This window comes from Phascolarctos cinereus, unplaced genomic scaffold (genome assembly GCF_003287225.1).
Source record: "Phascolarctos cinereus isolate Bilbo 61053 unplaced genomic scaffold, phaCin_HiC Scaffold_9;HRSCAF=440, whole genome shotgun sequence".
Classification (NCBI taxonomy): domain Eukaryota; kingdom Metazoa; phylum Chordata; class Mammalia; order Diprotodontia; family Phascolarctidae; genus Phascolarctos; species Phascolarctos cinereus.
Window position 1 is genome coordinate 10676891 of NW_027556402.1, and position 72089 is coordinate 10748979.

Sequence of the window (72089 nt, forward strand, 5' to 3'; positions counted from 1 at the left end):
ACTCACAAGTGAACTGGATTTGAGTGAGGCAGGGCTGTGCAAAGTCATCCCTCTCCTCCAGAGTCATCAGAATCCAGTGGGAAGACATAGATCAGGACCGGTGGTGATGACACCATGCAGCGGGAGACACTGGTCTTTTTAAGCTAAGTTCTTTCCCTTAAGATTCCCATGGTAGTCCTATCACCCCATCCTCATACTTGAGGACCTTGATTCATGTTTCACTGAAAAAAAAATTGAGGCCATTTGAGAACTCTTCCTTCTCGGAAGGTAGAAAATTGGGAAAGACCTTTTACAACAAGTCTGTCTGATAAAGGCCTCATTTCTAAAATATATAGAGAATTAAGACAAATTTGTAAGAACACAAGCCATTCCCCAATTGATAAATGGTCAAAGGATATGAACAGACAGTTCTCAGATGAAGAAATTAAAGCCACCTATAGTCATATGAAAAAATGCTCTAAATCTTAATTGATTAGAGAAATGCAAATCAAAACAACTCTGAGGTACCACATCACACCTATCAGATTGGCCAACATGACAAAACAGGAAAATGAGAAATGTTGGAGAGGATGTGGGAAAATTGGAACACTAATACATTGTTGGTGGAGTTGTGAAATGATCCAACCATTTTGGAGAACAATTTGGAACTATGCCCAAAGGGCTACAAAAATGTGCATGCCCTTTGATCCAGCAATAGCACTTCTAGGGCTATATCCCAAAGAGATCAAACAAATGAAGAAAAGGACCCACATGTACAAAAATATTCATAGCAGCTCTTTTTGTGGTGGCAAAGAATTGGAAATTGACAGGATGCCCATCAATTGGGGAATGGCTGAATGTGATGGAATACTATTGTGCTATAAGAAATGATGAACAGGCTGACTTCAGAAAAAACCTGAAAAGACTTATATGGTCTGATGCTGAGTGAAGTGAGTAGAACCAAGAGGACTTTGTACACAATAACAGTCACATTATGTGATGACTAATATTGTTATACTGAACCCTTCACAGCATTACAAGGATCTAAGACATCTCCAGAGGGCTTGGGATGGAAAATGCTGTCCATATCCAAAGAAAGAACTATGGAAGTCGAATCGCTATCACTTATTTTTACCTTCTGTTGAGTTTTGTTTCATCTTTCTGATGGTTCCTCCCATTGGTTTTAATTTTTACTTACAACTTCACTAATGTGAAAATATGTTTAACAGGGATGTAAATGGAAAGCCTATATCAGATCGTGCACCATCTTGGGGAGTGTGGGGGGGAGGGAGGGGGAGAAAAATTTTCAACTCAAAAGCATATGGAAGTGATTGCTGATAAATCAAAATAAATTAATAAAATTTTTAAAAATAGCAAAAAAAGAGAGAACTCTTCCTTCTCCTTTACTCCTCATCTCATATCTTCTCTATCTCTTATTTCATTCCTCTGTCATATGAAGAGGTAGTCCTTCTCCTTGCCAATACCAACCTCTTGACATGAATTTCCAATCTCATCCCCTCCTGCCTTCTCTAGTATATTGATATTACTATGATTTCCACTCTATTTCTTTTTTTTTTTTTTAGGCAATTGGTGTTAAGTGTCTTACCCAGGGTCACACAGCTAGTAAGTGTGAAGTGTTTGGTCTGAGGCTACATTTGAATTCAGCTCCTCCTGACTTCAGGGCAGGGATTCTATCCACTGTGCCACTAGCCGCCCCTCCACTCTGTTTGTGATCCTCAGTCTCTCTCTATCTATTGGCTTCACCCCTGACAAATAGAGTCATAACTCTCTGATTGTAAAACAAACAAAAAAACAAAAACCTTCATATTATTTGTCAAGTAGTATCTCTACTTCGTCTCTTCTTATTCTCTTATTAACCCCCTACAGTCTGCTTTTTTTTTTATTTCAGCATTCAACCGAAAATGTCCTCTCTATATTTACTAAGGAACTCAAATGCCAAATCCAATGGCCTGTTCTCAATCCCCATGCTTCTTGAGCACTCTACAGCTTTGACACCATCCATGACTCTCATCTCCTGGATGCTCTTTCCTTCTTTACTGGTTCTATTCTGGCCTATGTAGCAGCTCCTTAGTCTTCAGATCTTCATCCATGGCATTCTTCATGAACTCCCTCAAGACTTTGTCCTGGGCCCTCTTCTCTCTTTTTTACTCTATATCTACGGTTCTTCAAGTGTGTGTGAGTGTGTGTGTGTGTGTGTGTGTGTGTGTGTGTGTGTGTATGATGGATTCCTTTGGTACTCGAAATTTGTGGACCTATTTTCAGAATAATATTTCAAATGATAAAATCAATCATAGAGAATTACAAAAGAAACCAACTTACTGAAATATTTTTTTTTAATTTCACACATTTCAGTTTAAGAACCTCTGATCTAGTCTATTTCATTTGGTGATTCCATCACTTTCCCCTAAGTTTAATTATCATCTCTATGCAGATGATTCTCAGATATGTATGAGTGTATATATATCTATCTATATATATAAATATATCTATCTATATATACATATATATATACCTATAGATAGATATATATAGATATAGATATTTATTTATTTATGTGTGTGTGTGTGTGTGTGTGTGTGTGTGTGTGTGTGTACAGGCATAGTCTTTCTTCTGAACTCCAGTTCCTCATTAACCAATGAGTCAATAAACATTTATTAAGTGTCTACTAGGTGCCAAGCATTGAGCATAACAAAGAAAAGCAAAAAAAAAAAAGTCCTGCTCTCGATGCTCACAGTCTAATGGAGACACTATGCAAACAACTATATTCAAGCAAGATACATACAATTTAAATTAGTGGTCATCTCAGAGAGAAGGCACTCAGATTAAGGACTCGGAAAAGTCTGAGACTGAATATGAGAAGGAAGAACGCATCCCAGGAATGAAGAACAACCAGACAAGATTCTCAGAGTCTAGAGATGGAGTGTCTTGTGTAAGAGACAGTGAGGAGCTCAGTGTCACTGGATCAGAGAGTATGTGGAGGGGACCCGAGTGTAAGAAAACTGAGAAGGCAGAAAGGGGCCAGATTATGAAGGGATTTGAAAGCCAGACAGAAGAGTTTATATTTGATACTGAAGATAGTAGAGAGCCACTGAAATTCATTGAATAGCAGAGTAATATGGTTAGAACTGCATTTTAGGAAGATCAGTTTGACAGCTAAGTGCTGGAGGGTAGATTGGAGTGCAGAGATACTCGGGTCAGACAGGACAACCAGCAGGCCATTGCAATAGTCTAGGTATGACATTGTGAGAGATGATCTCTCAGAAGTGAAGCCTCCTCAGGAGGTCAATGGTTCTTGTTAATAGCTTTCGATTGTTGCTTTCAAAACCCTCCCCCTCTCACACCCTGTTTTTAAGTACTTAGCAGAAAGAATAGCCCTGCCCCCAACCTGAACTGCTTGCCCTTGAAAAGCTTCCCACCTTTTCTTGTCTCTGGGCAAACTTGTGTCTCCGTGAATAGATTGTACTCCCTGAAAATCTAGCCAATGGGATAAGGGGAAGGGAGTTAGGGAGGAGGAGCTTTTGTTAGGGTATAAATAAACCTTGATTTTTATACCGAATTCACACTCTCCCAGCCAGCAATGGTGAACAGGAGCTGTACCCTTTCTCATGAGAAAACAATAAACTCCTTTCTACTTTCACGGTATCTAAATCTTTGTTTTTATTTTTGAGTAAGTGGTCTCTGTCTCACACAACATGATGAGGACGGGCAGTGTCACAGGAGAGAAGGGCGTTTTTGAGAGATTCTAAAGGTTGAAATGATAAGACTTATTCAGTGGCTGGGTTCAGAGGGGGTAAGAGACTGAGGAGCCAAGGATGACACCTAGGTTTTGAGCCTGGATGATTGATAGAATAGTAGTAACCTTGACAGGAAAAGAGAAGCTAAGAAAATGAGAAGGTTTTACAAAAAAATCGAATTCAGTTTTGTGCATGGTTGAGTTCAAGATGTATATGGGATATCCAGTTTGAAATGTCTGAAAGGAAATTGAACTGGAGGTCAGGAGAAATGTTAGGATAAAACAAGTAGACCTGAGAGTGTTCTGTGTAGAGATGATAATTGAAACAACAGGAGTTGATAAAATTTTCTGGCTAAGTAGTACAGAGGAAGAAAGAAAGAAAGCCCAGGACAGATCCTTGGAGGGAATCCCACTATGAAAAAGCATTATGTGGATGAAGATCCATGAAAGGAGGAGGTGCCCTACCATGGCGTAGTATCCTCTCTGAAACCTGTAATAATTGGCATTGTTCTTGAAATGAGCCATAAAGGAAAAGTGGAAACCAAGGGGTAAGTCATACTAGGCATAGTAGGAAGTGCCTAGAGGAAAAACCCTAGAATGTGTACCTTGGAAGCTTTGATTTCATAAAGAATATAGAGAAAAGAGAGAGGCCAGATAATTAGAGGAATCACGAATCAGAGAAAGAGGTTCTAGAGTAAGCAGAAAAAGAAGATGGATAATGAAGAGAGAGAAAAATCCTGTTTGGAAAGGGGATCAAAAATGAAATGTAAAAACTAAGGAATGGGACTAGCTAAAGGGGAGGAGAGGAAGGTGGAATATCAGATGAGAAGAGGGGATCAGGAGGGAAGAGAAGAGAGTCAGTAAGAACAGAGCTGACAAGAAAAAGGGTAAGAAAAGTAACTGAAGGAACATAATACAGTGATTATAGCAAAAGATGGAACATAAGAATGAAAAGCCTCTGCAGAGACAGCATTAAAGCATAAGAAGAGAAGTAGTCAAATGAGGGAAAATCATTGTATCACATTTCTCTGAAAAAAGATCTAGTATCCAAAGTATATGAACAATTAATAAACATACACAACACTAATAGCCACATCCCAACAGACAAACGATCAAACGATATGAACAGGCAGTTTTCAAAAGAAGAATTGCAAATTATTCACAACCACAGGGAAGAAATGCTTCAAATCACTAATTACAAGAGAAATAAAAATGAAAAAAAGGAGGTTTTTACCTCACACCCTGAAAATTGGCAAAAAATGACAAACAATAGCAACAGTCAATGTTGGAGGGGTCATGCAAAAGATAGACATGCTAAGACATTGTTGGTGGACCTGGGAAGTGCCACAACTTCTTTGGAAAATAATTTGGAATTATTCAAATACGGTGACTAAAATGTATATGTATGCATACACACACACACACACACACACACATATGTATGTGCACCCCCCCCCATATATAGGGGTGTGTGTGTGTATATATATCCTTTGACCCAGAAACTTTCTTACTAGGCTTATACCCCAAGGAAGACATTAAAAAGAAAAAAAAAGTCCTTATATATACCAAAACATTTGTAGCAACACTTTTTGTCAGAGGTAAAAAATGGAAACAAAGTAGATGCCCACTAATTGGGGAAAACCTGTACCAATTATGGGACCTGAATGTAATGGAATAGGACTGTGTACACCTCCTTGTGGTCAACCACACTATGAAGCCAGGAACTTTTGACCTCTTGAACTAACAAGTTATCTGCCAAGGCTTGAAGCCTTCTTGGGATTACTGTTTTGCCAACTGTGCTCAGGAAAAGAAATACAAAGTGGATGAATTATCTAGGGATTTAAGATCCATTCTTGGTCTCATGTAGGAAAACATGTTCTCACTGCCATGCTTTTTGTAGTCACCATTACTGTGGGGGATAAAGATGGGAGCAGAGAAGAAATTCTTACTTTATTGGTTGGGTTGTGTGAGAAAGAGGCTGCCTGAGTACTAAGTGGTATGATATAAAAATAAGACATCATACAATGGGAGAGCATGGAGTCAATTCCATTAAAGAATACTGAATGGGTGGTTCATATAGGCTCAGTGTCCTGTTCTCTTAGGCATGGCTCCCCTTACCATCCCAGGGACCAAGGGGGAAAAAAAAGGGATTGCTGCAATATCCCAAAACAAAAGTGCTTTGTTATTGAGCCAGAAGAAGTATGTCCCTGGAAATAGTCCAGGCAAAACACCAAGTCTAGCAAATTAGGGGCTCTATTAATTACTCTAATTCCACATGCATAATAATGGATGAGATTTATTGGTTATATAAGAGTTCTCTACTATGTAGGTATGGTATTAGTACTCATGTTAGAATGCCTTGTTATTTACCCCTCAAGCACCATGCTTACATGGAAGATCATAGGTTTGTAGATTTAGAACTAGAAAAGATATTTTAAAAAATTAGTCCAGTTTCTTCACTTTACAGATGTGGAAAATGAGGCCCAGAAAAGTTAAGTGATTTGTCCAAGGTCACACAAATTGTGAAGAAAAAAGAAACACTTGACTTAAATTGGGCTTACTTGAATTTATTTGAATTGTCAAGGAGTTGAGGTCTGTGCAGATGACAAATAAGATACCAGAGTAGATGTTCAATGAAAACATCTCCTTCTTCCATTTTTTTAAAGGAATGATGGACCAATTATTGAATAACCAAAGGAGAATCCATAAGATAAGAATGCCAAAACACTACATGAGGTTAAAAACATCATGAAATAACACTGAAGAACCTACCTGCTTAGAACACAAGTAACTTCATGTTTGTGATTCTAGGTTCAGCTGTTGGGATTCATGCTCTTGTCTTCCTTGGCAGTAACTCTGATGACCTGATAAGAGGGGTCAGACACTGATTCTGCCTACACATATGAGAAGAAGCTTGAGGGGGTGGGAGGTGAAATGGGTGAAAGCAGAGAATATGCACAAAGTGCGGCACTAAGTGAAAGGCTGGCTGGAAGGGAAAGAGCTTCTGGCCGAGGGAAAGGGGAGTGAAAAGCCAAATGAGGCCAACACTCTTTAACCCTGCTCCGAGTTTATCTTGTCAGAGACCCAGAGTTAGTTCCCCAAAACCTCCAAATACGTGAGGGGTCAAGGACTCAGTCTTGGGTTACACCTGTGGAACGGAAGATGGAGGAGAGGTGAAAGGCTTTGTGGGGAAATGGGATAAGGGACTAAGAATACCAGAGAAAGTCTGAAAGACTAAAAGATGCCAAGGGAGAGGGCATCAAAAATCAAACAAATGAGTTCATAAAGAAAAGAAGGACACATCTTAAAGGATGAAAAAAAAACTGGAGATAACCAGAACGTAACAAGCTTGGGATTGTACTATCAAGGAAAAGGAATCAAAATTTCCTAATTAAAAAGACAAGTCTTCAGACACCTCAGAGAGCATGCAATAATAACATAAATCCCCAGAAGACATTGAAGAAGCAATAAAACTATTAGGAAAAATATTGGAAATGAAACTTGATTTGAAATCAGACTTCTCAACCCAGGCTGAAGTTTTCTTTCGTGTTGATGCCCCTAAGGAGGTTTAGTGCTGCTGCTGCTAGCCTTGTTAGGTGTTGTGCTCCCTTCAGGGAGCAGGTGTGTATCTGTGTGCACGTGCACACACACACACACACACACACTACATTTTTCCAAGTTTTTGTGGGCTCCATTTCATTCAACACAAGCTCTTGCACCGTGGGGGAAGGTAGAGATTAGGCAAATATCCTTTGGACATGCCAAGAAACCAACTCAACCAACTCCTTTCTTTTTCTCTCCAAGAAAACTTCGTGATCCATCCTTTCATGTAACTATAACTTCATTCTTCTAGTTTCTTTTACAGTGAAAATGTCAAGATTGGTAAGATTAAACTCCTCCAGTATAAGTCTACTCATTTGTCAATCACTTAAAAATATCACAGGGTACAAAATATTCTGTAGATAATATGAAAACCTTATGTCTCCCTTCCCCTGTTTCTGTCATTCTTGCAGCTTTTCTGTAGAAATGGAAGGACCCAAGACAGAGGGCCATTTTGTGTTTTTTTATTTGTTTCATGGATTGCCATGGCCAAGGAATCCTTCACCAAAAAGCCCAGTCTACTGAGGTGAACCTCTCAATGTTTAGCTAGGCTGGCCTTCAGAAATCAGATTTGGTGTGTTGCGAGGGACATAATTAAAGCCTTTGCACCATGGTAGAGCCATGCAGAGCTCATATTGTACAGGCAAACCTACTGAGATCCCAGAGTCACTTTTATATCACAATCAGGCATCAGAGTAGGATTTTGTGAAGGAAACAAGAACATCAAAAATTAGATATTTATACAGAACGATGAGAAGCAAGAAGAAAATTCTCTGCTCATCAAGTGATTCCCCCAAAGTGGGAGGTGTGATGTCTATAAGTTAAAGCAAAAAAAAAACCCCCAAATAAATAACAAAAAAAACCCTACATTGCTAATGAAAATCAATTTGAATATTTTAAATAAATCCCAGGGAAAAACTATCAAAACAAGTCTATGAAGTTGTTCATTATGACCAAATTGGATTTAAACCAATGTCATGACAAGAACAGCTTTCCATACCTCAAGTCAGATCAGTGGAAGCTTTATTTAGGAACACAGAAAACACAGATACTCATAGTTATAGGAAGACTTTCTTATAGAAAGAAGCCCCTCTTTACAGAGCTTGAAGGAATTCTTTAATATCGTAAGAAAGGCAGATAGTTGCTATTTGTGTTGTCCTTAGAGATAGGCACAGCTTCATTTCGTTTTTGCTATAGAACATTGTGATTGACTGGTTTACAACAGAACAACCAGTTTTATCACAGTAGTATTAAGAACAAGGATGGGGAGGGTTTAAGAGAACTAGGGCAAAATCTCTCTCTCTCTTCTCTCTCTCTCTCTCTCTCTCTCTCTCTCTCTCTCTCTGTCTCTGTCTCTCTCTGTCTCTCTCTGTCTCTGTGTCTGTCTGTCTCTCTCTCTCTCTCTCTCTCTCTATCTCACACACACACACACACACATGCACACACACACACATGCGCACACACACACATGTATACCCTTGACTTGAGTGAAATGGAAGTCATTTTCTAAGATAGATTTACTCATGCTAAAAGAAGGAAAACATTGATTTCCTTTCTAATTGTAATATTAAATGATCCTCCATACCAGGGCAATTTAATGTTAGGAAAACAATTACAAGACATAATATTAAAAAAGAGAAATTCTCCCCAGAGATTGACTTCAGTTTGGGGGAATAATATAAAATGTGTTCTTGATTTTTATGAGTTGACAGTTGAGGTTCTTTCCAACTTGATTCTATGACTATGGGGAAGTGGAATTGGATGCTTCATTTAGGTCTTGATCATTGGAGCTACTCCATACATGCATACATACATACATATACACATATATGTGCTTTTAAGAGAATCATCTTGAGGACTTTTCATCATAAAATTTACACAGAAATTATATCTGGTGGAGTGTTTTCTGAATCAAAAGAAAAATGGTAAGAGCATGAAAGATTATGTCTAAAATTTATCACTTAGGGCTGAGGTTATTGATTCTTTCTCTTTGAGTGCAGGGATAAGAATGACACAAAACATATTTAGAAATCAAAGAGGCTGTTGTCCAACTCTTTGCAATGAGGCTCAGAGCTAGAACTGCAATAGAGAAGCAGAGGTGTCATCTGTAAGTGTCAATATCTAGGGCACACTTTTTTTTCCAAAGGAGCACACTTCCTCCCCATTGTTACACAGAGACCATTATCTCTGCACCTTATTGTTCTCTAATGCCTCAAGTTCCTACAGGAAAGAGAGAGTTGCATCACTTGTGGTAGAGTCAAGGGGTAGAGGAGACAGGGATACATTCTTTCACCACTACTGCCCCTGCTGCATTACTGTGAGGGCTGGGGAACACAAGTCCCTTGGAGAGGCAAGAGGAAAGGGTCTCACATGGAAAATTGGCTGCTTGGAGAATGCAGGTCTTACTCCTGTTCTACTTCTACCACTGTATTGGACTAAGCCTGTCATAGAGGAACATCTATGCTCATTGTCCTAGACCCTGAAATCCCTACTTTTGGCTCTAATGGGATATGCCCAGGCATGCATCTACAATACTTGTACAAATGAATCTGTTGGCTGTGGAAGAGGGTTAATTGTGTTGCTATATCTCTTCAAATCTGAGGTGGAGAAGTTCATTGAGGCCTGAAAAATCTTTATGGAGAAAATGAGATTTCAGTTGCATCCATTAAACTTATGCCTTCAGTTATTTTAGTGATATCTGCCGTAGTTGCTTTCTAATTTATATGATTTTTATCTATATTGTTCTCTTCTATACCCCTTGATACTTCATTCAGAAATTTGTAAACATCTATAGCCAGAGCATAGCTACTAAAATATTCTCTGTTTGAATTTTTTCCTATTCTTTTTCATTTTTTATTCCAAACTTTACAAATATCAAATAAATTGAGCATTTCTATATATACATAAAATAACAGGAAAAGAAGATTTTATATGTAATTATAAATTTGTGCTCTATGCATTGCTTTTCCCTCTAAGTGTGGAGCAAATTCCATGTGTTATTTCAAAGATGAACTGATTCTCTGTTTTCTTCTGTGGATTTTTAAAAAACTCCAATGATTCTCTCTCTCTCTTTTTTTTTTTTTTACTTTTCATTTTGGTAACCTTATCATAAATTCCCTTCTCCCCTTGTCACTACTTCTTCTGAATCAAAGAAATAAAACCAAAACCCTTTTGTTATATATGTACAGCCAAGCAAAACAACATCTCACTGTGGTTATGTCCAAAAATATGTCTCATGTTGCACCTTAATTTCATGAGTCCTCCTTCAAGAGGAGTGTTTCACCATGTCATGTTTCATCATGCTAACCTTCTGAAATCATAGTTAGTCACTGCATCAATCATAGTTCTTAAGTCTTTTTAGCTGCTTTTCTTTACAACACTATTGTTATTGTTTAAATTGTTCTCCAGGTTCTGCCCACTTTACTCTGCATCAATCTATATAACTTTTCCCAAGTTTCTCTAACCTGCCCTTTTATTACAACACAATAAAATCCCACCACTTGTATATGCCATTTCCCCAACTGATTCAGTAATTTTTCCATTTATAGATATCCCCTTAATTTCCAATTTTTTTCCACTGCAGATAGACCTTTTGCACATGTATTTATCCTCTTTCTTTTATCTGTTTCGGGTACGGGTCTACTAATAAGATCACTGTCTGAATGCGTGATGACTTGGAGGAGAGTATATTGTTCCAAACTATTTTCCAAAATGCCTAGACCACTTCATTGCTCCATCAACAATATCATGGTGTGCCTATTTTACCACAGCCCCTCCAACAATTGTCATTTTTGACAATCTCTTTGATACTCTCATCTATTTGAAGGAAGGATGATAGACGGTAAGGTTAAGAATTTGACATGACATCTGAATAGCAGATATCATTGGAATCTGATGTATGGTATCAGTGATAATGAGATACAACTTTTCTAGGACCAAAGGAATTAAATTCAAAAGTCATAAGTGAAGACAAAGCTAGTCGTGTTGCAACACATATAGAATGTGGTTCAAACTCAAAATATTTCAAGATGATTAAATGTAATCCAATTATGGCTAAAATTATTCAAATCCAAGGTGAAAAAAAAGTATTTGGGGTTTGATGGTTTACTTTATAGGTGTCAAACTCATGGCTAGCAAGCCATAAACAGCTGTAAAACTCCGCAGTGCACTCCAAACCAGATTAAAATATAATTAGGAAATGTTTAATAAAATAAATAAAGATATAATGTCATATAAGTAATGGTAATTTGTGGTTTTCTAAGTCAATATTTGAATCTGCTGGGATCCATTTCTATTTGAATTCGGCAGCTGTGTCTGACTCTTTGAGACCTCATTTAGGGTTTTCTTGGCAAAGATACTGGAGTGATTTGCCATTTCCTCTCTAGCTCATTTTACAGATGAGGAAACTGAGGCAAACAGTGACTAAATGACTAGCCCAGGGTCACCCAGTTAGTAAGTGTATGAGGCAGGTTTTGAACTCACAAAGATGAGTATTCCTGACTCCAGACGTGGCACTTTAGTCACTGTGCCACCTAACTGCCCCAGTACTACTGCTAATAGTGAGTTGTTGTTCTTGTGGTTGTGTTGTTTTGTTTGTATAGCACTTGAAAGATGGAAAGTGCTTTATATAGTGTCTCATTTGATCCTCTCAACGACCCTGTGCTGTAATTATGCCCATGTTAGAGCTGAGGAAACTGAGACCTAGACAGCTCAAATGGTTTTGCCTACAGAAATGCAGCTATCTGGTGTTTGAGGCAGGATTTGGGCCCACATCTTCCTGACTTCAAGGCCAGATCTCTAACCACTATGAAACCTAGCTGTCTCTATAACAATTCAGCCTGCAAAGGCAACCGCAGCAAGTCTTCTCATAACTCAAATGAACTGAAAGTAAATGATGGATTTCATTTTCTTACATATGCTGTCAACTCAATGGATTGGGTATTTATGAATACCTGCTCTGTGTTCACTTACATTCTCATTTTTCCCCCTTATGTCTCTAATTTTAATGAGATTCAATATATTTCCCAGCAAAACCTCTGGGTCAGAGATCATACTTCCCAATCACAACAGAATGGTTCCCTCCCTTATTAACATCGTTCCCTTTCCCTGTGATGTTACCAAGTCTGTAAATGGCTACTTTGCTTTCCAGATATGGTCATTAAAAAAAAAAACACCTCCTCTTCCTTCCTTCTCTCCTTCCTTCCATCCTTTTTTCCTTTCTCCCTCCCTCCCTTCCTTCTTTCCTCCTCCTCCTCCTCCTCCTCCTTCTTCTTCTTCTACTTCTTCTTTTTCTTTCTCTTCTTCTTTGTCTTCTTCTTCTTGTACTTCTTTTTCTTTCTCTTCTTCTTCTGTCTTCTTTCTCTCTTCTTTTTCTTCTCTCTCTCTCTCTCTCTCTCTCTCTCTCTCTCTCTCTCTCCCTCTCTCATCTCTGCTCTCTCCTCTCCTTTCTCATTTTTAATACACAAAGACAATTTATTTTTATTTTCATTATTCTGAGGAAATGGCTTATAAAATTAGCAAAAGCCAGAGAATATCACATCTTTATATTCTCTCTCTCTCTCTCTCTCTCTCTCTCTCTCTCTCTCTCTCTCTCTCTCTCTCTGTCTCTCTTTATCTCTCTCTCACTTTCTCTCCCCCCCCACACACATCTATTGGTGTAATCCTACAAGATCAGAGGATGCCTTCTCTTTATTCTACTCATTCAGCGGGCTCCACATATGCAAATAGAGATACTGCAGCAATAGAATGCTAGACTCTTCTCTCCTATATTTGGCCATCCAAACACCAAAAGCTCCCTTTCTTCCACATCAATCCTCACTTCAATCACACCATCAATTATGAGGTCATTATAATCCACTATAATCCTGCCAACTATGCTAAACACTTTGGGCCAGGCTTAGCTCAGCCCACTCCAATAATTCAGGCAAAGGATTTGGAATGCAATGAAAAACTTATGAGCCATAAGATTCAATAAAAATAAATTTATTCATAATAAAAGATTAAAAGGATATGCTTTCTAATTATTCATTTGAGTAGATCATCTTCCCTTTGTCTCTGCATTCATCTTGGCAACCCTGGCTCAGATATGCCTGATGGCAGTAGAAATTCCATTAAATTTCACCTCCATCATAAGCTGGACTTTTCATGTCTCCCCCTAAAATAATGAAGCAGCATTGGTGCTTGTCCCTCCTATGGACCAAAATCCAAGGACGGCTTCATTGCCTGTTCAAAGAGAAACCAGGAAAACAGATGGTACTCTTATCATGTGCCCTATAAAAATGTCACTGACCATTATTACCTTCAATATCAGGGGTGGGGGGCAGAACCAGGGGTCACTACTTCTGTGCTTGTTTTAGCAGGTTGAGAAAAAGAATTCAATGACACATTCCCCCTCCCCATTGATTTTGGTCTTGTGGATTTGAACTCATTAAGCTCATCTTTGAAAAATAAGCAAAATGTTGATGCCAACTGAAACCCAACAAGGCGGCTTTTTTTTCCTTCCTTTTCTTCCCTTGGCTCTTTTGAGTTTTCTGCTCATTTGGGAAGTTCTGTGATTTTATCACAGAACCACAAAAAAAGCAGAATTAAGAAATATGGGGCCTCAACAAAGAGGACTGCAAGGCTTTCACATTAATTAGGAAAGAAAAGTTCTAAGAAGCCAAGAAGAGGTTCAGTTCAAGTTTGGCAGAGTTTTTGGTACTTTCCATGAAACAAGTTTCCAGTGGAACCCCCCCTTCCTCATCGCCTATTAATTGCCTTTCAGCACTGATTGCAATATAAAGATTCTGGTAATTTACTACTGACTTATTGGAATAGAAAAAAAAGTCTAATAGACAATATCCTGTTGGTTTCCTTTGTGAAGCCATCTCTTCATCTTCATGCTGTGGTTTAAAAAATCTAGCATTTGTACCCTTGGCATCCTGGACTTGATTTCACCCCTGCCAGCCTCTCAGCACCTTCCTGTGATATAGATTGCTCTTCTGGAAATGCTGCTGTTGCTACACCACCACTAAGACTCCAAATGTAGATTTGACTTTTTAATGAGTTTATTTCTGCTTGTTTAAAATTTTGAGGGTAGGAGTAATTATCATCAACAAACATTTTTAAGTACCAGCTATGTGCTAGGCTCTATACTAAGTGCTGGTGATACAAAGAAACAAAAAAGAGTCCCTGCCCTCAAAGAACTCACAGTCTAATGGAAAAGATAACATGCAGACAACTATGAACATATAAGATATATACATTGTGAATGAAAGGTATTCTCAGAAGGAGCTAATAGTGGGAGGTGATGAGAAGTGAGGAAAGTCTTTTTTCTGAAGGTGGTGTTTGACCTGAGTCTTAAGGGAAGTCAGGGAAGCCATAAGGTAGGAGACGAGTGAGACATTCAGGCATGAGGGGCACCCAGCACAAAAGAATGGAGATGGGATATGGAGGATTATGTGTGAGAAACAGCAAGTAAGCCATTATGACTGGCCCATAGAATCTGTGGAGGGAGTAAAGTACAAAATACTAGGAAAATAGGAGGGATCAGGTTGTGAAGGGAGCATTCAGCCCTCTAACACCCGAGAAAACATTCAGATGAATTGCTTTTTCGCCACATCTTCCCATTCTGCTATCTTGTACATATAAGGACCCAAGTGTAAACCTTTAAATCCATCCCTATAGAATTCATATAAGATGAATCCTAATATTTTAGTTTTAGGGATTCAGACTCTGCCATGCAGTGTGTTATTTAACCCTCTAACCTTCTCATAATCTGCAAGTTATTAAAAAAAGTATTAAACATCATAGGGTAAAACACAGATGTCTAGAATACTCCATAGAAAATACTCCCACCCTGTTGACAAGGAGCCATTAATGACTACTCATTGGTATTATTCCATTATCATTATCCCAATTTCCTATTTTTTTGTCAACCATCTACAGTCAGTTTACCCCTGACCTAATGTCTAACAATCTTCTCGGTCATCTGAGATGGTACAGTGAATAGAATGCCAGACCTAAATCAGGAAGATCTGAGTTCAAATCCAGCCTCAGCCATTTACTAGCTGTGTGACCATGGACAAGTCACTTAGCCTCTATTTGCCTCACTTTCCTCATCTGTAAAATGTGAGCAATAACACCAGCCCCTCCCCCGAGAGTTGTTCTGAGGATAAAATGTAAATTACAAAGCTCACTGCAAACCTTAAAGTACAATATAAATGACAGCTATTAGCATAATGAGTAGTCAGCAAGGCTGTCCCCATCTATTAGCTTCAAGGTTTCAAGTGAAGCCTGGAGTTGCCCTATGGGACCTCTTTAAGGCCTTTAACAACAGCAATAATACCAAACATTGGAGGCAGATGGACAGAGGCAACCTTGGGTCAGGAAAAGAAACCTGGACTTGGAATTGGCAGATCTGAGTTCAAATCCTATATCAGTAACTGACAATATATGTGGTTAATAAGTTACTGAGATTTCTCCTCTATGAAAGGTAAGGGTTCTGGAATCACATTTTATGATCCCCAATTGGAATCCCTTACAGCACATGCTTGCCCAAACTTGTCTGTATATGTTGTACCCCCCAGTAGAATATGAAGTTCTTGAGGTCAGAGATGGTATTGTTTTTGCCTTGATATCCCCAGCTATGAGCATAGTACTTGGAATATAGTAGGCATCTAATAAATGTCTTTTTGGATTACTAATTATCATCCCACCTACCATAATCACCCCTCTATCAAACTGTCCTACTTCTCTTGCAGAAGACACTACTGTCCTTCTAATCATACAGCTTTGCATCCTGACTCATCCCTGTCTTAGACCATAAGTTGCCAGATCTTGTCATTTCTCCACATCTCTTGCATCCTTCTCATCCTCTTTACTCACTATAGTCTGCTTTGATATTTGAAAGAGCCTTCAACTGGTCTCCCTGTCTTGAGTCTCTTTCCTCTTTCAATTTATTTGGAGCACAGCTATTGAAATTATTTTCCTACAGAACAAGTCTGACCACCTCATGCCCCTGATCAATTAATTCTAGTGCCTTCCTATTGCTTTTAGAATGAAATGCATCTTCCACTCTTGGGCATTTAAATACCTTAACAACTTAGACTCAACCTGACTTTTCAACCTTGTTATAGTTTGCTCCCCAGGGAATGTATGGGGTGTTCAAGGAGTGCTAGCATCTTGGGTGTGAGGGCTTGCCAAACCTTTTTCAGGGCTGCTCACTCACCTTTCATGTTTACCTTCACCCAGTTCTCCCCCATGACTCCAAGAAACTGTAGCATGCGCAGTGGCTACACCCCAGTAAAACCCTCTTGGCAGATGGGCTAAACCCCAAGTTGAGGGCAACTGACAGGCCTCAAACCCATGGCTGCCTCAAGCATGTGAAGACTTCGCCTGGCAGAATTGGTGGATGAGAACAATTTGTTCCAACAGCCACAAAGGCGGATAAAGCAGGTGCCATGGGCAGACATTGAAGATACAATGTCATCCATTGTATCCCAGGCCACTGCTAGTCTTTTGTCCTGCCACTGCACTTGAAGGCCTCTGGAAGAGAGTGACTCTTTTAAATACAGTAGCCCTAGAGTTAAAAGTGTCAATTCTTTGTTTTAAAAACGGAACTGTTCATTTTTCCATTCAGTTTTTATTTTATGATAATTTTCCAATTCTCTTGCACTCTTCACCCTTTCTTTTACCCTTTGGGAAAGCAAGAAATACAAAATCAATCACACATATGAAGTCAAGCAAAAAAAAAATTGCATTAGCCATGTTCTGGAAAAAAAAAAGAAAAAGAAAGAAAGAGAAAAAATATTCTTCATTCTGCAATCTGAGTCCATCAATTCTTTCCCTGGAGGTAAATAACATTTTCCATCATGAGCCTTTTGGAATTGTGGCGGGTCATTGTGTTGATCAGAGTTCCTAAGTTTCACAGTTGATTATCTTATATTATCATTACTTTTAAAATTGTTTTCCTGGTTCCACTCACTTTGTTGGATCAGTTCATGCAAGTCTTCCCACTCTCCAGAATGAATTCTCACGGGGAAGAAAAGGGGAAATGATTGAAAGATACAGTTGTAGATACACAGGGAACTCAGGTGCCACATTAGCTATACAAATGACAAACTTAAGATGTGAGCAGGGAACTGGTGAAATCCTTTTCACTCTCTTTTCATTCCAGCTTGCCAAAGATGTTTTTTCTTGTGGATTTGGGAGGAAAAACACTGATCCTTCTGTGTTTTGACAACATAACCTCATATGATTTCTTTCCTCAGAGAGGAAATAACACATGGTCAGGCTAAGTCCATACTGGAAAAGACAAATACAGATTCAAACTGTGACTAAATGAAAATATTTCTTCAATAATCCCTTCTGTTCAGTTTAGGACAGATAAGTCAGCCCAGGAACCATTTGGATTGAGAAGTTTACATGTAGCCAAGGTAAGGAGAAAGAGGGAAAGAAAAACAGACATTGGAGCATTCTGAGGTCCCTCCTGGGAGACATGCACAACTGTTATGTCAAGAACCATAGAAGAACCTGGCATTTTAGTAAAATTACATTTCATCCTTAACATTTAATTGCTCCATGCTGGAGATAAGTGATGCTGTCCTGAACTGATGTGTTGGTTATATTCACATTTCATTCAAAATTATTCTTTGAAATAATCAAAGGGAATAGGAAATTGCAATATTCTACCCTAAGTTCTCAAATAAGTTGGATGCATTTGTTTTATTTTATTTTTATTTTAAATTTCTATTAGCTATAGGACAACCAGTTTCAATTCTGGCTCATTCCTTTTACTCCCTGGATGTCTTTGGGCAAGTGACTTAATTCTTCCGAAATTTTCTCAATTTAAAAGGGAAAGATTTGGTTTAGAATGCCTTTGGGATCTCTTCTAGAGATAAATAGGTGGCTCAGTTGATGGAGCAAGGACCCTGGAGTCAAGAAGACTTGTGCACAGATCAGTATTAATTCACTTACTGCTAAATTCCTTCCGTCTGCCTCAGTTTTTCCAAATGTAAAATGGAGATCATAATAATGGAGAATCATAACAATAGTAACCACAGGATTACTGAAGATTAAAGGACGTCTGTAGCACTTAGCATGGTACTTGGCACATAGTAGGTGTTTAATAAATGCTTGTTCACTTCCAACTCCGACTTTATGCTCCTATTCCCAACCTTATCCCTTGTGTAGTCAACACCTCACTGAATATTAGGGAAGAAGAAAAACACGTCTCCTTTTCACAGTTCATGCTGTGCAAGACCAGACCTGCTGCCTTTGGAAAGATTTCAATCTTGCTTCAATTCATTAAAAAATGTGAAACAGAATCACTGTTTCCCTCTGTGACAGCTGGCAGGTTTTATGCCTCCTTACAGCCACTGCCAAGTGGAAAAGTTTTCATTCAACTCTGTCACGGCTCCTTGGAGAACTTTAAGTGTCAGCCCTGTCAGAAGGCACTTATAACAAAGACATGGAGGGCCAGCAGGCAGAAGGGTGTTATGCTGAGGTACCAATGGAAAGGAAATTAAGGCTTTTTTAACTTCAAGAAGAAAGCATGATTAAAAAGAAAAAAAAAAAGAAAAAAAACTTCTGTGACCAGAGAAGGGAATCCTGGCTTAAAAACGTGGAGGAGAAGAATGCAGAGATGTTTTGTTTTGCCTTTTCTTCTACGATTTTTCTGGAACTGCAAGTCATATAAAATAAGCCTTATAATGGAGACCTTAACAATTTAATCCCTGTTTTTTAAAAATGTGGAACAAATTTTTTTGGGTAACATATGTATTTCCTGTACTGTTCAATTATTCTAAGACTGTGAACAGAGTTATGGAACCACAGAATTGAAAGGGACCTAAGAGGTCATTTAATTCAATATATGCCACCTCTAATATCCCTCTACAATATGAATGACAAATTGCCACTCACTCTTTTCTTGAAGGTGTCCAGTGAGGGGAAATCTACTCCTTTACGGGGTGATTCACTGCACACTCAGATTATTCATTGTTAGAATTTTTCCCCCTAGCATAAGGTTTAAATCTTCCACCCACTGATCTGTCCATTTCTACTAGCTATAGCCCTATATCTCTCCTCCTGTTTATGACTAAATTCCTTGAGAAAGCCACCTAGAATTGCTGCCTCCACTTCCTTTCCTGTCACTCTCTTCTGAATTCTCAATAGTCTGGTTTCTGACTTCAGCTGCTTTATCCAAAGTTACCACAGATCCTTTAATTGCCAAATAATAGGACATTTTTCTTAATCTTCAATCTTCTGGACCTCTCTGTAGTCTTTGACACTACTGATATCTTTCTTTGCCTGGATACTCCTTCTTTCTAGGTGTTCATGACACTTCTCTCCTAGTTTTTCTTCTGCTTTTCTGATTGCTCTATCTCAGTTTCCTTTGCTGTATCTTCATCCAGGCTATGCCTAATAACTATGGATGTATTTCACGGCTCTGTCCTGAACCCTCTTTTCTTAACCTTCAGTATTATTTCTGCTGGTGATCTCATTAGCTCTCATGAATCCAATTATCTTCTCTATGCAGATGATTCTCAGACCAATTTGTCCAGCTGTAACCTTACTGCTGACCTCTAGTCTGTCATCTCCCATTGCTTTTTGAACGTCTCAAACTGATGTCCCATGAACATCATAAACTCAACTTGTGCAAAACCAAACTCGATATCTCCTCCTACCTTATGGACTCTCTCCCCTTCCCAATTTCTCTGTTAGTGTCTAGGATACCATCATCCTTCCAGTTACTCAGAGTTACTACTAAGGGGTCATCCATAACTCCTCATTCTCTCATACCACCCTCCCCACACACACATAGTCAATCAGTTACCATGTCCTATTGTTTGCAGTTTCACAACATCTGTTGTATATACCCACTTCTTGCCTCTGACTGGTGCAGTCACCCTGGTGCAAGCCCTCATTGCTTCTTGGCTGCCCTATTCCCCTAGCCTTCTTGCTGGTCTTTCTACTTCAAGTCTTTCCACACTGAAGTCCATTCTCTACTACATTCATTTCAAATTACAGGTATTACCATGTCACCCTCTTATTCAATAAACTAATGAATCCCTATCACCTACAGGATCAAATATAAAATCATCTGGTCAGCTCTCATAACCTAGTGCCCTCTACCTCCACTTTCCCACCTTTCTGTACCTTATGCACTACCACATATTCTCCTACCCAGTGACACTGGCTTCCTTGCTGTTTTCTGTTCCTGGCACGAGGCATTCTTCCCAGCTCTAGGCATTTGTACTAACTGTCCCCATGTCTAAAATGTTCTCCCCCCCTCATTTTGCCTCCTGGCTTTAATTTTGTCATTGTTGTTTAGTTATTTTCAGTCATGTCCAACGCTTCACGACCCCTTTTGGGGTTTTCTGAGCAAAGATACTGGAGTGGTTTTCCATTTCCTTCTCTAGCTCACTCTACAGATGAGGACACTGAAACAGAGTTAAGTGGCTTGCCCAGAATCACATAGCTGGTAAGTGTTTGAGGCCAGCTTAGAACTCAGGAACACTCATCTTCTTGACTCCAGGCCTGGATACAGCCTCGGCTACCCTAAAATGTGGTACATCGATCTGAACATAATATATCAGATATAGGATAACAAGAGTGAAACACAACCTGACTGTCCCTGCCCTGTCTCTGGACATTAGGCCTTTCCTAAGGCAGCTTAAGGGTCCTTCGGGGTTTTTTTAAGCTGCCAAATGACACTGTTGACTGAGATCTCAAATTCCTTTTTAGATTAACAAAAATCTTGGCCTCTCTCTATTATCCTGCATTTGTAAAATTGATTTTTAAGCCCAAACATAAGACTTTATGCTTATTCCTTCAATGTTTTATAGTATTAGATTCTGCCAAATTCACCAATTGGATGAAAACTTCTTGAATCCTGACTGTCATTTAATGTGTTAGATATTATTCCTACCTTCTGAAAAATCACCATGGGTGCCATAAATGCCTTTATTCAAGTCATTGATAAAATGGCAAGGAAGACTTGTACCACGACTTATGGAAATAGGCATACGTTCTGGCCTCTTTTTATGGGACATATTCTCTATCCTCTTGCGTCTTCCCCTACCACCCAAGCCTATACAACTTTGGTCTGTTACTTTATATCTTCAGTAAATCCTCCACCCAACACACTGGAGGTCTTCCCCTAGTCAATGTTCCTAGGGATAAGTGCAATATTTTTCTAGTCATCTGTTTGTCCTTGCTCTTACTACATGAAATAATCACCTTCTTTTCACACAATTCATACATTCAAACTGATGTCCCATGAACATCATAAATTCAGCTTGTGCAAAATCAAACTCAGTATCTCCTCCTACCATCTGAACTCTCTCCCCTTCCAAACTTCCCTATTAGTGTCTAGGATACCATCATCCTCCCAGTCACTCAGAGTTACTATTGTAGAAAATTACCTTCTGCCAGGTCTCACATGAAAACATCATTGACTGGTACCTGCTGGTACTTACGATGAGCCCTTTTGGTGCTCTTTGCACCTCCTACAATGACAATTATGTGGGGAATATAATGCTCCCTGATTTGAAGCTATAAACCATCACAGAGAGAACACTCATATCTAAAAGTTTAAGTAGTTGTGGTAACAAACACTTGAAAGTACTTGTGTGCTTTAGCCCAGTAAGGGTTCTTACTCTTACTAAATTCTGGACCCAATTTATGAATTGATCTGTAGCCTCTATCTAAAAGATGTATACTGATGGCATGACAAAGAGTTGCCTTTCCAATGATATAATATAATAAAGGCAATACTCCATTAATATCCACTCTGTTTTTCATTCGTGGATGGCTAGGAAAATCTTTTTGAATTTACTATGGAAGCCATTGAGAAAGTTCTATAATCTTCTGGGGCCAATTCAGTCAGTTAAATATCAAATGCAAGTAGGAGCATGCATAGTCCCTCTCCATCGATAGAGAATCTTTCTACTTGGACTTTGGGTAAGAAGTCCTCCACAACATAGAAAACTTTTGATAGCATGAATCCCTTTTGTGTGTATTGTTTAATGATGAAACCCAAAGATAATTGAATAAAGCAATTTCTGTGTTTGTGTTGGAATCTAACATGAAATTAAAATATACATGAAGCAGACCTCTATAAGGTAGTGCCTCAGACTTCATTCTGTTCCATTGAGTCAAAATTCTTCTTTATCTTTCTAAAATTTAATTTCAATTAACAAATATATTTCTCTCCCTCCAACTCTCTCCAAATGAAAACAAAAAAAAAGAAAAAAGAAAACCTTTGTAATAAATATGAAGTCAATTAAACAACAATAACAACAAAAATTTCATGTTATATGTGTTTGAAAATGCACATCTTACTGTGCATCTTGAGTCCACCACATGTCTGTCAATAATGGGCAATGTCCTTCATTGTAAATATTATTCAATTACGATTGGTCAGTGAATTTATCACCATTTTCAATTCTTTCAAAGTTGCTTGTCTTTAATAATGTTGATGTTAATACAGATTTTTCTCTTGGTTCTGCTGACTTATTATGTATCAGTTCACAAAATCATCCTGGGATTCTCTGAAACTATCCATTTTATTATTTCTTACAGTATAGTAGTTTCCCATTATTTTCATGTAACATGATATGTTTATCTATTCCTCAATTTGTGGGTAAATCTTTAGTTTCCAGTTGTTTGCCATTACAAAAAGAGTGGCTATAAATATTTTTGTACATTTCAGTTCTTTCTCTCTTTCTTAATATCTTCAGCATATAAATTCATTAGTGGCATGACTGGATCAAAGCATATACAAAGGTTAGGTACTATAAAATGCCAATTGTAAATGATCAAACAATTGATATAGCAGGATCTTGATAAAAAAAATAAAAGCAATTATGAGGAGTCATTTCAACCAATTACATATTAATAAAATGGACAATCTAAATGAAATAAAAGACTATTGACTAAAATATAAATTGTTCAGATGAACAGGACAGGAAAAAGAATACGTAAGTAAACTCTGTTTTAGAAAGAGAAATTAAGCATGTCACAAATGAACTCCCAAAGGACACACGCACACACACACACACACACACACACACACACACACACACACACACACAGGACCAGATATATTTACAAGTGAATTGTACCAAACATTTAAAGATCATTTACTTCTAACACCACATAAAGTAAATGAGAAAAGAATAGGTGAAAAAGGAACCTAACAAATTCTACCTATGACAAAAATATGGTCTTGACACCTAAACAAGGGAGAGTCAAAACAAAGGAAGGAAACTATAGATCAATTTCACTAATGGATATTGTTACAAAAATCTAAAATAAGATAATGCCAAGGAAATTATAGCAATATATCACATAGAACATACACAATATTCAGGACAGAAATTCAGGGTTGGTTCAATAATAGGAAAACTTTAACCACAACTGATCGTATTAACAACAAAAATAGAACAAATCACACCTTAATTTTAAAAAGCTGGGGAAACCCACTGCATCCTGGGCCATCACCAGTCATCTTAATTCTTGTCTCACCACTGGACTCGGCTGATTCTGAAGGACAGAGTGAGGCTGATGACCTTGCATGGCTTTACCTCACTTAAACCCATTTTTCTACCAGTCAAGATATCACCCTCATGATATCATTGGTCTTCTTTGAGAATGAAGAACAAATAATGACACAAAAAGAATACCAGTGTCCCTTAGGGCTCTGAGTGGAAATTAGCCAAAATAAGTGCAAAAGGCGTCAACAGAGGAACCAGCCAGGATGGAGGAGTAAGTGAAAGCAGTATATGCTAGCCCTCTTCACTTCTATTCCAACAACAAATGAAGAAGAAAGCCAGGTGAAGTAGTGAGAGAGAAATTGAAGGACAAACTATAGTAAGTCATTTTTCCAAACTAATTTTGTAAATAAAGCTTACTGGGAAATGACCAGGACAGAGACTGTGGAACAGGAATGAGCCAGGGACTAAGTGTTCAAAGCTCCAAGGTAAGCCAGTGGTGTGAGCAGAGCTGATTACAGACTCAGCCCCTGACTCAGTCTGGCAGCATGGAATCTCCTAGGTGGCCTGGCAATGGGGACTCAGAACCCAGCGCTCCCAGGCAGGTCAGCAATACTTGCACAGAGTAAATCACAGATTCAGTCTTGGCCCCAGAACAAGTCTGGGCAAGTTGTACCATCACTTCACATAATCAACTGAATTCAGAGTTTGAGAGCCTAGAACAGCATTAAACAATACCCCCAAAGGGAAGCAGGATCTTAGCTCTGGACCCTGAACTGGGAAAGGTTAGTAGGACATATGCTGTAAACCTGATGAGCCTTCCAGCTAGCTGACAGGGGCTAGGGACAAGTATAGTTATCCCTTCCACATCAAGGGAGTTAAGGATACAGAGTGCCTGTAATCTGGAAAATCCACATAAATTTTTTTGGTCCTCTCTTCATACGTGAAAAGAAGTCTAAATTTAAAATTTTTCTTTTATGGGATGTTTACAGTAGCTTATTGTAAAATTTGGGTGTATTTGTGGTATTAAAAGATAAAATATGTTGATATTACACAATACTATACATATATTTCATGCATTTCTGAGTTTCTAAGCTTTTCCTGTGTATTCTCTTGGCCTTTGCATGTCACCTGCAGCTTCTGCAAAACTCTCCCCAAATTCCCATTTAATTTCTTATGCTGGCTCACAATATATTGAAACCATGAGAGGGAAAGTCATAATGTGGAAAGGATAACTATATTACCTACTAGAATGAAATCTATGGGCAAGGCTTCAGTGATAGGGCTTAAAACCAAATGGCAATAGTGAGTTGGGACCTCCATTTTGAGGATGGGCCCAGGCTGGCCATGCCTTATTCCCACCTTTTCCCCAACCATGCATTTAACTCTCAACTTCTCCAACATTACTCAGCTGCCTTCTTACCCTGGAACATCCCTCTGCCCCCTTCTAGGGAGTCTACTGTCTCAGCTGTTGTAGGCACAGTAGACAGCTGTTGTACCTCTATGTTTGCCCCTCCATGTTTTGAGTGTGTACAGGTGGCCAAAGATTTCTCTTTCTTTAAGCTAGAAGAGATGCTAGACTTTCTATCATTGCAATGGGAGCAAGTTTCCCCATTTGTAATCCTGCCACGTTCATCCCCTAATGATCTCCAGATAATGTGGCTCATCTAGGTCTTGTAGCTTACCTTCCCCTCAACTGCTATTGGCTGTTTTGTGAGGTGATGTTACCCACAATCTTGCAGTATCCTTCTCTGTAGTCCTTTGCAAATGGTCTTGTTTTAAACAATGCCCTTAGCTTCAATTGTTCATTAACTTGGGAAAGAGATCAAGATTTTGTTGAATGAGGCAGTTGCCGAGATCTTTTTGCCTCCTTGTATTCTCTAAGAAACAATGAAGGAGTTAAAGCCTTTGTTTATGTCCATTTCTTATGTTTCAGGGTAGATAGGTAGGAACAACTGTAATTGCACATCCTGTCTCTTCATCTTCATCCTTCCTTCTAGTCTCATGGTCATTTTGACCTTTGGTCTAACTTAACAATCATGTGATGACACAAAGATCATTGATTCTTGAATCACTCCCATACCAACATCCAATCCTATAGTGTCTGTTTGGATCGAGCTAATTTCCTGTTTTGTGTTGTCCTTTGGTGCTTCCAGTCCAAGAGCTCTTCTCTTCAAGACAAATTGGAACTTCTCTTCTGCTACATTATAGCTGTGTGATCTTAGGCAAGACTTTAAAGTTCTCTAGGACCTCTGTTTCCTCAACTGTAAAATCAGGGAGTTTGTATAATATCTAAGGTCTCTCCTGTTTCCATTCTTGTGGTACAGGTGTAAGGCTTCTGAATTGACTGATGGTTCTTCAGAATAGATCTATAAGTCAGCACCTAAATGATGGATTTTCAGATAGTTACAAAGTTATTTTGTGAACATTTGCCCAATTCCCTTTTAGTTCAACTTTCATGGGAACATGTTTAAACAAGAGGAGAAATTGCTATGTTTAGGCAGCAGTCACTTAACTACTCTTGGCAGCATATGACAAGGTACCTTCTAATAAATAGCAAACAGAGTGTGGAACTGAACGAAGTTTCAGGAGACCTGTGTTCAAGCCCTGACCAACACTTACTATCTATGTGATCATAAGCAAGGCATTTCAACTCTGAGCCTCAGTTTCATCATCTGAAAAATGGGGACAATAATATCTTCAGACCCTATGTCAATACATGGGTGTGAGTAAAGTGCTTTATAAACCTTAAAGGGCAACAGAAATGTGATATTATTGCTAAGATAAGTATCCTAACTTCATACTTTGAGGAGCAGCAAAGCAATTGAAATCTAGATATGGTTTTAAGACTTCCAGAGAATTTCACATACGTTATCTCAGCTGATCCTCACAGCTAGAATGTTAAAGAGGATTTGTAAGTTCATGGAGTTAAAGCTGGAAAAACCATTAGAAATCTTATAGCTCCAAACCTCCTCTTATGGAGAAGATAGCTGAGACCCCGAGCAGAGAAGCATCTCAAAGATGTCAAGGGGACAGACAGGGTTTTGTCTCCAAGCCCAATACTTCCTACTACACTAGAATTTGAACTCAAACCTAAGTGAGGGGGACTAAATTTAAGCACTTATATAAAATGAAAGGGCCAGAGTAGGCCCTGAAGAAAAGACATAGAAAACATACTTTCCCTTAGTTTCTAGTTTTCACATGTGCATTTTTTAATAAGAGGAACAAATTGTTTTGTGTTGATTAAATCAATAGGATGGTATTACCTCCTCATTCCCCTAAAAAAAAGTGTGTATATTCACCTTGTGAGGCTAATGTCATTCCCATGAATTGAAGTATCAAGGAGTCAGCCATGTTGGCTTTTAGAGTCAAGGGCTCAGTCCAACCAGGGAATGATGCCAGTTCTAAGCTTTCTGAAGTTAAGAAATAGCCCTCAGGCATGAGATGTCATTACTAACATTCTGTCAAGTAGAAGGACTATCTAGCTTGTCCATCATTGGCTGTTTGTGTTATTTGACTGGGTCAATTTCACATTGTTGGGGGTTAGTTATTTTTAATTTGCTGTTCTTCTCTAATCTGTTCCTCCTTATCTCCGGTAGCAGGAATTGCTCAGGGCTGCAATCACAGCCCACAGCTATAATGAGCATTGGCTCTGAAACTCCCAAAGCCCTTGGCAGTAACTCCCCTTGGAAAATGTAATCATCATGGCATGTGGATGGCCTTGGGCTATTTCGCTAATGGAGCCAGCAGCTGCTGAACAGGATGGCAGGCCCCCAGAAAACCAATGCTCCCTTTTCTGCCTTTATAAGACCCTGTTTGTTGTGTCAACATACAGTAGACATTCTCAGCCTAGGGCAATTGTCTCCCCATGAAATAGATTTGCAAGAGAACAATCAGTAGATCTCTAGTTACTGCTATTTTTATGATCCTCCTTAACCTAGGACAGAGAGGGAATAGATAGATTTTATTCACCTATAATCAATCAGACTCTGATGGGTAAACTTTGGGTTTGAGTGATGTTTTGAGCTACCTGGAAAGATCAGGAAAGCACTTGAGCTGGAAAAGTGTAGGGATGTTACTGACGATGTACTCAAGCCCCTGGGCAGCTACAGAATTCATGTTAGTCAATGAAAAATAATATCTTAAGCATCTACCACTGTGCCAAGGGATGAGGTAGATGTGGACAAAAAAGTCAGTTCCCAAATTAAGAATTTACATTCTATCATGAGGAGAAAACATGCATAGATAAAATATGTAGAAAGTTACAGCATACAGAAGAAATAAAAGGTGATTCAGTTCAAGATGGGAGGGGAGGTAGTATACTGGCAGTTTATCAGAATCTGGAAAGACATCAATTTGAAAGGGGGTGGTGCTTCAGATGCATCTTGAAGGAAGGAAGGGATTCTATGAGGCAAAGGTGAGGCAGGGCATTCTAGGCATGGAGTATGGACAGTACAAAGATGGGGAGATAGGAGGTGGAATGTCACATGTGACGAATGGAACAGTTTGTCTAGACCACACAGTTTGGGAAGGGAAATAATATATATAACTAGGAATATAGGCTGAAGTCAGGTTCAGAAGGCTTTAATCACCAAACAGAGGGGCTTGTATTTGATTGTAGAATGACCGGAATTTATTAAGGAGAAGGGTGGCAAGGTCAGATCTGAGCTTAAGAAAAACACTTTGGAAGTTGTGTAGAGAGGAGATTTGAAAGAAGAGACACTCGAGGCAGGGAGACATGATAGGAAGCCATTAAATCAGTCCACCTGAGCGGTGATGAAAGTCTTAACCAAGGTCCTGGCTATGTAAGTAAAGATAGAGTGTGATGCAAGACATAGGTAGAAAGAAAAAGAAAATTTATCAAATGGTTGGATAGATGGGTTGAAGGAGAGTGAGGAGGCCGGAAAAAAAAAGCTAAGGGTACAAATCTGGGAGACTGGAAAAATTGTGGTGTCCTCAACAGAAATAGGTAGAGGGTTAAGATATCTGAAGGACATTTAGTTTGAAATGTCCAATAATAATTGGTGATATGGGATTAGAGTTCAGTAAAGATGAGGGCTTGATATACAGATATGTGTGGCATTTGCATACAGATTATAATTAAATCCTTGGGACCTATGTAATGAGTCCAAACCAAAAAAGGCATTGTAGACAGAGAAGAGAAGAGGGCCCTTCACTGGAGCACATGGCAGGTAAAGCACATGTTCTACCTAGGCATGCCTGGAACTAGATCTCAAAGATCTATCTGTCTCTTCCCACCCGAAGACAGATAAGTGCATTCTTAAAGGTTAGCCTATGGGTTCCAGAGTTCCAGGGGTCTTGAGTCCATCAAGTGAAACTGACTGATAGCGGGGAAAGTTTCTACATCAGAGAAGATGACCATGCATAAGGAGGAGTCCAAGTCTTTGCCTGGATAGGCAGGGACATGAATTTTGAGGGACCAGGGTAGAATTGAGGTAAAATACAACAAAGTCTATTCATTAGTTCCAAAAACCACTTCATGTTTTGATGAGGTTGAAGGCTTAGCCTCCCAGGAGAATACAACAGGAGTTTTAAGTTTTTTTTTTATTCTATTTGTCATTGTGTGCTTATGAGCATTTTGTGATTATGTGTGACTTCTTTAGTGTGTAAGAAGAAAATAGCTGTCTTATACCTGATTCATATTGTATATTGGATAACTTTCTACACTCCCCTTTGGTGAAGATCTAAACATGAATCAAAGCCTAAGGTTTAAGTAATTTTCCCTAAGGTCCCAGGATGTGGGGTATAGAGCACCAAAAGAGTGTAAGAAAACTCTCTTAGCCTTCTCATCAGAGAAATAACCTCAGTGTAGAAAAGATGGGTTTCTTAGTAGAGAGGTTTACTGCCCCATCTTCTTTGGTCCTAGTGGGAGGGGATGGGATTCATGCTGAACCCCTAAGGAAAAGACATATCTTTTGGACCTGGAACCCAAAGCCCCTGGACCAAGTTTCTAGTGTTTGCCTGAAGCATCTGGCCCCTCCTAGTATAATGTTTTGAACTGCCCTTTCATTTTGACCCTCATTATCTGTACCTGCACATATCTGTATCTATAGCTATATCTCCATATCTCTACATCCATATCCATACCCACACCCATACCTTTCCCTGCTCCACCCCCATCTCTTTTCTCTCTCTCTCTCATTGAAGTATAAGGATTCATTTGTGGTATTCCCTAACCATATCCTTGGATTTCAATAAGGAAACCTGGATCATCTCAGTACATGGGCTGGGAAAAAATAAGATTCTTTGTGCTAAGGCTCATCAATTGTCAGACCTTTAGGCCTCCATAGCAGAAGACTAACTGTGACATTGTGATTGTAAGTGATTTTTATTGGAATTCCTTCTTATTTAAAAGACCAAAAAGGAAAAATTACAGTGCAATTTTCACTTTATTTTCATGGCATCAGTGCCTGTTAAGTATTAAAAAAGGAATAAACAAGATGTGTAAAAACTGTTCTCTCTTCTTTGGCCAAGAACTCAGAGCTGAACACCATTGGTAGAATGTCATTTCTAAAATCAGGGGCCCTTTGTTTGAGAAATAGTTTGCCTTTCTGCCTTTTTATGAAAGCAAAGATTTTTTTTTCTTGAAAATTATTCTTTTCCCTTTCTCTCCCAGATTTGCTTGAAGTGGGCATTTACTTTAACTCTCTTTAAAAGTAGCTCCATCCTTGAACAAAGAGACCAGACCAAATTGTGTGAGAAGTAAAAGAATTTAGTTCACCTGACTTGAAGAAGTAGTAGAGCCACCTGTTGAGACGCCTTCCAGCCCCAGGAAACATCACTTAAGGGTTAGGCTTGGTCATTTTCTAGGGTCTCTCCAAAAGAAGAGGAGTGATAGACCAACTATTTATTTCCTCTACACTTAAGAAACACTAAATATACAAAACTCATGGGTATGCATTGGGTAAGTTGCTTTGCCTTTCTGGGCCTCAATTTCCTTATTTGTAAAGTCAGGGGTTTATACTAGATGACCTGAAAGGTCATCAACTGCTTTAAATACATGGCTATTATCTAATACCTAATTTTTAATTAATATGATTAATATCCAAGTTAGTTGGCATTTTCCTGGCAAAAACAATGGAGTGGTTTGCAATTTCCTTCTTCAGCTTATTTTATAGATGAGGAACTAAGGCCAACAGGGTTAAGAAAGTTGCCGAAAGTTACATAGCTAGTAAGTGTCTGAAGCTAACTGCCCTAGAGATATAAACGACTTGTTCTTAAATTTAAAAAGAGAGCTTGAATTAATGATTAATATCTAAATCTTTGCATTCATAAAATGTCAATTCAAGGCAAGAGGGGAGAAGTCCTCACTGCTCTCTTTTATTTACTTTTTATCCATTGAAAGATTTTATTTCTCCAATGTCTTACATGCATTCCTACATCTGTGAAATAATTCATGTCTTCTTAGATTTTAAAATTTGGTGCTATTTCACTGGAATATGTAACAGTAGGGCTTTTAAAACTCCAGCTTTTGGGAAAGCTTGCAATACTAGAACTGGCTGGAAAAATGATCTTTTCCATGTCCCATCATGTTCAAATCATATGCAAGTACCATATTTCTCCTTCCTGCTTCCTTCCCTTGTAAACAATTCTTGGTTCTGTGGACTTCAAAAGCATCCCATCCTCAGCCACAGAGGATGTAAAGAGATGATCCACCCTCAGGCAGTCCCTGTCTGCCTCAGGTAGTCACTATCTGCTTTGGAGTTCATATGTATTCATTGGAAGAATATTTGTTCCTTTCCATTTTTATGTAGAGAAATGCAGTCATTGCCAAGTCCACCAATACACAAAGTTTGGCCTCTTTTCCCAAAAGTGTTCAATTCTTTTATATATGTAAATTTATTTATAGTTTTCAACATTTACTTCCACAAGATTTTGAATTCCAAATTTTCGCCCCATCTTGCCCCTCTCCCCACCCCAAGATGGCATGCATTCTGAATACCCCTTCCCCTAGTCTGCCCTCCCTTCTATCTTTCTCCCCCCTTCTCTTATCCCCTTCCCCTTCTATTTTCCTGTAGGACAGGACAGGTCTCTGTACCTCATTTCCTGTATTTCTTATTTTCCAGCTACATGTGGAAACATTTTTTTAAACACGTGTTTTTAAAACTTTGGGTTCCAAATTTTCTCCCTTCCTCCCACCTCATCCACCTCATTGAAAAGGAAAATGACTCAATACAGTCCATACACATGCAGTTATGCAAAACACTTCCATAGGAGACATGTTGTGAAAAACTAACTCTATTTCCCTTAATCCTATTCTGCCCCCCCATTTATTCTATTCTTTCTTTTGACCCTATCCCTCCTCAGAAGTATTTGCATCTGATTACCCCTTTCCCAATCTGCCCTGCTCTCTATCATCCCCCTGCTCTCTTGTCCCTTTCCTCCCCTATTTTCCTGTAGGATAAGACAGATTTCCATACCCCATTGAGTGTGTATGTTATTCCCTTCGTAAGCCAAATCCTATGAGAATAAGATTCCCTTATTTCCTCTCACCTTCCCCCATTTCCCATCTACTGTAAGAAACTTTCCTTGTCTGTTTTGTGTGAGATAATGTACCCCATTCTACCTCTCCCTTTCTCCTTCTCCTAGTATAATCCTCTCTCACCCCTTAATTTTATTCTCCAGATAACACCCCTTCATCTTCAACTCATTCTGTGCCATCTATATGTCTGTCTAATTATCTATCATCTATCTATCTATCTATCTATCTATCTATCTATCTATCTATCTATCTATCATCTATCTATCTATCCATACATACATATAATTCCCCCCCCCAATACTGATAAAAGTCTCATGAGTTATAAATATCATCTTTCCATGCAGGAATATAAATAGTTCAGCCTTAATAAGTCTCTTATGATATCCCTTTCCTGTTTACCTCTTCATGTTCCACATGAGTCTTGTATTTTAAAGTCAAATTTTCTATTCAGCTCTGGTATTTTCATCAAGAATGCTTAAAAGTACTCTATTTCACTGAATGACCATTTTTTCCCCTGAAAGATTATACTAAGTTTTGCTGGGTACTCCTTTGCCCTCTGGAATATTATATTCCATGCCTTCCAGTCCCTTGATGTAGAAGCTGCTAAATCTTGTGTTATCCTGATTGTGTTTCCACCATACTTGAATTGTTTCTTTCTGGCTGCTTGCAATAATTTCTCCTTGATCTGGGAACTCTGGAATTTGGAGACAATATTCCTAGGAGTTTTCCTTTGGGGATCTCTTTCAGGAGGAGATCTGTGGATTCTTTTAATTTCTATTTTGCCCTCTGGTTCTGAAATACCAGGGCAGTTTTCCTTGATAAGTTCTTGAAAGATGATGTCTAGGCCCTTTTTTTGCTCATGGCTTTCAGATAGTCCAATAATTTTTAAATTCTCTCACCTGGATCTATTTTCCAGTTCAGCTGTTTTTCCAATGAGACATTTCACATTGTTTTCTAATTTTCCGTTCTTTTGGATTTGTTGTGCTGTGTGTTGCTTTCTCATAAAGTCACTGTCTTCCAATTGCTCTATTCTAATGTTTAAGGAAGTATTTTCTTCAGTAATCTTTTGGACTTCCTTTTCCATTTGGCCAATTTTGCTTTTTAGGGCACTCTTCTCCTCATTGGCTTTTTGGCCCTCTTTTGCCATTTGGGTTGGGATATTTTTTAAGGTGTTATTTTCTTCAGTATTTTTTTGGGTCTCCTTTAGCAAGCTATTTACTTGTTTTTCATGATTTTCTTGCATCACTTTCATTTCTCTTCCCAGTTTTTCCTCTACTTCTCTTACTTGTTTCTAAAAATCCCTTTTGAGCCCTTCCAAGGCCTGGAACAGATTCATATTTTTCTCGGAGGCTTTGGATGTAGGAACTTTGAATTTGTTTTCTTCTGGTTGTATGTTTTGATCTTCTTTGTCACCAAAGTAAGATAATATAGTCTGACTCTTTTTGCTATGTTTGCTCATGATCACAGACAATTACTTGAGTTTTAAACTCTTTGTTAAGGTAAAAGTCTGCTTCCAATGTGGAGAATGTATTGTCCCAAGCTTCGGGGGTTTGTGTAGCTGTTTTCAGAGATAAGGACCTGTAAATTTTCAGTTCTTCCAAGGTGGTATGATAAGGGTGGAGGTGTTCACTCTTTTCCTGGCCTGTGCTCTGGTCTTTGAGTGACTGGCCAGAAGTAGTCTTTACTCTCTTGGAACTGTGAGCAGTGTTTCCTCTCCACCACCACCACTACGAGCTCCACCAAGTGCTCCTCTTCACCCCAGGAGCACCGCCCAGAACTCTGACCCAGTTCTAAGCATGGGCAAGGGAAGCATTTCCTGCCTCAGCACCAGCAAAGAGATCTCTACGTCCCCCTCTGATCAGCCACTTGATTCCCCCCTCAGTCTGTGGGCTGGAAGCTCAGGACACAGCCACTGTCCGGACCTGCGATCTGTGCTCTGTGCTCTGTAGCTGGCTCTGACCTAGCTCCTCTCTCAGCACCACAGAAACAGACTTCCCAGTGACCTTCTAAGTTGTCTTCAGTGTTTGTGGATTGAGGAGTCTGGAAACTGCCACAGCTACCTATGATTCATTCCTCTGAGGCCTGCTCCAGGTTCTCTGCAGTCTGTGTGCCCATGCTGAACTGCGCTCCTTTCTCCGCCCGGTGTGATATACCTTTCTGATCAACCATCCAGAGTGTCTTGGGCTGGAAATTTGCTTTACTCTGTCTTTTTGTGGGTTCTGCTGCTTTAGAATTTGTTTAGAGCCATTTTTTTATGGGTATGTAGAGGGGTTTGGGGGAGAGCTCAAGCAAGTCAGTGCTTTCATGTTGCCATCTTGGCTCTGCCCCCTCAATTCTTTAATTCTCTACAGGAGATTTATTAAACAGAAGATGGATGCTCACTTATCAGTGATGTTGGAGATGGAATTCTTGATCAGGTATGGGTTGGCCTCAATGGCTTCTGAGATCCCTTCTCAAACTCTGCTTATGTGATTCTTGATTCTTCAAGGGTTATTTATGTGTATGACTATCTGGTTACCAGCTCTAGAGCACTAAACACTGGATAGAAATGAAAGCCCTGTCTCTTGTCTTTGCATGAATTAAATAGAAATTGCTGCTTCAACTCTGTCATAGAAACTAATAACAGCCAGAAGTGACCTAAGACATCACCTAGTCCAAGCTTTCTTTTTTAAATTTAAGAACAAGTCATACTTATATGTGTTCGGCAGTTAGGTAACACAGTGGATAAAGTGTTGGGCATAGGTTCAGGAAGACTCAACTCTGTGAGTTCAAATCCAACTTCAGACACTTACCAGCTATATGACTCTGGGGAAATCATTTAGTCCTATTTGCCTCAATCCCTCCTCTGCAAAATAAGCTGAAGAAGAAAAAGGCAAACCACTCTATTGTCTTTGCCAAGAAAACACCAAACAAGGGTCATGAAGAGTCAGACATTACTGAAACAACTGAATAATAACAACACACACTACAATAAAAACAATGATGGATTGAAACTATTTATAATCATATAAACATGCTCTAAATCAGTATTCAGTAAAGAAATGGAAATTAAAGCAAACCTGAGGTATCACTTCATGTCTATGAGATTGGCTAATGTGACAGAAAAAGGAAATATCAAATATTGGAGGGGGTCTGGGAAAATTGTGACATTAATGCGCTGTTGGTAGAGTTGTGAATTTATCAAGTCACTCCCAAGAATAATTTGGATCTATGCCTAAAGGAGTATAAAGACATGCATGCTTTGACCCAGCTAAACTACTACTAGGTCTGTATCCCAAAGAGATAAAAATAAACAAAGAAAAAATGGAAAATGACCTATATATGCAAAAATATTTATAGCAGTTCTTTTTGTGGTGCAAAGAATTGGGAACTTAGGGGGTGCGCATCAGTTGGGGAATGACTGTATGGTATATGATTGTGACATAATACTATTGTGTTATAAGAAGTGATGGGCAGGATGGTTTCAGAAAAACTTGAAAAGACTTGTATGAACTGATGCAAAGTGAAGTGAGAAGAACCAAGAGAACATGGTACACAGTAACAGCAATGTAAGAAGATCAACTGTGAATGACTTAGCTATTCTCAGCAGTACAATTATCCAAGACAATTCCAAAGGATTTACAATAAAAAATGCTTCCCACCTCCAGAAAAAGAACTGAAATAGTCTGAATGCAGATTTGAAACCTACATTTTGAAAATTTTATTTTTCTTGTTTTTTCATTTTTTCTGTTTCCTTTTGCAACATAGCTAATATGGAAATATGTTTTGCATGATTGTACATGTATAATCTATATCAAATTACTTGTCTTCTCAAAGGGGGAGGAGGAAAGGGGGCAAAGAAGTGAGGGAGAGAATTTCAAAATTCTCAAAATTTCAAAAAAACAAGTACTGAAAATATTTTTACATGTAATTGTAAAAAACAAACAAACAACTAAATATAATTTTTGCTGGCCAGCCAGTGAGAGGCTGAGGTGCTCTTCATCTCCCTCTCTACTAAGGGCCTCTTCCAAATGTGGAACCACTCATTTGGACTGATGCAGGATGAATTTTTCTCTCTAAAGAGTGTCATATTATTTTTCTAAAACACTCTGGCTCTTTATGCCTCCATCCCCCCTATAGTTCCCATTAATTCCAGAGGAAAAAATCAGTTAAGGTTAAAGTTTGTCTCTTTTCCAAAATCTCTCTAAAAGAGAGGAACAGAAGGTGACTAAGTGTATAATATAGATAAGATATAGAGCAGCTCTATGTTTCCTCTACACTAAAGAAATGCTACACATACAAGAATCACAAGTGTGCAATGGCAAGACTTTCAAATATGAGGCAGCAGCTAAATATAGCCACAGTACTAATATATATTACTGTATAATATACTTATATATGTATATATACTCACATTACTACTAACACATATACTAATGTATTTACTATTGCAAATAATACTAATATATATACTCCAAACCTCATATATATTATATACCATATAATTACTTTTATAACAGTATCATTATACTGTTTAAAGTTGAGATTTAAAATTAAAGTTGGGCTAAATTATTTTTCAAGTCACTTCTAACACTAAATCCTCTAATATAATAGACACCCAATGAGATTTCCTAGCAGGCGCTATTCTTTCTTTTCTATGCCACCATTGCTTAATTATTTTTTCCTTTTTAAAAATTTTTTTTAAAGCAATTGGGGTTAAGTGACTTGTCCAGGGTCACACAGCTAGTAAGTGTCAAGTGTTTGGTCTGAGGCCGGATTTGAACTCAGGTCCTCCTGACTTCAGGGCTGGTGCTTTATCCACTACACCACCTAGCTGCCCCCGTTGCTTAATTCTTTAGAGGAATTACCACTTTGAAGGCACCTTTTCACTTTTGTTGTAGGTCAATGAAGACAGAGTGGGAAAAAGAGCATGGGTAGTCTGTATACATTTAATATATACATATAATATATACATATATTAGTATCTAAGATGTAAAAGCTATGACATATTTATTTATGCATATGTATATTCATATATGCATACATATAATTCATTGTGGGGATAAAATTGTCCAACCTACAATAAAAGAAACTGAGGCAGAGCTCTGTGCCAATTGTACTTTATTAAAGGGTCCATGGTCCCCTCTAATGAAGTAGACCTCAGATCTTCCTCATGATCTGACATGCCCCCTTCTTCCAGGACCTTGTTTTCACAGGGTTTTATATACGTACACCCACACATATATCCTAGATACCAAGCTCTTATCAGGGAAATTTAATACAAAGATTTTCCTCCCTGATTTGACTCATTTTCTTTTTTATTCTAGATGCATTAATATAGTCTATCCAGAAGCTATTCAGTTTTAAGGAATTAAACTTATATGTTCTATCTTTTGCAATTACCTCTATATCTTTTTTGGATAAAAATATATTTCCTATTCATAGCTGTGAGAGGTATATGAGCTATTGCTCATTTAATTTTTATAGTATTATCTTTAATGTTAAGGTCAAATGCCCATTTGCAATGTATTGTGGAATAGTATGCAAACTGTTGGTCCAAGCCCAATTTCTACCAGACTTCTTTCCAGTTTTTCCCAGCAGATTTCATCAAAAAAGGAGTTTTTCCCTTTGTCATTTATGTTTTCCACTTTACCAAATACTAGATTATTGATTTCTGTTGTTTTTTAATCTCCTTGTTCATCTATTCCATTGATCTCTCTGTCTCTCTTTGTTTCTCTCTGTCTCTGTCTCTGTCTCTGTCTCTGTCTCTCTCTCTCTTTCTCTCTCTCTCCTTCAACCGAGAATAAGTAATTTTGATGACTGCTGTTTTATAGCACAGTTTGAGATCTGAAAGTGCTATTCCCCTCTATCCCTCCTTCTTTTCATTATTTCCCCAGATATTCTAAGGGTTTTTTTTTTCCAAATGAATTTGTTATTAATTTATCAAGCCCTGTAAAGTACCTCCTAGGCAATTTGATGGGAATAGTATCCAAAGCAGAGATTACTTCTGTCAGTGTTGTCATTTTGTTATATTGCCACAGCCTATCCATGAGCACTGATGATTCTGCCACAGGCCAACACCAGTGTTTTACAGGTTTGTTGTGTTAGTGTCACAGGGTTGTGGCCCTCAAAAGGCTTTTGCCCCTGAAAGGTTCTGACCACCTGTCTGTCTGTCACAGGCAGGGTAAATGTCTGCATCCTGGAACCGGCAGGTGGGAGTAGGTTTTGTTGTAAGCCTTTTTCTTGTCCTTGGTCCTGCTAATGCAACCTTGCTGCTGGTTAGGTGGAAGGTGGGGAACTGTGCAAAGTGAGCTCAGGGTCAATAAGTGTCATTTCATGGGTTCTGTTGTTTGTTTTAGTTTTAGTTTTTTAACTTCTTGTGATTTTTGATTGCAAGGGAACTGTTCAGGGAAACAACTGGCCAGTAATTTTTGGCATGTAATTTCTATTTTGGGGAGGTCTCAGAGGATACAGGAATCACATAAAATGTCTTGTTCTCCATCTTGTTGCTCACATGACAAGAACTTCTCAATTCTGTACCTTTCATTGACTGATCCTTCCATGCCTGCAATTCTCTCTTCAGATCTATTTCTTTGCTTCCCTGACTTCTTTCAAAATTTAACTTAAATCCCACTTTCTAAAAGATATGCCTCCCCTCCAGCCATTGCCTTCCTTTGGAGATTACCCCAGTTTTATCTTGAAAATATCTTGCATGGGGCAGCTAGGTGGCACAGTGGATAGAGCTCCAGCCTTGGAGTCAAGAGGAGTTGAGTTGAAATCCAGCCTCAGACACTTGACACTAACTAACTGTGTGACCCAGGGTTAAGTCACTTAACCCTGATTTCCCCACCAAAAGAAAAAAGAAAAAGAAAGCAAATATCTTGCGTGTACATGGATGTTTTCATACTTTCTCCCCTATTAGAATGTGGACTCCTTGAGGACAGGAACTGTCTATGCCATTCTTTGCATTCCCAGGGCTTAACACAATGCCTGTTACTAGTAGGTACTTAATAAATATTTATTAACTGATTGATTTTCTTTACAATGCCACAGTGCTTTGACATTATTGAATATGAGCATGTGATCACTGTAGTGAATTCCTGGTATGGGAACTCATTTCATTTATGCAAGTCAGCAACTAACCTGTGTTTTAGGAAATTGTCTGTGGCAGTGTGAAAGTAAATGACTTGCTCATTATCACATGCAGGTTGAACCTAGGTCTTCATGTCTTACAGCTCAACCCTTTATCTACTATGCCAAGTTTCCTCTAAGGAAGAGGTTAAAAAAATGGGCAGCAATATTTATTAAGTTATGTAACCAGAAGCTCAGAGCTAGCAAGGCTACATTTACAGAAGCTTAAAGGACAGGAAGATGAGTGCCACTCTCCTAAGGGCTCTCCTTACAGGAAAGTGCTTGCTGGTAGAAAACTCACATCAGATGTGTTCCACAGATGTATAGAAAAATGAGCCTAGCACCACTGCTGAGCTTGGGAATCCCAAAGTCCAACAAAGCCCTTGGGCCAGGCCTGGAATTACTTTACCAAGCTTTACAGGCTCAATGAAAACCATCCATCTTTCCCTTCTTGTTCCTTTTGGTCCATTTTGCTTTGGCAAATCCTTGCCCTCTGACATTTTCTACTTCCTTTAGAAGGAGGTTATTTACCACTCTCTCTGTGACTCATTTGTTCTGAGCAGCCATTTCTACTCTGAGTCCATTCAGGCCTGATGATGAGCCAATTGAATTGGCCCATCTTCCCAGTATCTTCAAATCCTTTTTGGTATGGACAGCACATTATCCATTGCAGTTTTCAATACAGGGGTGTAAAGGCCCCTGGAAATGGATATTTTCCTCATATAAGACAGACACTGTGGTTAATAAAATCATTTCATAAGCTCCAACTATCTAAAGTGGCATTTTGGGATTGAACCTAGACCTCGGTGTTGACGTTAATTCCCTCCAGCTTTTATAGCTCATGCTTGACTCTCACAGTTCCTTGTGTCAGCAGTGTGCTGATGACGTTCCAGCAAAGCAGTTCTGGGAAAGGCTAGGATATCTCTCGTGAGTCTGTTATAGTTATTAAGTCAGGATGGCTTGAATGGAAACAAAGAGAAGGAAAAAGAACTTTAGAGAGAAATCTGTTTTGCAGTAGTTGGGTTTCAATTCCCCTCCCTTAGGCCAGGCTAGGCTGTCTTCTTAGACAGAAATTTATCTAGAGCCTATAGGGACCTAACTCCAATGGTGATGGTGAAGGGTAATCTTTCTGCTATGATCAGTTGATATAGAGCACATTTCTGAGATGAGGCTGATGGGGATTAGAGACAAGGCTTTCAAGGAAGTTGAGAAGGTTGGGCATGGGATATACAGTAGAGTTAACTGGGTACAATGGGAAAAGCACTGGGTTTGGAGTCAGAGGGCTTGGATTCAAATTCCATTTCTTTTATTTCTAGCTGGCCACCCTTGGGGAAGACACTGAATTTTGTGGGGCCTTCGTTTTCTCATTTGTAAAATGAAGAGATTGGACCAGATGAGATCTAAAGTCCCCTCCAGCTTAGAACTTAGGAATGTGGACATATCAACTTCTATAAATCAATCAACCAAAAGTATTTAGTAAATTATGAGGCAGAGACTATACTAAGTGCTAGAGGGAAGGGAGATACAAAAAGAAAAAGAAAAAAGAAATACAAAAATATGGTCCCTACCTTCAAAGAGTATACATTTTAATGGAAACATTTATACATAACGAACATAATATGCAATCTGGAAACACACAAATATGTAATGTGTACTTATATAATGTAAGGTGATATTCTAACATATTAACATATGATCATTATGTTATAAATATAATATGCAATATATGATACTATATAATATGTTAGCCACATAATATGATATATTGAGTTTTAGTCTTATTTCATATCACATTTTATTCATATCACATTACATCATGATATAACAATGTATCACATTGCACATTATCATATTATACCATATGTTATATTACATATTAAAATATGTCATATCATATATCATATGTTGTGTTGTCACATGCATACATGCACATATGGTCCAAGCTTGTAAATTCATCAATGTAGGGAATTTGGAATGTGGAAACTCTTTCTACCAGTGTAGAATCCATGGTACAGTGAAAACAGAACTGACTCCGGATTCAAAAATCTCTGTTCAAATCTCACCTCTGATGCTCGCTGCCTGTGTGACCTTGAGTAAGGCATGAAGCCTCCCTGATACTCAGTTCCTCATCTGTAAAATGAGGAGCATGACCTGATAACCCCTGACATCCCTTCTAGTTCTAGAACTATTCTAATGTAACATATTCTTGGAGCATTCTTCTAGGACACTGAGAGAGGTAGAATTCCTTGCCCATATTCATGCAGCCAGTCTGTGACAGAGGTAGTACTCAAAACACTTGAACCCAGGTCTTCCTGCCTCCAATGTCAGCTCTCTACTCATTCTTTCACTTTAGGCACCACCCCTCTTTTTTTAGATAGAAGGAATTCAAAGGAAGGAGAGGGGAGCTGAGTAGTAGGGAGTGGGCAGAAAGGAAGGGGATAGCCAGGCTTGACCATGAAATGTTAACTGAGAAGTTGCCTGCAGGTGGGTGGGCTACCCAATGTTTTCTGGATTCTGAACATTTTGTAAGAGGTTGATCCTGGAATAGCAGGAAGGCAAGTCAAGGGGAACAAGAAGGGGAGAGATGTTATCATGAGGAGGAGACATAAGCTTGGAACATTGGAGTTTGGAGAGGAAGTCACGAGTGACTGGAATAGATAGAATCAGAATGGTGAGGGTGATAAGATAACTAACCACTAGCTTGAGTGAAACTTTCATTGCTGCTCCAGCTCAGGATTGTGAGAGTCAAAGTCTTCCTTCCAGAGTCAAATGACATATTGTCTAATTTAGGTAGACTAGGAGCTTGGAAGTCACACTTTAGAGATATTGGGCCAAAGAGAGGGGAAGAAGAACAGGATTGGACTGTATATAACTGTGAAACCACCCAAAACTTCAGATATCCCTAAAAACAAAATCATGAATTGAAAAGAATTCTAGGCTGCAAACAGAGCAAAGTATAGAAATGTTTCTCTTTCCCTCTTCCCTAGTGGTGTCTGCATGCCAGGGATTTCAAAATAAAGTAATGCCCTGATCCTCCCCCCAACTCTCCATGAAAGGAAAGGGATTGGGCTGCTTATAAAGGGACAGCCATGCTTCTGAAGGGGAGTGGGATGCTAAGGTAGCTCTACACATATAAAGGGAGGGGGAACATATTGCTGGATGGTGCACAGAGAAATCTTCTGGCTCGGGGAATTATTGATGGCTCATCCTACCTTGCTAGGCAACACCACATACTGCTTAGGTAAATATAATTCTTATCTTTTGCTCTTCCCCCCATCCTTCCCCCCTTTTATGCATAGTAAGCTCTACTCTAAATAATTTTGGGCTGGTTTTAATATAATAACTAGTCCATAATATATCACCCTTCTTTCAAGATAGAAATTTCCTAAAAGTTCAAAAAATCTTTGCATTCCTTCTGTGTGAAAATGAAGATCTCTTGAAGATATATACATTCTCTAAAAATTTGTCCCAAACTGGTTCTCTGGTTCATAGAAGCATAGGGTTGAGGTTTGGAAGGGAGCCCTTAGTGAGCATCTAATCCAGTCTGTTCATTTCATGGACCAAGAGCAGATAGACAGAGAGACAAAGCAACTTGCCTGAAGTTCATAGCTTTTTTATTTGACATCATGCTTTCTGTCAGCACAAAGACTGTGACACATGTCCAAACATGACTTGGAAGCATAGAATAGCATATGAGGCATCATCAAAGAAATGTATGATCGGGAAAAGAGATAAGTCAATGATGCTGTGACAGGAAAGACAGAGAAAAGAGGTTGAGTGCTGCACCAGCATCCACCAATTATGAACCCAGATTGTTGTCCTCTCTGCCTTCTTAACCATTACTTTCCAAATAACCTTCTACTTTGTGGACAGGGACCTCTTCAAGTATCACCTCCCTCTCCCTCTTCTCATCCCAATTGTTTATGAGCCACAGACTATTTCTTCTAGTGGGACTCAGGACTGAAGGATAATATAAAAGGATAAAATAAAAGTATAAAAATATTATTTTTTCATGCTCTGATACTTAGATGGAACTGTGACCTCATCACAATTATAGAATACATATTCCCTCCATTGATACAGATTGTAATCAATCTATGCCTTCTTATCTCTCTTTTCAATGTTGCACCATAAGTTTGTTGCTTAGGGTCCACCATAAATACTTGGGAACTTTTTATGTTTTGCTTCCCCTTGATACCACAAAGATACTAATGAAGCACGTGGCTTGTCCTTTGGATGCTTTGCTCTTGTCATGCGATTAGCCTGTTTTTTTTTTATTTAATGACATCCTTGTGTTCTCCATGATGCAGTTGGTTTGACAATTTATGGGACTTTCCATTGGAATGGATAGACAGATATTAATGGCTAAATGGTGATGAATATATATGTCTCTTGCAACATTGATATACCCATATCAATCCCTATATCTCTCTAGCAATAGTTATCTCTAGTTCTTTCTCTAGAGATACACATCCTGCACGTGTAAAACACAAATATATATATATGTATATATGTGTATAAATATATACATATACATGCACATATATGTATATATATACACACACACATACACACAATAATATCTGTATGTGTATATATATATACATATATATGTATATATGTATGTATGTATTTTTGACTCTACGCACAAGGTGTCTGTATCTATCTACCTTTTGGACAGATGTTCTCTTAAGAGTTTGACCCACAAATGAACAGGAAAATGAGAGTGGGCTAGAGGGCTAGATTCACCTTGGAAAATTACAAAATTCTTTTAATAACTTCTGACTTTTCCCTAAAACAAAGGCTATCTTCTGAATGCAAATATAGTTCCTATAACACATAGCACCAGACTTGGATTTGCATAATATCATTCAGAATTTACTTTTTAACATGTGGAAATGATCCTATTAACTCTGCTACACAAATGCCCCTGGGTAATACAAATCCACATTGGCTCTCTTTTGTTTGGTTTAAAGTATAAGCACTCTGCAATGAGTTGCCAATATAATGTCCACAAGCTCAGTGAACCTCTATTTAGAAGGACCACAGAGTCAATCTAGTCCAACCAATAGAATAAGAATCCATCTACCACATCTCCCAAAAGAGATCTTATAGCCTTTTCTTGAATGCATTCTAGACATGTTGAAATTGTTTTTCTGTTAATTCCATTATTGGGCATCTCATAGCATGAGAAATCTCTTCTTCATATTATAGTTAAGGGACAATTAAGCAAGACGGGAGAATGAAAACTGTGTAAATAGCATCATAGTCAAACCTAAAAAATGGGGGGAATTTTATACAGTAGAGATAAATTAATTACTGTAGTTTTCATGAAAGAAAAAAGAAAGAGCCCCCGAGACAAAGTACAAACATCTCCAGAATTTCAATTCTTAGAGTGTTCACTCAGTACTCCTTACCCACATGACTTCATGGACCTGCCACAGCCAGTAAAATGTTAACACGCAAGCCTGTAAGTGTGGGTCTAGCCATAGAAGAGGAATCCCCCATAGGTAAAGACTGTACAAAAATTGTACACCAACCCTGAAAGAAAGAGTAGATGTTGATTGTGCTCAGGCATGTGAAGGAAGTAGAAGAGGAGGAAACAGACAGGCTCAAACTGTGCTTATTTATACAATTTTATGTAAAACCACATACGGGGGGTGACACAGTACCTAGGAATCCTAGGAGAATAGCAGACTGGAAAATCATTTGGGACTAATTGTCCCCTCTAAGAAACCATCCAAGGCAGGAATCTAGACTAGCTAACCACCCAATGAAGAGGATGAGGCCACAAGAAACCTAATTTGGGTGGTCTTTGTCATAAAAAAAGGGAGAAAATAAAGTGTGAAGATATTGACACAGATATTAAGGAGAAGTCTCAAAACAAAAGGAAAAGTGAATCAAATCTCGAAAAGACATCAAAGTACCTTAAAACGAATTCTATAATATAAAAGAGAATAAACCAATAGAATAAAGAACAAAACCCTATGTACTCCATAGGTTTCAGAGACCAAAAGCAAGAAATGACAGAATGGTTCAAGAGTATTCATGAGCAATGAAATACAAATGTAGTCCAATTCAGAAATTAAAGCTCATTAATGAATAACAAATTAATTAATTCATCAATTAGAATGTTTTGAAGAAAATTGTAGTTTAAGACAGAATTAAAACCACAATTAGAAAAGTAGGAAAATGGTTATGTGATGGAGAATTTCTACAAAGAAATAGAAGCTATTTCAGAGCTATTTAGAACACACACACATACACACACAAATAAAGTGGAGGAAAATTTGACCAAAAAGAATACTAGGCAAAAATTACTAAGGTTAAAAGAAGCCACATTCAATTCAAAGTAATTGCACTTGAAATCAGGATGCATAAAGCTAAATTAAAGATCCTAGAATTTCCAGAATAACAATACAAATTAAAAGAAAAGAAAGACTATAATGACAAAAGGAAAATACACAGAACTTTTAAATATAGACAACAAAACATAAATTGAGAGGATTCACAGATATCCAGGGAGAACAAAACAAAAACAAAATCTTTCAAGTACAAGTCACATAGTGCTTAAATTTAATTGTTTTGATCACAAATTTTTATATGTAACAATTGATGACAAATTGTTGTTTGATGGTGAGCAACAATTTTTTTTTTACTTTTTAGGCATTTGGGGTTAAGTGACTTGCCCAGGGTCACACAGCTAGTACACATGAAGTGTTTGGTCTGGGGCCAGATTTAAACTCAGGTCCTCCTGACTTCAGGGCCGGTGCTGTATCCACTACATCATCTAGCTGACCCCTGAACAACAAATGTTGTAAATAGCCAGGAGGAAAAAAAAAACCTTCAAATGGGAAGGAAATTCTATTAAAATAAAATTATTTCACAATTGTGAAAAATCTGAGAACAAAATGGGATAAAATATCCCAAAAAGTAAAAGGCCTCCAGCTGTAGTCTTTACAAACATACATTGTAAACTTTAGCCTAATTATCAATGAAAGAAGTCAAATATTCAAAAAAGAGATGAATGAAGCGTGTCTGAAAACCAGCCCCAGAGGTGAAGAGATAATGACTTGCAAACAATGAAAATAACAGAAATCTAAAGTGGGCAAATAAGTACAATTATTTCTTTAAAAGATGAAGTAGTGATTAATCATTTCATGTTCATAGCTCATTTAAAAAAAATAAAGATTGATCTAGAGGAGAAAAAAAAAGGCACAACCAAATAATGAAAAAGGCTAAAGTGGGGGGGGTGGATTTCAGGGGAATTCAAAGATCCAGGAGAATCCCCAGGTCTAAGAGGTGAAGAGATGCACCAGGGACCAAATCCTCCAGCCCCCTATTGGTCTTTTGTGGGAGGCAGTAGATACAGAGAGGCTGTGAATGTGAAGGGGAGGTGGGAGACAAAAGGGAAAAAGGATGTACCCCACCAAGTGCATAATTGAATAGTGAAAGGATGGTGATTCCTACAGTTTGTTAAGAGAATTGAATGGAGGAAGCAGAAGAGAGGACATGGGATCAGGGGACTGGAACAGGGCAATGTGCTTCAGAGGGGGAGAGGGAATGATGCAATAGTATTTCCACAAAGGAGGTTTGTGCCTTTGTTGGCAGATGGGGACCTTGTGGTGGAAGTTTGTACAATGTAAAGACACCTTCCCTGAGACAGTATTGTGTCTTCAAAGGCAACATTTTAACCTCAAGAACTGAAATTGTGCCCCAAATGCTGTCATGGGGACACAGAAGCAGAGATGAAATGGGACCTTTGGGATTACCGCTATTTATAGTGTGTTTGGAATGGGATGGGGTGGTGGTGGTGGTAGAAAGTAATGGGCCTTAAGATTTGGGAATCGGGATAATAGCTGGCATGCATCTGCTCAAATGTGCTCCCCTCAGGAACTGATATTTCTAAATCATGGCAGCAAAGTCAGTGAGGTTGGAGCAAGATCCACAAAAGTGATAACATAAAAATGCAGTAGAATGGAACTCTAAACTTGCTACTTGAAACATTTTCACTCCATAATGGATACAGAAAGTATGCTGAAAGAATCAAGAAAGCTATACATCAGAAAGTAAAATCCAAAGACATACTGGAAAGGAGAGAAATAAGGAGGAAAGAAGCATTCTTGAAAGAGGGTACAATAACAAAAGAAGCTATGGAATTATCTAGAAAAAGCCACTAAAAAGGTGGGAGAACCCTGGGCCAGACAGAGTTATAGGCAAATTCTACCAGACTGTTATAAAGTAACGGAAACCAACACAACTCATTCTCAGAAAAAAAATGTGAAAGGAAACACTATCACTTTCTATAAAGTGACAAATATAATCCTAATAGCACACCAGAAAAGGTAACTTAAAACTATAGATCAATATCAATAATGAACATTGTTTGAAAATTTTAAAATAAAGTACTGTATACACACACACACACACACACACATGTATATGTCTATCTGTCTACCTATCTATCATTTATCTTTAACTAAAATAAAATTTCATTTATACCAAGCATTCATGTATGGTTCAACTTTGGATAAATAATTAATATAATTACACATACATACAAACACACACACACATACACACACACACACACACACACACACACACACACACACACAGAGGCACCATCTTCCTGTCGTTTTCCCAGCTGATTATCTCTTTAGACCAGAAACACGTTGTAATTGGTGAGTGTTTATTATGGCCCTCTGTATCTAACTGGTCCCAATCCCTCTTAGTTTATGCCTAGACCATTTTTACATTTAATATTATCTCATTTTAATATTTGTATCCCCTGGCTTACCATAATAATTAGCATGTATGAAGAACTTATTAAATATTTAATTCACTTATACTTTATTTTGTATATATTTTTTATATATAAAACACTGTCAAATACAAAATGACTGACAAAGTCCAATAGCTCTTTATGCTTAGAAAAACCCTAAAAAGGCATAGAAGGACCAGTTTGTAATAATAATAATAATAATAATAATAATAATAATAATAATAATAATATATTCATATAGACATGCATAGACATGCATGTATACCTATGTGTGGTATATACATGTTTTTATAATATATACACATATACAAAATACATTTACACATATGTGCAAACATACACATATTATTTGCAAGGGGGACCCACTTGAAACTTTCCTACTAAATAAAAGAGTAAAACATTTATAGCTTTCTTCGTTGTTTTTCTAAGTACCCCACCTTCACAAACAACACCTCCTTTTATATGGTGCTGGAGACAGCTCAGGACCCTGAGGGCAACAGTACAAAGAATAGCAGTGTCTTCCCCCCTTCTGCTGAAAGTCCCACTTTTGCAGCCTTCATCTATTGGAGTAATTGGAGTAACCCCTGCGGAAAATGGAGCCCTCCATCTTCACTAACACTGATGTTAAGAGCGACTACCAGCCAGTTGACACCAAAGAGTAGGCAAGCCAGCATAACTGAAGCAGCAAGCAATCTTGAGGGAGTCAAATCATCACCATCCCAACCACTTCTTCCCTCTCAGACTCAGGTAAACACAATGTGTGACCCTGAATCCAAGAAATCTGGAAAAGAGCAATGCTCCCCAGACCACTAGTTCTCTTTCTAGCTCATCCCCTTAGCTATATTCTGGGGAGTAAATCCTGTGGACAGTCAAACTAGCAGCTTCCTCTTCAGGTGTAGCCTTAAGGCATTGTGCAGTGTGGTTAGACATTGAAGATGCCAAGGTCATCCTCTGGGCCATTGCCAATGGTCTTGACTTTCCTCCTGCCACTGGACTTTGATGATTCTGGAAAAAGAGAGTGAGGCTGATGATTTTGCACAACTCTGCATCACTTAAATCCAATTCACAAGCAAGTAAAGATGTGACATCATTGGTCCTCTTTGAAACCAAAGGATCATGAGTGACAACAACCACCACTACCTGCTTAGTGGCCATAGATAATGAAGACCTGGAGAAGAAAATTCTCACTACCCAAGTCCTTATCACTTTCAAATGGTCTAACATTGAAAATGGATATGATTTTAATAATGGAAATTCCATTTATGAGGATACTTCACCTTTTATTTTTGCCACTGCATTTTAACAAAGGGTAGACCTTTCCATCTGAAGTGCTGTTGAAACCTGTATGTGTTGTATTCCCCTGCTAGGATGAGAACTGCTTGAGAGCAGTGACTATCTTTGCTCTTTGTATCTATTTGCTATTTGCACATAGTAATTACTTATTATATTCCTTATTATTCAGTCAATCATTCAACCAGCCATTCATCCACCTGGACAGACCATCTTGCCATCTGCTCCATGGTTGCTCCACTTTTCCCTCCACAAACTACATCCCTCCACACCAGACTTCCAGAAGTCACCTTCCCAGACCTTGGGGCAGTTAATTCTCTTGGCTTTGGAACAGCATCTCTAGGGCTGAGCTGTCTCAATGATGAGTGAGTGTAAGCTCCAGAAGCCCCCATACCAATTCATGAATGAATCTATGAATGATGGCTCATCTCTCCCTTAGGAAATCAGGAGAGTAAAAAGGAAACTGAGACATGGAGTGAGAAATCACCAGCATTACTGTAGCCGGAGTATGGGGACGGACCTCTAGGTGTTGGCTCCATCTGCCTTCTCCTCAGTCCTAGGCATCAGGCTGTCAGTCAGAAGGGGTTGCAGCATCTTCTTTTCCTAGCTCCCCCAGCCAGATCTCCCATGCTCCTTATGGTGCTGGCTGTAGTTCTGTTTGCTCGCTCCAGCAGCAGCAGTAGCAGTAGCAGTAGCAGCGGCGGTTATGACCACCCTCCCCTGGCAGTTTTTCTGGCAGAAGCACCAGCTTGCCATCCCCACTTTCTGTGCTTGGGTTAACAGCTTCTATAGTTGTCTCAGCTACTCCCAGGTCTGCCCATTTGTTCTGCACTTTTTAATCTTGCACCACCAGAAATAGTCACCTCTCCCAAGCCTTCTGCTTTCTTTCTCCCTTAAGATGGCAGAGACTGACCAGACTTTCAGACAAAGTCTTGAAGTATTCTCTTGGTCAGGGGTCCTGGGAATTTGTGTCTTCACCAGCAGACAGACATTCATCTCCAACAGCCACTCCAACTCTTGGGCATCTACCAATGGGCACTAAGCTTGACCATTAAGATAGATGAACTGAGAATTTGCTTCTGCAAAGTAAAGGAGTATTGGAACTAGCTAAAAGCCATTAATATTAGATTGTAATCTACTCTTTTGTTCCCCAAAACATCCTCCCCACTCCCAATAATCCCTGCTTTCCACAAAAGATGGGGAGAGGAATACAGAACAATGTTTTCTTATCAAGGTCCCTGATCGAAACAACACCTGTCAGCTCAATGTGGGAATGTGAAACCGTGATTTTGAATTGTGAACTCAAATATTCCCCATGCTTGCTACTGCTCTCTGCATCTCTGAAAAGGGAATTGGCTTCTCAGAATTTAGGAGGTGGGGGAACAGCTGTGAGTAAAAGCATCCTTCTCCACAAATCTCTTGGCCTCCTTTCTGTACTCACGTTTTTGTTATCAGGAAGAATCTGGGGAGAAAACACAAAGGGCTTGAAGACTACGCTGGAGGTATCTCCCCTGTAGGCATGCTTTTTCTTTCAATGAGCCAGACTTTAGTTTAGGTCAAAAGAAAGCTGCTGATCTGGAAAGAATGGGACTTTGGGAAGGCCCTCCCATTACACCCACGCTCCCAGCTGCTGGCCAGATTTATCCTGTATTACAAAAGGAAATATAAATAAAGATTAGTCCCCAAAGCATTATTACAACTGGGGGCATTATTCACATTGTGTCCAAGTCAAGAAAGTCTCTAACTTTATAGAGAAGGGGAGGGAATTAACCACTAAGGAGCCAATGCAGGTGATTCTCTTGCCTTTTTCAGAAACATTCTGAAGTTTCCTTTTTCATGTTTGTACAATAAATGTCTTAGTAACAAATGTGAATTATATCGGTATTTTCAGGGAGTAGTTTGGCCTATCCTGAAATGTTCATTTTCAAGTATTTTTATATTTATGTCTTTTTTTTTGTTGGCCATCTTCAATGTTTTTTTTTTATTATGAACTTGACAAACATCAAAAAATATGAACATTTAGCTATCCAATGAACAAAAAAGACTGTATGTGAAACTATGAATTTCTATTATATGTGATCTTTAAGTATTTGTTAAATTTAACACAGTTGTAAAAAAACTTGCCATGTGTGTGCTTTTTCTTTTCTCTTTTCTAGATTTTAAATTATTCCTTCAGTCCTTTCTTCTTTTTGCATCATTAACAGCAAGTCTTCTCCACCTTCTTACCATCCTCCTCCCATATTGTACTATCTTGTAACAAATGAATGAAGTCAGGCAAAACAAAATTACATATGGACATATCTGAAATATCCAAAAATACTCATCTCGTTCTGTAATTCTTGACCATGGCCAAAGAGGGAGGAAGAATGTTTCATCAGCACCTCTAGGAATTCATTATTTATCATTGCATTGATCAGAGTAAAGTTTCTTGAAACTGTTTTCCTTTCCACTGTTGTAGTCATTATAACAGGAAGAACCCTAGTGCTGCCCTCTCCTTTTACCTTCCCTTCTCCTTTGACCCTTTCCCCAGCTTTGGCAGAGTCATACAAAATCATCAACCTCGCTCTCTTTTCCAGAGTCATCAAAGCCCAGTGGCTAGACACAAGTCAAGACCACTAGTGATGTCCCAGAGGATGACCTTGGCATCTACAATGCCTGATCACACTTTGCCTGTGAAGAGGAAGTTACTAGTCTGCATCTCCACAAGGTTTACTTCCCTGGAGCATAGTTTAAGGGGATGAGCTAGAAATAGGACTAGTGGTCTGGGGGAAGTTGCTTTTTCCCAGGTTTCTTGGATTCAAGGTCACAGATTGTATTTACCTGAGTCTGAGAGGGAAGGAGTGGTTGGGATGGTGGTGATGATTTGACTCCCTCAAGACTGCTTGCTGCTTCAGTTGTGCGGGCTTGCCTACTCTTTGGTGGCAACTGGCTGGCAGTTTGCTATTATGGTATTGCTATTAGTGTTTGTGAGGATGGGGAGCTTCTTTTTCCAAAGCTAGATGGCACTGCAGTGGATAGAGTGCTGGGCTTAGAGTCAGGAAGACTCATTTTCCTGAGTTCAAATCTGGCATTAGACATTTATTAGCTATGTGACCCTGGGCAAGTCACTTAACCCTGTTTGCCTCAGTTTCCTCCTTTGTAAAATGATCTGGAAAAGGAGATGACAAACCACTCCAGTATCTTCGCCAAGAAAAGCCCAAATGGGCTCATGAAGAGTTGAACATGACCGAACAACAACAAAGTCTTCCCTCTGAGATCACTTTCCATTTACTCTCTCTATATCCTACATATGTATAGTCATTTGCATGTTGTCTTCCCCTTAAAAATATAAACCCCTTGAGGCAAGGGACATTTTTGTATTTTTGTTTCTTCTGGGCTCAGCACATTACCTGGCACATTGTTGTTGTTACTGTTGTTCAGTCATGTCCTATTTTTCATAATCTGATGGACCATGCTGTCTACGGGGTTCTCTTGAAAAACGTACTGGAGAAATTTGCCGTTTCTTTCTCCAGGGGAGAGATTAAGTGACTTGCTAAGGATCACCCAGCTGCTAAGTGTTTGAGGCCAGATGCAAACTCAAATCTTCCTGACTCCAGGCTTAGCAATTTATCCACTCAGTCACCTAGCTGACCCCTGGAATAGAGTGCATACTAAATGAATACATGATGACTGACCCACTGATTGACTTCATTGAGATGAGATATGTAGGCCAATGTTAGCATTCATGCTTTTTCAGATGTCTGATAATGGTGTCAAAACTACTCCAAAGATAAGATAGCCCAACCGAAGCAGAGGATGGAAAGACAGAATGGGTATTCCTGAAAGGTTAGTACCAAAAACAAAACAAAAATACTCATGCACCCAATTTAATCTCTGATCTAGAATCTTCAATTCGAGTCTTCTTCCCAAAGGCAGCCTGCCAACCCATGATAATGAAAAACTTTTTGCAACCAAAGGGATTCAGTGGTAGAGTTAGCAAAGAGCAATCTTCTAGATCATGAAACATAATCCCTTAACTTCTTTTGCTATTGTGAGGGGAGAAATTCTTACCTTCTAATTCATCTCCCTTCACCTACTTCTTACCTGAAGAAAGGAAATATAACTTTCTTGGGTAAATTCTGGACCAATTTGAATTGTTTTTTGTCCTGATTCTTGAAGAGGACCATGACATGAAGTAGATGATGCCATGCCAAACAAGAGAATTGGATTTAAGTGAAGGAGGACTGTGCAAAGTCCCCAGCTTCATTTTCTCCTCCAGAGCCATCTGGGCCCAGTGGCAAGATGTAGATCAATATGACTGCAGATAGCCCCAGATGCAGTGGGACACCTTGGCCTTTTTAATCTAAGGTCTTTAACAGGTCTCTGACTGAGGCAACACTCATTCAGTGATTAAGGTTAGATAAGAGATGAGGCAGAGAATGGCCTCTTTATGGCCTCTTTACCTAAAAAATCAATCTTGTGTGTGTGTGCGTGCGCACGCGTGTGTGTGCGAGAGAGAGAGAGAGAGAGAGAGAGAGAGAGAGAGAGAGAGAAAGAGAGAGAGAGAAATAGAGAGAGAGAGAAAGAGAGAGGAAGAGGAAAGAAGGAAAAAAGGAAGGATGGAAAAAAAGATAGATAAAAAAGAGAGAAGGAAGGAAGGAAAAAAGAAGAAAGGAAAAGAGTAAGAGAGAGAGAGAGAGAGTAGTGTTGCCCAGCTGCCCAGTTCCAGTTGGGTCCCCAATGGGGCAGCCCTGATTTCTACTCTTAGAAGTTGTTGTCTGTCCTTTGTTCTCGAAGAAGACCATGACTACCTCTGAAATGGATTGATAGCCCTGGTTAAATCATTACCTTTTCTGAACCTCTGTTTCCTCATCTATAAAATGGTATTTGCCTCCCAGGACTATTATGAGGGTCAAATGGAATGAGGTATATAACATATTATGCAACTGTACAGGTACCGTAGTTCTTATTCTTATTCTACAAGATGTCCCAAAAGTCTTAGTGTCTGCACTATGTAATATTAGATATTATATATTATTAATAATGCTCTCACAAGCCCTTTATTCACTTTTTTCTTCAAACATGAAATTGCTAAATTATAAGCTATTTTTTTAACTGTCTCAGTCTGTTCCTTTTATTGACTTTTCATGTTCTTTCATTCAAATACTGGTGGAATCTGCTCTGACAATGACTGTGACACTCAGCTTTCTGTCCTTTCTAACCTATTGTTTCAGGTCAAGCTTCAGCTCCCTTTTTGAAATCCAGGATTTCTAGCCATCCATATTCTTGGTCTCCTAGCAGTCAGTAGTTACCCCTAAACACAGCCTCCCATTTTTCCTCCCCTCTCCAACCATCGCCATTTGGCATGTGAGGTCAGAGTGGTTAGATCACTTTAGGGTCCTAGTAAAAAATAAACTAATAAAACAACAACAACAACAACAACACCCTAAAAGTTGCCCAGGAGTGGGTCAGTACAGGGAATCATCCATTTCTACATTCTGCCATTCTTCATTTAATATATATCTTGATCCCCACACAACCATGTGTGTCCCAAACTTTAGTTGCCATTTTTGGGAGAAGGGAGCTATAGAAAGATGCAACATGATAATTTAGAAAATACTTCCTGTGTGCAACAAGAGCAACAACAATAATAGTACACAAGATATCCTCCAACACATATACGGAGTCCGAAAAGGTTTAATGCAATGTTAAGCTTGTAGGTTAATCTGCACTTTTGGGATATACTATTTATTAATATTAGTGACAATTAGTGTTTTAAGATCTTCAAAATTATTAGTAACTTAAAACTGCACTAAGATTTGGAATACCATATATATGCATGTATGTATCTCTCCATCTATATAGATATAGATATATACACACATACATATATACATATGCCTAGATATGTACACATGTATGTGTGTGTATATATATATCCCTTTAATGCCTGCTTAGGGCTAACCACCTGTTATTTTGTCTGAGCCTCACAACAATCTTGTGAGGTAGGTACTAAAGTTATTACCACCCCCATTTTACAGATGAGGGATTGGGCCTACAAGGTCAGATAAGTCAGTGAAGTAAAGTCTATCAAAACAGAGGTATTGATCGGCAGTGTTACAGGCTGAAGAGACATCAAAGAGGATGAGGACTGGTAAAAATAAAATCAGTGGATTAATGCCTCTGGAAAGATCACTTTCTGTAACAAGATGAAGAGTGGTGATGAGTGAATATACTTTACAGAACTGGAGTCAGCAAGGGTAGCCAGCTCTTTTTAAGGGTTTGAAAGGCAATGAAGGTGAAGAAAATGAGACAATCTCTTCAGATTTATTCTTCTTTATCTCATTTCCTTCATGCCTCTCCCTTCCTTATTACCTCTAGAGCCATAGAATTACTTGGAAAGTAGAAAGAGAAGAAATTTTTCTGTAGATTTGTCAGATCTGAGCCTCCTCAAGGACTTTTGTTTGAATTCTGCCTAACTACCTTTAGACAGTATGTGTAGATTTGCAAAATACATTATAAACATCATCTCAATTGACCCTCACAATCATCCTAGGAGGTGGGTATCATTTCACAGACATGGTTTAGGAAAAAAAATGATTTATCCAGGGTTATACATCTAATATATTTCTGAGGTAGTATTCAAAACAGGCCTTCTTATCTGCAAGTCCAGAACTCATGCTAAGAAGTCAAACTTTTTCTCTTCAGAATAAGAAGTGGATGAAGAGAGACGGGTTAGAAGGTAAGAATCCTTCCCCTCCCCGCCACAATAGCAAAACACCAAAAATATCCAAGATCATAGCAGTAGTGAGCTTTTGTGACAGAGACTTTCTGTTTTCCCTTCCTTGTCCCATGAGAAGCAGCCATTTGTGGGAGTGAGAGAGCCAAAACTTTATTAGCTATGTGATAAAGTGATAGAAAGGGGTTTTGCCTTTGTCACTTCCACTTGAACCTATACACTTTTAACAAAGTCAAAAAGCAGCTATGTAAATTAAAGTTCACTCAAAGGGAGAAGATTGACAAATTTTTAGTGTAAATAATAAACATGCTTAAAATTTACCAAAACAAACTAAAACTTCTGGAATAAGTACAGAGGAATAGGCTGCATTTAATGAATGTAATTGATACTGGTACAGCTTATATAACAGCTTCAATACTGGCAAACTGTTAGGAAGAGCAATAATTGTGACATGGTTTCATTTTGTGCAGTGATCATGTTTCTCCTTCTAATGACACTAGACTTAACAAAACTAGATTGAGTTTGTTTCTACATTTTCAGTTAGTTGTTTATTAGTTGTGATAGATTTCTCACCACATATTTGCACTCTTTTGTCATGTTTTTAATCTGTAGTTTTAAAAAATGAATATTATTCCAACAAAATGTGCAAAAGTTGTAGCTATTGAAGAGCACCCTTCAATGACTGTTAGTAATATTACAACTACTATGGACAGGGAAAAACAAGAGTTTCAAGGATCATTCAAGCCAATAATGAAAAAGAATTAGTCATACCATAGAGAAAAGAAAAATTCAGTATACGGTGGAAAATAATAAAATGGAACAACTACTATTAAAAAAAAAGCATAATTATTCTGCGGAAAATAAGCAAAGACCTTCAGAAGTACCTGGTAGTGAGAGAAGTTATTACTGATTCATCTACAATATGGCTTATCTTTTTCGAAGTTGGGCTATTGAGATCAGTTTTTTTAAAGTCATTCTTATGAAAATGGTTACAATAGTCAAGACAATATAGAATGGGAATAATGAAGATTGAGAAAAAGTAAATTGTATTGATAAAATGATCTTTTTAATTAAATGCAATACGAAATTATTGCTAGAAGTCCAGGTGAGCTTATTCCAGTATATCCTAAGGAACAGATAAAAAAATTTCCATTGAATTGTGGTGAGTAAAGAATACATTTAATACTTCTGCTCTTCATCATTTATATGGTTTTATGTCCCAATGCAAGTTAGTTTTTTTTTATACATGAGCCCCGCAGAACTATGAAATGTGTGTGTATGCATGTACATATGTATATGTATGTGTGCATATGTGTATACACATATATATATACACATACTCCTTTCTGTCTCCAATCAATAATTGTCAGAAATCTGTTATATATAAATTTTCCAAAATTCTATTAAGGACCTTATTGATTTTTTTATTGTTAGATTATCTAGGTTTAAAGGGCATACATTGAGGTCCTCTATTATAATTTTATTGTGAACATATGTCTTCCTGAAACTCTTCTAGATTTTTTTTGATGTATTTATATACTAGGTCATCAATGCATATATTTAAGTACCAATATTAATTAGCTATGGTACCTTTCAGCAAACATGTGATGAACCTGTTTATTTCTTTCAATCCAGTCTATTTTTGCTTTACCCTTGTCTAAAATCACAATTGATACCCTTACTTTTTTAATTTTGCTGAAGCATAATAGATTTTGCTCCAGCCTCACATTTTAACTCTCTGCACATCTTTATTTCAAATATGTGTCTTGTTTGTTGATTATGCTCTGGAATTTTTATCAAGAATGATTAAAAATCTATTTCATTAAGTGTCCACTTGCACCTTTGATGGTAAGATTTCTCAGTACTCCTTTATAATTTCTTAAACTATATCTATGAATTTTTTGTTCATGAATTTCAAGTAGTCTAGTGATTCTCAAATTATCTCACCTCAATCTATTTCCAGGTCAGTTGTTTTTTTTTCCCCTATGGATATTTTACATTTTCTCCCTTTTCAGTATTCTATTTCCTCCTCTGTTAATATGGGCAGTTTATATTTTACCAATATTCAGCAATCTCATTTAGATTTTCAGTTTTACTGGCGTATAAGTGGCCAAAGAACTCTTAATCGCTTTCATTTCATCTTTGGGGAGACATTCACCATTTTCATTCTTGATACTTGATAATTTAGTTTTCTTCTTTTGAAAAATCAAATTAACAAGTTCCTAGTTTTATTCATTAGTTCTTTTTTTACTTTCAATTTTGTTAATTAATTTTTTTTATTTTTAGGATTTCCACGTTTGTGTTTAATCAGGGACTTTTAATTTGTTCTTCTAGTATTTTTAATTGCATTCCCAATTCATTAATCTTCAGTTATTTGTTATTGCTTTAAGGCTTTAGAGACAAAAAATTTCCTCTAAGTACTGCTTTGGCTTCATCCCACAAATTTTAATGTGCTATCTAGTTGTCATTCTTTTTAATGAAATTATCAATCATTTCTGTGATTTATTCTTTAATCTACTCATTCTTTAGGATTGTATTATTTAGTATAAAATTTATTTTTAATCTATGCTTCTGTGGCTCTTTATTGAATATAATATTTACTGCATTATGATCTGAAAAGAATGCATTTAATATTTCCGATTTTCTATATTTGTCTGTAAGCTTTTATGCCTTAATACATGGTCAGTTTTTTTTGAAGCTGCCATGTGAAGTTGAGAAAAAGCTATACTTCTCTCTATCCCCATTCAGTTTTCTTCAGAGGTCTATCATATCTAACTTTTCTAAAATTATGTTTATCTCTTTAATTTTTTTCTTACTTTATGGTTAGGTTTTTCTAGCTCTGAAATGGAAAAATTAAGGCTTCTCACTAGTATAGTTTTACTATTTTCTCTTGTACTCATTTAATTTTCCTTTAAAATTTGAATTCTATGTCATTTGGTGCATATATGTGTAGTATTGCTATTCATTGATAATGATATCTTTTAGCAAGATGTAGTTTTTCTGCTTATCTCTTTTAAATAGGTCAATTTTTGCTTTTGTTTTGTTTGAGATTATGATTGCTACTCCTGCTTTTTTTTTTTTACTTCAGCTGAAGGATAATAGATTCTGCTCTAGCCCCTTGTTTTAACTCTGTGTTTATCTCCCTCTGTTTGTATCTCTCTGTGTGTATTTAACTCTGCATGTATCAGGTGTGTTTCTTGTGAACAACATATTTTTATATTCTGGTTTCTAATCCATTCTGCCACCCATTTCCTTTTTATAGGTGAATTCATCCCATTCACATTCACAGTTGTTATTAGTAACTGTACGTTCCTTCTGTTTATCTTTCTCATTCTCTTTTTACCCTGCCTCTCCTCTAACGTCTGTTTTGCTCCTGATCATTGCTTCCATTAATCTCCCCTCCCTTTCTAATCCCTTTCTCCTCCTACTTCCCTCTTGGGTAAGTTAGATTTCTATACTAAATAGAGTGTGTAGACATCTTCTTCTTTTTTTGAACCAATTCAGATGACAGTAAGGATCAAGTATTGTCTGCCTGCCCCCTGCCCAATTTTTCTCTCCACTGTAAAAATTCTTTTTGCTCCTCTTTTATTCTTCCTCTTCCTTCCCCCTCCTGCCAATACATCCATCTTTCTCACCCACCCACTTCTTAGATTAACCCAACATAATTGACTCACTCCTTTGACCTCTGTCTGCATAGTGTCTTAAGTATCCTAATAAAAATAGAGTTCTTAGGAGTTACATGCATTATCTTACCTGCAATCTCTTTCTAACCTGTTGCCTGATCCCTTTATTGTCTCTGACTTGAGAGCTCCTAAAGCAGTTGCTGAGCCTTTCACTGCCTCTAAGACCCATGCTAGTGTTGCCATCACGTGGCCTCTGGGCCAGGTTCCATCCCAGTGTCATAGACCTCTTCTTCCCACCTCCTAAATTGCCATCTTGGCTCCACCCCTGCTTTGATTATATTTCAAAAAGTTTACTCAGATCTAGTATTGCCATTGTGAGTACTTAGAAGAACTTTATTTCATTAATCTCCATTTTCCCCTTGAAGGATTATATTAAATTTTTCTGCATAAGTTATACTTAGATGGAAGCTTAGAAATTTTGCTTATTGGATTATAGTATTACAAACTCCTCTCCTGTATAATGGTAGCTGCTACCTGATGCCTTTGTATTTGAACTCTTTCTTTCTTGGTGACTGTAGTAATTAGTGTTTGACCTAGAAAATCTAAATTTGGGCTATGATGTTGCAGGAAATTTTCATTTTGTGGTTTTCTTTCAGTTGACTGATTCATTTAATTTTTACTTTTCACCTTGTTTCTCAGAGATACGGACAGTTTTCTTTCATCATTTCTTAAAATGCAACATCATGGCTCTTTTTTTTTTATCATGGATTTCAGATAGTCCATTGATTCTTAAATTATCTATTCTTTACCTGTTTTCTAGACATTTGTTTCTGATGTAAGATACTAACCCATCTCATACTATATAACTGTTTCTCTCTTTTTTTTCAGTTTTAAACTATAGTTAATATTTTTCAATAAAGAAGTAACTAATTTCCAATTGGTTCATTCTAGTTTTCAAGGAGTTTGTTACTTGGGTAAAATTATGTACCTCATGCGCAAAAGTCTCCTTCCAAGTTTCTTATCCAATTCTTTTGTCTACAGGTCCCATTTAATTTCTAATATACTCTAATTTTTTTTTAAACCTTGCTTATTTTCTTCTAGAAATTTTAGTGGACTCTCTGGATAAGCTCTTTTAGATTTTATTTATTTTATAGTCATTCTCTTCTGCATTTGTATCTTATACATCCCTTGTGTCATAATAGTACTTTAACAAGGGTGTGTATTTCTTTTTTTCTATTTGGCTATTTATTCCTTCTTTAGTCTTACTTCTTGAATTGGGACTTTGTGTTAAGATAAGACTTTCTGTACTTCTAGAGGAAACGCCATGGCCTTTTATGGAAGTGGCCTGTGTTATATTGGGTTCTGATGCTGAATTCTCTTGAAACTAAGTTTTGTACTTTTTTCTGCATCACTGGGTGGCTCAGGAGAATAGTTCCAATGGGCCCTAAGTCATCTGATCTTGGGAATTGTCTGATTGTTGCCCTCCAGGACTATGCTTTACAGGTTCCAGACTCCCATTGCAGCTAGTCAACACAACTAAGAAATGTGCCTCTGGGAAGCCAAGACAATGCGGTAAAAGCAGTGACTTCCTTGAACTCTCCCCCAACCCCCTCTAAATACCTATTAAAAATGGCTGTAAACAAATTATAAAGCAGATGAACCCAAAAAAAGACAGAGTGAAACAAATTTCCAGCCCAAGACAACCTGGATGGTTGATCGGAAATGTATATCGGCCTGGGTGGGTAGAGGAGCACGGTTCTGCATGGTTGCGCAGGCTGCAGCGAACCTGAAGCAGGCCTCAGGGACTGAATCACAGGCAGCTGTGGCAGTTTCAAGATTTCTTAACCCATGAAAACCAAAGAGAATTTTGGTCAATGGGAAAAGTCTGTTTCTGCAGTGAGAGAGAAGTGTGGGGTCCCAGCCCCATTCCCTGAGCTTGGCCCTGGGGTGGTGGCTACCTCATGAGCTTCTAGCCCACATACTGAGGGGGAATTGAGTGGCTGATCAGAAAGGGATTGCTGAGATCTCTTTGTTGGTGCAGGATTCTCTTGTTTTGCCTGTGCTTGGATCTGGGTCACAGTTCTGGGTGGCCATCCGGAGGCCAGGAGGATTGCTGGTGTGGCAGAGCTTGTAGCAGCTGTACAGAGAAAACCCTCCTCACAGTTCCAAGACAAAAAAGAGTGCTTGTGGAAGCTCATAGACCAGAGCACAGGCCAGGGAAGGAGTAAACACCTTGCTCCTTATCATACCACCTCAGAAGAACTGAGAATTTACAGGTCCTTAGAAATATCGCTGAAAACAGCTGCACAAAACCCCTGAAGCTTGGGACACTACATTCTCCACATTGGAAGCAGACCTCTACCTTAACAAAGTGTTTATAACTCAAGTAATTGGCTGGGATCATGAGCAAGCAGTGCAAAAATACTCAGACTATATTATTTTACTTTGGTGATAAAGAAGACCAAAACATACAACCAGAAGAAGACAACAAAGCCAAAGCTCCTACATCCAAAGCCTCCAAGAAAAACATGAATTGGTCCCAGGCCATGCAAGAACTAAAAAAGGATTTTGAGAAGCAAGTAAGAGAAGTAGAGGAAAAACTGAGAGTGATGCTAAAAGAGACCCCAAAAATGCTGAAGAAAATAACACCTTAAAAAATAGCCTAACCCAAATGGCAAAAGAGGTCCAAAAAGCCAATGAGGAGAAGAATGCCCTAAAAAGCAAAACTGGCCAAATGGAAAAGGATGTCCAAAAGATTACTGAAGGAAAGACTTCTTTAAAAATTAGAATGGAGCAATTGGAATTTAGGGACTATGTGAGAAATCAAGGCACTGTAAAACTAATGCAAAAGAATGAAAAAATAGAAGAGAATGTGAAATATCTCATTGGAAAAACAACTGACCTGGAAAATAGATCCAGGAAACAGAACTTAAAAATTATTGGACTATCTGAAAGCCATGACCCAAAAAAAGAGCCTAGACATCATCTTTCAAGAAATTATCAAGGAAAACTGCCCTGATTATTTTCAAAGCAGAGAGCAAAATAGAAATTGGGAGAATCCACTGATCAGCTCCTGAAAGAGATCCCCAAAGGAAAACTCCTAGGAATATTATAGCCAAATTCCAGAATTCCCAGGTTAAGGAGAAAATATTGCAGGCAGCCAGAAAGAAACAATTCAAGTATGGTGGAAAACACAATCAGTATAACACAAGATTTAGTGGTTTCTACATTAAGGGATCAAAGGGCATGGAATATGATATTCTGCAGGGCAGAGGAGACAGGATTACAACCAAGAATCACCTACCCAGCAAAACTGAGTATAATCCTTCAGGGTAAAAAAAGATCATTCAGCGAAATAGGGGACTTTCAAGCCTTCCTGAGGAAAAGACCAGAGGTGAATATAAAATTTGACTTTCAAATACAAGACTCAAGTGGAACATGAAGAGGTAAACAGGAAAGAGAAATCATAAGAAACTTATTAAGGTTGAACTGTTTACATTCCTGCATGGAAAGATGATATTTGTAACTCATGAGTCCTTTGTCAGTATTAGGATAGTGGGAGGAAAAAAAATTATATGTATGTATAGATAGATAGATAAAGGGCACAGGGTGAGTTGAAGATGAAGGGGTGATATCTGGAAAATAAAATTAAGGAGTGAGAGAGGATTATACTGGGAGAAGGAGAAAGGGAGAAGTAGAATGTGTTAAATTATTTCACACGAAACAGGCAAGAAAAGGCTTTTACAGTGGAGGGGAAATGGGGGAAGGTGAGAGGGAATGGTTGAATCTTATTCTCATATGATTTGGCTTAGGGGAGGGAATAACATACACAATGGGGTATGGAAATCTATCTTACTGTACAGGAAAATAAGGGGAAAAGGGGACAAGAGAGCAGGGGGTTGATAGAAGGGAGGGCAGATTGGGGGAAGGGATAATCAGAAGCAGCCACTTCTGAGAAGGGACAGGGTCAAAAGAGAGAATAGAATAAATGGGGAGTAGGATAGGATGAAGGGAAATATAGTTTTCCCCAGCATGACTACTATGGAAGTGTTTTGTATGACTACACATCTATAACCTGTATCGAGATGCTTGCCTTTTCAATGAGGGCGAGTGGGGAGGGAGGAAGGGAGAAAATTTGTAACCCAAAGTTTTAAGAACACATGTTAAAAATTAAAAAAAAATTAAAATATTATAAAAGTGTGCCTTTGAATTAATACGTCAATTAGGAAGAATTTATTAAATGCCCACACTGTGATAAACACAGATGATATAGAGTAAGGCAAAAAGCAATCCCTACTGTCAGGAATTTCACAGCCTAATGGGGGAGAGAAAATGCAAATAACTATGTGCAAACAAGATATATACAGGACAAAATGGGAATATTGTCTGAGGTAAGGCACTAAGATTGAGGTAGACTAGGGAAGGGTTCTTGCAGAAGATAGGGTTTTAGTTGGAATGTGAAAGAAGCTAAGAGGTGGAGATGAGGAGGAAAAGCAATTCAGGCATGGAGGATAGCCAGTGAAAATGCACAGAATTGGTAGATGGAATGTCATGTATAAGGAGCAGCAAGGAGATTAGTGTCACTGAATTATGAAATATATGGAGGGGAGTAAGGTGCAATAATCCTGGAAACCAAACATCAGGGATGGAGGCACTGGGACAGAAAGACATCCTAAAGGACACTTGAACTACCACTGGGAACAGGAATGGGTTCCACTGACAGCTCTGTTACAGCTTTCCTAGTTTTGGGTCACAGTTCCCAGGTAGGGAAGAGTGGTCATGATTGCTAGGGAGCAGGTTCTAGACATATAGATATGTGACTCTGAGACCAGCTACAGAGGAGGAAACTCATTTCTAACTTTTAATCCCTCACATAAGCCTTAATATATGTATCTAGAATATAACTGTTTGTATCTGCTGCCATTGCTTACACACACACACACACACACACACACACACACACACATACCCCTTGCTGAATGAAGCTAGATAGAGAAAATCATAAAAATGGGCTGACTAGGTTCATCACAGATTTACATTATGTAATCTCAACTGGGTCCTCGCTGCAGCAAGGCAATACATTTGTGCCTCCTTAATTAATTTATTATCCCACTCACCATGGTGGCTTTTCCAATCCTACTCCTTAATCAAATTTCCTATGAATCCCTGTCCCTGCAGACTTTTGGATGAGGACCTTGCCTCAAATTTCACTGAAAACATCAAGGGCATTTGCCTTAAGTTTTCCTCTTTATGTCACATCATTTATATACCTCTGCCACTATTTCCTCCTTTACCCCTGTCTTACATGAAGAGACCACCATTACCAGGCAACCACTCTACATGCAGAAATGACCTTATTCTATTCCATTTTCTCCAGTATATTTCCCCCTCTATCACCCCTATTCTCTTACCTATCTTCAACATTATCACTCATACTAGCTTCTTTTCTGTTGCCTACAAACATGACTGTCTCCTCCATCCCTAAAATTAAATAAAATCCTTATTTTATTCATTCATCCCCATTAGCCATTGCCCAATATTTCTTTCAACTTTTGTGCCTAAACTTCTTGAAGGCCATCTACAACAGGAGCCTTCACTTCCTTTCCTCTAACTCTCTTCTTAATTCTTTACAGTCTGACTTCCAACCTCATCATTCAAGTGTAAGCATTCTCTCAAAACTACCAATGATTTCTTAACTGCCAACTGTAATGACCTTTTTTTTTCTAAATTCCATCCTTCTTTGTCTCTCTGTAGCCTCTGACACTGTTGATTACCCTCTTCTCTTTGATACTGCCTTAGTGCCTGGGATACAGCAGTTGCTTAATAAATGCTGGTTGAATGGATAGATGAATTAATGAAATGGGATAGGCTTCAGTTTTGTCATCTGTAAAATGGGTGAGGAATTGAGTCATACCTTGAACTTGATCATGGTTTCCCAAGATTTGAGGAACCTTTGGAATACAGCTGGGATAAATTTTCAGTTATAAACCATATTTAATCACAAACACTTTTGCCTTCTGCTTTTATCCAGAAGTCCCTTATGAACTTCTGCATGAGTGAACCTGCCTGGCTAGCCTTCCAAAAAATGGGTAATTAAGAAATGGGTCAGAGCCAAGGAGAAAGAAAGATAATGATGAGCATATTAGAGGTCAAAAAAAGCTTTTGGGAAATGGGAGAATCTTGTTTTTTTTTTCCTACCTTATACCTAAGAACATAATGTCATACATTTTGTAATAACATTGACTCATTGAGGAGGGAATTGACATTATTCTAACAGAGAATTGCAATTGGCCAATGAGATTCTAATCCTTATAAGCATGTACCACACTCTGCTAATGAAATTTCCACATGGATATATGCAGATATTGTTTACAGTTTAATTACCACATGAACCAGAGGAATTTTTTATTGGCTTTGAGCCAAAGCTGAGAATACTCCTAAAGGCACGAACTGGATGATTTAGTCTCTTTTCCCTTCTTAAGCATGATTGAAAGAAGTCATGCTGTAAGCCTTTGGGTGAGGAGGGAGGCCTTGGGTGGGCCTTAATCTCCCCTGTCAGGCCCATCCATAGCCATAAATACAGGCATGCCACCCCCACCCCCCCATTTTGTGTGTGTTCTTTCCTGATGTTAAATGAAGAAGGTTTGGAGACAGCCATGACCTTGTGAGCTACAGAATGTCAACAAATGAGCCATCCCAGGTCCAATGAGGGCAGTCTAGGCCAGAATTTGCTAACAATGGAGATGCTAGCACAACCCTGAGGAGTGGGAGTTGAGCCCAGGAGTAGCTGGAGGCCAACTCATCCAGCAGTTTTGCCAAGATCAGATGTGAACTTGATGGAGTTGAATATTCAGAGCAAGTGCTTTAAAGTTGACCCCACCCTTCTCAAGTATCGAGGTGAGAGAGGGGAGAGTGTGTCCCTGGCTCATGGGAGATGATTATACATCTGTTCTTAATACATCTTCTTAGTAAATATCCTTTCATAAAAATTAATTGATTTTCATCTGTTAAATGATATAGGGACACTGATCACTGGTAACAATGATGACTCAAGCTGATAACATTAGAGAAGACATCCTAAACCATCCAGACTACCCCTAGGACACTGAAGGGGGAGATGTAGCCTTCCTCTGAGGATCAGACTTGTCCGTGAGAGTGGAATTTGGAATGAAAAAACCCCCAGCACTTATAAAGTCAACATTGTTTTAAAACAATGAGCAAATGATACATATGAATACTATTTATTCACATACTCATTCAACAGCTATTTACCAAGCACCTATTAGGTGCACAGTATTCTGTGATATTTCGTGGCTACAAAGACACAAATGAAAAGTAACCCTTGTCCTCAAGAAGTTTCTAATCTATTGAGGCTATGTAACATTTAAGTTCATAAATACATAGAAAAGAAAGAACTCTAACTAAGTTGATCACTTAAAGTTTCCCACGAAAGGCGACACTTAAGATGACTGCTTAAGGAGAGTAAGATGAAAAAAGCATATTCCTGCTGTGCATGATGACCAGTCTATAGGCATAATGACAAGGAAGAATCCCACATTCATAGCTAAAAGGTGAGTTTGGCTGGCATACAGCACACAAGCATGGCAGTATAATGCACATGATAGATCTGGAGAGAGAGGCTGGGGCAACAGCATTGTTGTCATTCAGCCATTTTGTCAATTGTCTTTGAATCTTTGTGACCCCATTTGGGGTTTTCTTGACAAAGATACTGGAGTAGTTTGCCATTTCCTCCTCCATTTCAGTTTACAGATGAGGAAACTGACACAAACAGGGTTAAGTGACTTGCCCAGGGTCACACAGGTAGTAAATGTCTAAGGACAGATTTGAAATCAGGAAGATGAGTCTTTCTGACTTTAGGCCTGCCATTCTGTCCACTGCAATGCCACCTAGATGCCGCCAAGTGCCACAGTGTATAAGGCTTTAAAAGCTGAGCTAAGGAATCTGTCCTACAGGCACTAGGGAGCCCCTGGACATTCATGAGCAGGAGAACAACATGGGCAGAACTGTACATGAGGAAGATTATTTTGGCAAGTATGTGGAGGATGGACTGCAGAAGGGAGAAGGCTAAAAGCAGGTATTCCATTGGAGTAGTCCTGGTGAGAAATGATAAGGGGTGGCCTGAAGAAAGGGGTGGTTTCTGGAAACATATCAAGAGATAGCAATGAATTTTTGAAGCCTGGTTCATAAGATTACTAATTGTGTGTGTGTGTGTGTGTGTGTGTGTGTGTGTGTGTGTGTGTGTGTGCGCGTATGTTTGAATAAATCCCACAACTTTATAATAAGCCAATGAACATGATTTCTGTTTTACTATATGTAACCGTCTAGCTCAGGGGATTCTCATTCTACTGAATGAATACAGCACAGTGCTATTTGATGGGTCATACCTGAATTTAATTCAGGAGTCTTAACTTTTGGTGTGTCATGGATCCTTTTGGAAGTCTAGTGAAATCAATGGCCCCTTCCCACATTAATGTTTTAGATGCATAAATGAAAATGTAGAATTACAAAGGAAGCCAATTATGTTAAAATAAGACTTTGTTTTTTAATGTTTGTGGATCTCAGGTTAAGAACCCTTTACTTCAGCTTGTCTTTTCTTTTCCCTAAGTTAAAGAGGAAACTAAATTCCTCTGAATATTGCAGTTGCTTCAACAGAAACCATACTTTCAGGAAGAAAGGAACATGTTGCACAGAAAGAAAGCCTTTGCATGGACAGCAGTATGAGAAAAGTGAATGACTGCCCATTCTGGGAGATAACCCAACGTGGCACTTTTTACAGGTGTGTCTAGGATGCTAAGTGGAACACAGGAAGCAACACGCTTTCCGGGAGGTGCCCTGAATTACTTTGACAGAAGGCCTTGTTTCCCTTATGCTTACACCTGTGCCAGTTGCAACCGGCAGTTGCTATTTCAGGTAAGGTTGCTGCAAGCCCCCACACAGGTTGAATCTAGCTCCCCAACAGTACCAGTTCAGCCGTGTTGGAGATAATCACTGGTATTAAAAGCTGGCATCTGTACTGGGAAGTTTCCTGCATGCATCCTCTCACCCCTACCAAGGCAATGAAAGTAATTCTCTTAACAGGCTGCCAAGTCTACCAGCCAAATAAACTTGCCTGTCTTCAAAATGAAATCTAGACATGCATATGGGACTCATCCTTCTCCCCCCCCCACCCCAACCCCATGCAATCCTGGACCTTTGCCCAGGGGTCTGACTGATCTCATAAGAGAGGGCCCACGGATAGCTCTAATGAGGTGACATTTCCTGTTGCTGAAACTCCATGTCTTGAAGCCAAACCAAACAGTGTTTAAGCTCTTTGGAAACAGGCTGGGCTTTCTATCTCTCCCTTTCTCTTCCTCTGTCCCAATCCCTATTTCCATCTCCTCTCCCATGTTTTTCAATCCATCCTCATCTAAAGATGAAGTGCATGGGTCAGATGGCAGGGTCTGTCTTCTAATAAGACCAAAAGTACCCTCACAATCCTGAAGTAGCCTGGGTCCAGAATAATAGCTTTGCTCAGAGACACACAGAAGAAAAAAGATTGGCTGGAAAATTATTCTGAGGAAGGAGAAGCACTTATCTGGGTAAACTTTTAGGGAGGGCTTGGTAGGGATGCTGGAGAAAGAAGCAAAAAAACTGCATGTTCAGAGTTGTTCTGACAGCATGCCAGAGCTTTGTAAGGTAAGCATCAACATTCTGGAGCTAGGGGCAGTGAAGGACAGAGGTAGAAATCAGAGGACAGACCAGTCATTTCATCTAACCACTGTTGTTAATAGTTCATTAGCTGAAATGATCTTACTTTCATGTCCCAAATTCATAATTGATTTTACACCCAGGTGCCTTCCAAGAGGAGTTGTATAGAAATATGCAGGCCCTGAATTCAGTTTCTGAGTGTCAGCCATTTTAAATGGACACTTATTCATTCACTCAACTCATTCATTGGGATTGGGGAGTAAAGGATGCTTCACTTGTAGTGTCAGTATCACTGGAGCTCTGTTTAAGCTATGCCTCTTGCCATCTTTGAAGTAAGATGAAGAAAGGCTTGACTTACTATCAAAGGCAAGGATCTATCTTTAAAGAATCAGTCAGGGAAGCTAGGTGGCCCAGTGGATAAAGCACTGGCCCTGCATTGAGGAGGAGCTGAATTCAAATCTGGCCTCAGACATGTAACACACATAGCTGTGTGACCCTGGCCAAGTAAGTCACTTAACCCCATTGTCTAGTCAAAAAAAAAAAAGAATCAGTCAATTGGACCTCCTACTTTCTTTCCCCCACATTCAAAACAAAAAGCGAGGAAGGAAGGAAGGAAGGAGAGAAAGAGGAAAGAAAGAAGGAAAGAAGGAAGAAAAAAAGGGCTGGCAATAATCAGTATTCCATCTCATACAGCATATTGGACAAGGCTACCAGTATTCAAAATATGGGTAAAGCATATGCATAATGACATTTTCCGTTGTGTATAAATTAAAAGAACACCAAAATGAATCCAGGATAAGAGATAGAGGCCCTCACCTTAACAATATAGGAAAGTACTTGGTCTGTATTTAATGTCTTAGAAAGTTACCTAGAGCAATAAGAGATTATATCTGTTGCCCAGGATGATGCAACTCTGTTCAGAGATGGGATTTGAATCCACATCTTCTTAGCTGTAAGGTCATTTCTATCCACTACACCATGCTGACTCTAATGGATCCCAAAACTGGTATACTATAATGGCCAATTGACCTTGAATAAGAGATGAGGAAATGCACCTACTTCCTTGTTTTGAAGAGGTGGGGGACTATGGGTGGAGAAAGTTGTCTAATCTGTCAAATATGGTTATTGTGTTGTTAGACCTGTTTTCTTTGTTACAAGGGGAAAAATCACTTGATGGGAGGAGTATATTTGATAGTAAATGGTGCAAAAAAGCATTAATTAAATATCCTTTGAATAATTATTTGTCTACTTTGAGTGCATTACTCATCTCCAAGTTTTTTGACAACCAGATGAACTAATACATGTTCAGATTTCTTGTAAGCAATTTTGAAATTATATTTGGTGAAATTAAAACAAAAATAAATTTGATCAAATCATTGATCTTTTCTCCAACCAGCTTTCACCATAATAATCTCTTTATAGAGTAGACATTGAAAGAAAAGCAGCCCACTTTCAGGATTCATTAGGGAAATACCCTCCATCTTCAGATGTCAGGGAAAACATTTTTCATCTATAGTAATGAAGAAACATTCTTGGCAAAGGGGTAGTAGTTGCTAGTTTGTCCAGAACTTTAGAGGACCAATGATAAAGAATGTTGCCCACCTCCTGACAAAGAAGAGGTGGACTAAAGATACACATTTTTGGATATGGCAAAGGTAAAGATTTGTCTTGCTTGACTAGGTTTATTTGTTAAAAAGGTTCTGTTTTTTCATTCTGTTTTCTTCTCCCCCTACTGAAAGAAAGGTCAGCAAGAGAAAAGAATTGCTTGCTAATTTAATTAAAATAAATAAAATAGTCCTTTTAATAAATAAATAAAATAAATAAAAGAGTGCCAGCTCTGTACTAGGACCAGTCCAACCATGGAAGACAGGAACTGTTTTTAGATGGAACTGTTCTAGGACTTTATTTACCAGGTTTCTAGATGGATTTCCTTAATACTAGGTAGGATTTTGATAAGCCCCAGGTACACCCAACTTGTCATCAGACTTTACTACTATTACAGATTATGACATCCAATAACACATGATTGAGAGAAGGAAAAAAAAATGAAATCAAAAAAGTTGACACATCCTTCCAGAGGCTAACAAAGTCTAGGGCCAAGACAACATTAAACTCCAGAAAAGGGAACCGTGTCAGTGGTCAGTCTTCTACAGTCAGTTTTCAGTGATATCCTCTCAGTGAATCAGAATATTGGCACTCAGGAGTCTCTCTCCAATGGTGCAGATTATAACCCTTTCACCCCTTCTCATTGTACACAGTTATGGTTCATGTTTCCCCATGAGTTCTTCATAAAACATGTCTGGAGGACATCTTTAACTCAGCATGTCCAAAATGGAATTCATTACCATTTCTCACAAACCCTTCTTTCTAACTTTCCTATTATTGTTGAGGGTGACATCATCTTTCTACTTATCCAGGCTTCTAATCAGGGCATCGTGCTCAAATCTTCATTCTCTCTCACACTTTAATATCCAATCAGTTGCCAAGCCCTGTTGTTTCTACCTCCACTATTTCTCTCGCGTATGTCCCATTCTCTCTTCCAGC